This window comes from Tamandua tetradactyla, chromosome 7, assembly GCF_023851605.1.
Source record: "Tamandua tetradactyla isolate mTamTet1 chromosome 7, mTamTet1.pri, whole genome shotgun sequence".
Taxonomy (NCBI): Eukaryota; Metazoa; Chordata; class Mammalia; order Pilosa; family Myrmecophagidae; genus Tamandua; species Tamandua tetradactyla.
Window position 1 is genome coordinate 73,515,820 of NC_135333.1, and position 72,089 is coordinate 73,587,908.

General features: G+C 36.3%; 2 protein-coding genes across 10 annotated transcripts; one reads left to right on the forward strand and one right to left on the reverse strand.

Moving 5' to 3' along the window:
• The first annotated feature begins 10,426 nt into the window (after window positions 1–10,426).
• SMIM10L1 (small integral membrane protein 10 like 1) lies at window positions 10,427–37,703 on the forward strand. 9 transcript variants are annotated; one of them, XM_077170060.1, is made up of 6 exons: window positions 10,427–11,523; window positions 12,756–14,412; window positions 19,817–19,980; window positions 22,130–22,249; window positions 29,919–30,009; window positions 34,967–37,703. In XM_077170060.1, the coding sequence occupies exon 1, from the start codon at window positions 10,629–10,631 to the stop codon at window positions 10,833–10,835; it is 207 nt and encodes a 68-aa protein (XP_077026175.1). In that variant the 5' UTR covers window positions 10,427–10,628; the 3' UTR covers window positions 10,836–11,523; window positions 12,756–14,412; window positions 19,817–19,980; window positions 22,130–22,249; window positions 29,919–30,009; window positions 34,967–37,703. The 9 variants fall into 9 exon arrangements, with proteins under 9 accessions (XP_077026175.1, XP_077026177.1, XP_077026176.1 ...); XM_077170062.1 differs by lacking the exon at window positions 19,817–19,980; XM_077170061.1 differs by lacking the exon at window positions 12,756–14,412.
• On the reverse strand, window positions 18,516–20,142 carry TAS2R42 (taste 2 receptor member 42). The gene has a single exon (XM_077170059.1). The coding sequence runs from the start codon at window positions 19,613–19,615 to the stop codon at window positions 18,677–18,679; it is 939 nt and encodes a 312-aa protein (XP_077026174.1). The 5' UTR covers window positions 19,616–20,142; the 3' UTR covers window positions 18,516–18,676.
• Window positions 37,704–72,089: the final 34,386 nt, after the last annotated feature.

Genomic DNA, 72,089 nt, shown 5'->3' on the forward strand with positions numbered 1-72,089 from the left:
GATTCAACATCCTTTCCTGTTGAAAACACTTCAAAGGATAGGAATACAAGGGAACTTCCTTAAAATGATAGAGGGAATATATGAAAAACCCACAGCTAATATCATCCTTAATGGGGAAAAATTGAAAACGTTCCCCCTAAGATCAGGAACAAGACAAGGATGTCCACTATCACCACTATTATTCAACATTGTGTTGGAGCTTCTAGCCAGAGCAATTAGACAAGAAAAAGAAATACAAGGCATCAAAATTGGAAAGGAAGAAGTAAAACTATCACTGTTTGCAGATGATATGATACTATACGTCGAAAACCCGGAAAAATCCACAACAAAACTACTAGAGCTAATAAATGAGTACAGCAAAGTAGCAGGTTACAAGATCAACATTCAAAAATCTGTAGCATTTCTATACACTAGCAATGAACAAGCGGAGGGGGAAATCAAAAAACGAATCCCATTTACAATTGCAACTAAAAGAATAAAATACCTAGGAATAAATTTAACTAAAGAGACAAAAAGCCTATATAAAGAAAACTACAAAAAACTGCTAAAAGAAATCACAGAAGACCTAAACAGATGGTAGGGCATACCGTGTTCATGGATTGGAAGACTAAATATAGTTAAGATGTCAATCCTACCTAAATTGATTTACAGATTCAATGCAATACCAATCAAAATCCCAACAACGTATTTTTCAGAAATAGAAAAACCAATAAACAAATTTATCTGGAAGGGCAGGGTGCCCCGAATTGCTAAAAACATCTTGAGGAAAAAAAACGAAGCTGGAGGTCTTGCACTGCCTGACTTTAAGGCATATTATGAAGCCACAGTGGTCAAAACAGCATGGTATTGGCATAAAGATAGATATATCGACCAATGGAATCGAATAGAGTGCTCAGATATAGACCCTCTCATCTATGGACATTTGATCTTTGATAAGGCAGTCAAGCCAACTCACCTGGGACAGAACAGTCTCTTCAATAAATGGTGCCTAGAGAACTGGATATCCATATGCAAAAAAATGAAAGAAGACCCATATCTCACACCCTACACAAAAGTTAACTCAAAATGGATCAAAGATCTAAACATTAGGTCTAAGACCATAGAACAGTTAGAGGAAAATGTAGGGAGATATCTTATGAATCTTACAATTGGAGGCGGTTTTATGGACCTTACACCAAAAGCAAGAGCACTGAAGAAGGAAATAAATAAATGGGAACTCCTCAAAATTAAACACTTTTGTGCATCAAAGAACTTCATCAAGAAAGTAGAAAGACAGCCTACACAATGGGAATCAATATTTGGAAACGACATATCAGATAAAGGTCTAGTATCCAGAATTTATAATGAGATTGTTCAACTCAACAACAAAAAGATAGCCAACCCAATTACAAAATGGGAAAAAGACTTGAATAGACACCTCTCAGAGGAGGAAATACAAATGGCCAAGAGACACATGAAGAGATGCTCAATGTCCCTGGCCATTAGAGAAATGCAAATCAAAACCACAATGAGATATCATCTCACACCCACCAGAATGGCCATTATCAACAAAACAGAAAATGACAAGTGCTGGAGAGGATGCGGTGAAAGAGGCACACTTATCCACTGTTGGTGGGAATGCCAAATGGTGCAACCACTGTGGAAAACAGTTTGGCGGTTCCTCAAAAAGCTGAATATAGAATTGCCATACGACCCAGCAATACCATTGCTGGGAATCTACTCAAAGGAATTAAGGGCAAAAACTCAAACAGACATTTGCACACCAATGTTTATAGCAGCGTTATTTACAATTGCAAAGAGATGGAAACAGCCAAAATGTCCATCAACAGACGAGTGGCTAAACAAACTGTGGTATATACATACGATGGAATATTATGCAGCTTTAAGGCAGGATAAACTTATGAAGCATGTAATAACATGGATGGACCTAGAGAACATTATGCTGAGTGAGTCTAGCCAAAAACTAAAAGACAAATACTGTATGGTCCCAATGATGTGAATCGACACTCGAGAATAAACTTGGAATATGTCATTGGTAACAGAGTTCAGCAGGAGTTAGAAACAGGGTAAGATAATGGGTAATTGGAGCTGATGGAATACAGACTGTGCAATAAGACTAGATACAAAAACTCAAAAATGGACAGCACAATAATACGTAATTGTAAAGTAATCATGTTAAAATACTGAACGAAGCTGCATCCGAGCGATAGGTTCTTGTTTTGTTTTGTTTTGTTTGTTTTGTTCTTATTATTATTACTTTTATTTTTTTTCTCTATATTAACATTCTATATTTTTTTCTGTTATACTGCTAGTTCTTCTAAACCGATGCAAATGTACTAAGAAACGATGATCATGCATTTATGTGATGATGTTAAGAATTACTGATTGCATATGTAGAATGGTATGATGTCTAAAAAAAAAAAATGGTCAGCACAATACTGCCTAACTGTAATGTAATTATGTTGGAACGCTGAATGAAGCTGCATCTGATCTATAGTTTTTTTTTGTTTTTTTTTTTTCTTTCTCTTATATATTTTTGTACTTTTTATTTTTATTTGTGTTTTCTCTGTTATCACTTTATTTCTTTTTCTGTTGTCGTGCTATTTCTTTCTCTAAATCGATGCATATGTACTGAGAAATGATGACCATACACCTATGTGATGATATTAAGAATTACTGATTGCATATGTAGAATGGATTGATTTCTAATGTTGTGTTAGTTAATTTTTTTTAATTAATAAAAAAAAAAAAAAGCATATTACACAACTACAGTGGTCAAAACAGCATGGAGTTGGCCTCTCTCTCTCTCACCCAACATGACAAACAAACTCTCTGCCCTCCCCCTCTCTACATGGGACATGACTCCCAGGGGAGAACCTTCCTGGCAACATAGGACAGAAATCCTAGAATGAGCTGGGACTCACATCAAGGGATTGAGAAAACCTTCTCAACCAAAAGGGGGAAGAGAGAAATGAGACAAAATAAAGTGTCAATGACTGAAATATTCCGAAGAGAATATGTTGGTGTTTATATGTGGTTATGCTTAATAAATTAATTAATTAATTAAAAAAAAACAGCATGGTAGTGGCACAAAGATAGATATACTGACCAATGGAATCCAACTAAGGGTTCAGAAACATACCCTCTCATCTATAGTCAATTGATTTTTGACAAGGCAGCCAAACCAGTCCACTGGGACAGACCAGTCTCTTCAACAAATAATGCTGGGAGAATTAGACATCCATATCCAAAAGAATGAAAGAGGCCCCCTCTCACATCTTAAACAAACAAAAAACTCAAAATAAATCAAAGACTTAAACATTAGAGCTAAGACCATAACATTCTGAGAAATATCTTAAAGTTCTTATAGTAGGAGGTTGAGTTTCCTAGACCTTATACCTAAAGCACAAGCAATGAAAGAAGAAATAGATGAATGGGACCTCCTCAAAACTGAATACATTTTTCCATCAAAGAACTTTGTCAAGAACATGAAAAGACAGTCTATTCAATAAGGGAAAATATTCATAAGAATATTCATAAGAAGAAGAAAGAAATCCTACAGTTCAACAACAAAAAGACAAACAACCCAATTTAAAAATGGGCAAAAGACATAGATAGACATTTTTCCAAAGAAGAAATACAAACAGCTAAAAAAGCATATGAAAAGGTGTGCAACTTCACTAGCTATTAGGAAAATGCAAATCAAAACCACAAGAAATCATTTCACACTTGTTAGAAAGGCCATTATCAAAAATGAACAACAAGCAAAACTACAGTGTTAAATAGGATGTGGAGAAATAGATTCATTTATTCACAGTTGGTGGGAATATAGAATGGCACAGCCTCTGGAAGGCAGTTCGGCGGTTCCTTTGGAAGACAAGTATAAAACTGTCATATAACTTGGTAATCCCGTCACTAGGTATATACTCAGAAGATCTGAAAGCAGGGACACTAATAGACATTTCCACATCATTGTTTGTGGTGGAATTATAACAATTGCCAATAGATGGAAATAGTTCAAGTGTGATCAACTTATAAGTATATATATAATGGAATATTATGGTGCTGTAAAAATGAAGTCATAATGCATGCAACAATGCAGATAAAACTTGAGGACATTATGTTCAGTGAAATAAACCAGAAGCAAAGGACAAATACTATATGGTCTCACTAATATGAATTAACTATAATGAGTAAACTCTGGGAGTTAAATTCAAGAGCATAGGTTATCAAGAGACAGAAAGAGGATAGAGATGGGGCAATTGATGCTTGAGGTGTACAGAATGTTTACTAAGGTTGACTATAAATCTTCAGAAATAGCACAAAACTGGATGATGGTAGCACAATACTGTAAGTGTAATTAACAAAGCTAAATGTGAGTATGGTTGAAAGAGGAAGACTAGGGTTATGTATGTCACCAGAAGGGAAGCTGAAGTATAAAAACTAGAACTCTATAACTTGGTGAAACCTAGAGTGGACAATGATGGTGGTTAATTGCACCAATATAATAATGTTCTTAAATGAATTAGAACAAATATGCATCACTATCACAAGGTGTTAATAATGGGATGGTACAAGGGAAAAAATACAATTAATGCAAATTAAGGTCTATTGTTATCAGTAACACTGTAATATTCTTTCATTACTTGTAACAAAGGCATTATTTCAAAGCCAAATGTCAAGAATAGGGGAATATAAAGTGTATGGGATTTTTTTTCCAGAAGAAATGAGACTGTTCTAATATTGATTGTGGTAGTGAATGCACAACTATGTGATTATACCAACAGCTATTGATTGTACACTTAGGATGGATTGTCTGGTGTGTGAATAAAGCTTGCAAAAAAATAAATTATACCGTCTTTAAAAAGAAGAAAGAATAAGTAGGGCAGATGGTAATTTCAGATTTACTCTAAGAAATTCATTAAACTAAATTTGAGAGTCACTTTGGTAATCGCTTTCAATTTCTAGAATGTAAGAATTTCTTTCCATGCTCTTTTTTTTTATCATTAGCAAATGGGACTCTGGAGTTAGTATGCCCTTTCTAGTTTTGTATCCATTAGTTTTCCTCTTTTACAGTAAAAGCCTTGAGTTTAAAGCTCTCCATGCATAATACCCAACTTTTAAAAATAAATAAAATAATAAAGGACAGGCAAAAAGATGTCCTAAATTAATGGAGGTACAGAGGATATGAAGAAATATAAAATTCTGCTTAATCTCTCAACAAGAGAGTTGAAATTGGTAGCAGCACTAGACAGTGGGACAGTTTTTCCCATGACTAATTTGAAAACATACCTGAAGGGCTTATGCCAAAGAGTCTGATCATTGTCCAGTGATTCCCTAGCTGGAAGCAACACTGGTGGTCATATGATTCAACCACCTCACATTATAGATGAGGAAATGGGCCAGGAGAACCTGGGTACCACTCAACACACAGCACAGGACTGGGATCCCCATCCAGTTTCCTGATATCAATGCAGGCTGGCCACTCCCTCTTCCTGGGGTAGTATATGGAGAGCACTGCTGTAGCTTACTGAAGGGGCTTAATGTTTTTCTTATGTTCTATTATAGAATACTTTCCTGTGAATGTTAAAATGGTCAGTAAAATAGCTCCTTTAATTTCATTAAGTAGGATAACTTAATTAATTTCATTTAAGTCTGGTACCTTGTAAAAGGGCATGAAAAGAATAAACAGAAAAGAAAAACCTAGAAACCTGCAGCCAAAAGAAAATTTTGAATTTCTTCAAAATCATGTAAAAGCAAGCATTTACATGATTCTAAAAGCAAAACATATAAATAAGCATAGGTGGATGTGTCATTTTTTCTTTTTTAGCTTCTGAGTTTTAAATCACAGTTAGGAAGGCCTTCTCCATCCCAAGGTTATAAGCAATTCACTTCTGTTTTCTTCAGGTATTTTTATCATATTTTGAGATATCTGACTTTTGATGCTACTCTCACCACATTCTCAGTTCCTATATGTTATAGTTCTCTTTCTGGTCTTTCTCTTATGTTCAATTGGCCTGTCTACCCATCCACATGCTAAATGCCATACTGTTTTAAACTTCAGGTTTGAATATGTGTAAATGCCTGATAAACATTGATCCTCTCATTTGCTCTCCATCTTCAGATTTTTTCTGATTTTTGATTCTTTATTTTTCAATTGAAACTTACAGATTTTACAATTCCAAATAAAATAAATAGTATTTTCATTGGCATCATTTTTAATCTATAAATAAATGGATAGAGAGCTGACTCTTATGATTTGGAGTTCCCCTGTCCAAGGATATATGTATTTCCATTTGTTCAAATCTATTTGGGTTCCATCAAAGGAGTTTAAAAGTTTATCAATGGTTAACGCACATTTCTCATTAATCTTTTTGTCAGTTTATCTCTCTGAGTTTATGTTTCAATGAGTTAATATTTGTATATTTGAAGGCTATTAGTTTCTGTATAAATAATTAATGCACTGCTTTTTTAATGAATTAACTTCTTGCTTGTTACAGTTTTTCAACTAATTTTTAGATATTTAGACATTGATATGATCTCTGAATAGAGGCAATTTTATCTCTTCCTTTTTGATGGTTATATTTCTATACTTTTATGTTTGCATACTTCTGATTTCATTGAATAATACCACCAATACTATGTTAAATAGTGGGAATGAAAGTTCATACCCTTAATCACATGTGCAAAGCCCTTAAGTCCTGTAATGTAACATATTCATAGGTTCCATGGACTAGTATGCAGACATCTTTGAAGAGCTATTATTCTGCTTAAGATACCAGGCACCACAAAGGAGAGCTTTCTTAGGTCTCCTGCCCTATCCCCAATCTTTCTAGAGAACATTTGGTAGAGGGCCAGGGAAAATAGCTGGTAAGAAGGTACTACCCTTGTGTCTGGGGCTCACAGAGATTCTAAATTGTCTAGCCTATTCAGGCATATCTTGTTTTATTGTTTTTAGGTTTATTGCACTTCACAGATGTTGTATTTTTACAGATTAAAGGTTTGTACCAACTCTGCATCATGCAAGTTCACTGGAGTCATTTTTCCAAGAGTATGTGTTCACTCTGTGTCTATGTATCACATTTTGGTAATTTGTACAATGTTCAAACCTTTTTACTATTATTATATCTGTCATGGTGATCTGTGATCAGTGATCATTGATGTTCCTACTGTAATTATTTTGGGGCACAACAAACTGCATCATATAAGACAACAAACTCAAATGATAAATGTTTTGTGTGCACTGACTGCTCCTTTGACTGGCCATTCCCCATCTCTCTCCTTCTTTCCTCAGGCCTCCGAGGTCCCTGAGACACAACAACACTGAAATTAGGCCAATCAATAACCTTATAATGGCCTCTAATGTTCAAATGAAAGTAAGAGTCACATGCCTCTCACTTGAAATCAAAAGCTAGAAATGATTAAACTTAGTGAAAAAGGTATGTGAAATGCCAAGTAGTCCAAAGGCTAGGCCTCTGGTGCCAGTTAGACAAGTTGTAAATGCAAAAAAAAAGTTCATAAAGTAAATTAAAAATGCTACTTCAATAAACACACAGGTGATAAGAAAGCAAAACAGCCTTACTGCTGATATGGAGAAAGTTAGCTGTCCAGATAGAAGATCAGAACAGCTACACTTCCTTATGCCAAAGCCTAATTCAGAGCAAGGCCATAAATCTCTTCAATTCTATAAAGGCTGAAGAGATGAGAAAGCTACAGAAGAAGAGAATGAAGATAGAGGAAGTTGGTACATAAAGTTTAAGGAAAGATGCTGTCTCCACAACATAAAAGTGCAAGGTAAAGCAGCAAGAAGCTGTAGCAAGTGATCCAAAAGATCTAGCTGGGCTAACTGCTAAAGATGGGTACACTAAACACAGATTTTCAGTGTAGACAAACAGACTTATATTGGAAGATGCCATCAAGGGCTTTCATAGCTAGAGAGAAGTCAATGCTTGACTTCAAGCTTAAAGGACAGGTGGACTCTCCTTTGGGGCTAACGCAGCTGGTGATTTTAAGTTGAAGACAGTACTCATTTACCATTCTGAAACTCCTAGGACCCTTAAGAATTATATAAAAATCTACTCTGCCCATGCTCTATATGAAACAACAAAGCCTGATGACAGAAAATCTGTTTATAACATGGTTTACTGAATATTTTAAGCCCACTGTTGAGGCCAGCTGCTCAGGAAAAAAATTCTGTTAAAATATGGCTGCTCACTGACAATGCATCTAGTCACCCAAGAGCTCTGACAGAGATGTACAACAAGATGAATATTGTTTTCATGCCTGCTAACACAACATCTATTCTGAAGCACATGATCAAGGACTAATTTCAATTCCAAGTCTCACTATTTAAGAAATACATTTAGTAAGGCTATAGCTGCCACAGATAATGGTTCCTCTGATGGACTGGGCAAAGTAAATTGAAAACCTTCTGGAAAGGAGTCACCATTTTAGATGCCATTAAGAACATTCGTGATTCATGGGAAGAGGTCAAAACATCAACATAAACAAGAGTTTGGAAGAAGTTAATTCCAACCCTCATGGATAACTTGGAAGACTTCAGGATTTCAGTGGAGGAAGTCACTGAAGATGTGGTGGAAAGAGCAAGAGAACTATAATTAGAAGTTGAGATGAAGATGTGACTGAATTGCTGCAATGTCATGATCAAACCTGGACAAAGAGTTGCTTTTTACGGAGGCGCAAACAAAGTGATTTCTTGAGATAGAATTTACAGTGAAGATGCTATGAACATTGCTGAAATGACAACAAAAGATGTAGAATATCACATAAACTTAGTTAAAGCAGTGGCAGGGTTTGACTCCAATTTTGCAAGAAGTTTAACTGTGGGTAAAATGCTATCATATAGCATCACATGCTACAGAGAAATCTTTCATGAAAGGAAGAGTCAATCTACACAGCAAACTTCACTGTTGTCTTATTTTAAGAAATTGATGTAGCCACCCCAACCTTCAGCAACCACCACCCTGATCAGTCAGTGGCCATCAGCATCAAGGCTAGACACTCCACCAGCAAAAAAAGATTAGGACTCACTGAAGGCTCAATGATGGTTAGCATCTTTTGCAATAAAGTATTTTTAAATTAAGATACGTATGCTGTATTTTTAGATATAATGCTATTGCACAATTAACAGTCGACAGTAAAGTGTAAACATTACTTTAGAATTCGGCTTACCTGCAACCTTGGCTCTGATGAGTCCAAAATAAATTACAACTTCGCTTTTCTACAGTTTGGTTTTTCTCAATGTTAGAGTGGAAGCAACATTCCTTTGAGTACTCTACCTTCTAAAAGGAAGCAGAATTCTCCCATTTTATTCAAAACACATGCTGTGCTGGTTTGAAAGTATTATGACCCCCCCAAAAAGCCAGGCTTTAATCCTGATTCAATCTTGCAGACTGTAAACTGGAAACTTTTGATTAAATTATTTCCACAGGGGTATGGCATGACCAATTGTGGGTGTGACCCTTAGGCATGGATCATTTGGATCCAATGATTATATTCTGAATGCATTTCTTACTCATAGTGTTTATATTGGCAAATTCTTAAAAACAATTTTTTGAGGGGAATTTACCAATATGGTTCTTTGCAGACCCACAGAAGCTTACCATAAAACTTTTCCAAAGGATCATTAAATTAAAAGAGTAATTAGAGATTGCTTTTGATGAAAAATACACTGCTTACCAGTTTAAATGGGAAGTTAGTGAAGGTAATGAAATATGATCACTTACATGTTTCTAATTACACCAGAAAGAGGACTGTAGTTTTGGAAGATCGATTATGTTATAACGGTATTTGGGGTTTGGAAGTAGATGTTAGTAACATTCCAAAGCGTGGGCCCAGCCACAGGTTTCACAGGTACAAGTCCATACAGAAATGACTGAAGCTGTCAGGCCTTACATGGGAAGATACATACCACATAGGTTCTACAAAAAAAATGGCATTATGTATGCGTACCTATTTTCCTTTATTTTTGCTTAAGTCGGTGTGTAATTCCTATCACATGCAATTGAAATAGTCCTAAAACACAGAAAAATCCACAGCCTGGGATTATGAGCCTTAACAGTTGTGATATACTACGTATATGGGGACTTTATGCCCAGATAGGTTTACGTAAGGAGAATCACTTGCCCCAGTATTGGAATTATGAATCAAAGTATAAGATTCCTGGTTTATAGTCCAGTTCATATAACAGACAAATCTGGGTTTTAATCCAGGCTTTGCCTTTTACAAACAGCGTGCACAAGCGCAAACTGAAATTTTCATTTTCCGTCCTTTCTCCATTTTAAAGTGTAACTAACATGGGTACGGATGCTCATATGTTATACGAATAACATACGTAAAACATGTACATAAATAACGGATCCAGAGGTACCACGTTAAACTCTACGCGATAAATTATGAAAGGCAGAGACCGGAAGAGGCGGGCGCCAAACGCCGTGCCGGCCTCGAGCGCTGCCGGGAAGGAAGCAGCCAAGCGGGAGGCGAAGTTCTGGGCCCCGCAGCAGCGTAGCTCCAGCCTCTCCTTGTCCCAGCTACACGTCGGCGACTCGCGGAGCGCCAGCTCGGCGAAACCCGGCTCCAGGTGCCAAGCGAGCGACTACGCCACGTCCATGCTCACGGCGGCGGCTTCCTCGGCCTTGGCCGTCAGGGCTCCGGGTCTGACCCCGGCCTCCGGCTCCTACGAAGTCTTCTGCAAGGGACTCTCCCGCACCCTGCTTGCCTTCTTCGACTTGGCCTGGCAGCTACGCATGAACTTCCCATACTTCTACATCGCGGGCTCCGTGATCCTCAACATCCGCTTGCAGGTTCACTTTTAGAGCCCTGATTAAATAGCCGGCATGGTTGCGGACCCACCCAGAGCCCGCGGCTGAGTGGAGCTGCCAGCGGGAAGATCCGCAGTCTCGCGAGATTCCCATCGATTCCCGGAGGCCTTTCTCCGTGGACCGTTACGGTTTGCTTGCTGGGACCGGAAAGGAGATTACCGTTTCTGAAGGTAGAGAATTTAAATTAAGACCCACGGAAATATTAAAGAAGGCATGCAACGCTAAAATAAAAACAGGAGACACTTAAGGATTTGACAAAGGCACAGTGTGCATTATAAAAAAGGGAGGCTTTTTAGAAAATTTTTTTTACGAATGCAACAAACTCATGGCCTATACCTTAAGGAAACCAGTACACTTCAGGAATTTTGGATTGGATTGTAAGCAATACGATGAATGTGAAAGAAAATGAGGAGATAAGGTTATGATGTGGTAGCACATATTTCTTCATTCCACGAGAGTAAACATCGACAATCCGGTGAAAAAAAAAACTTAACAGGAAATGCGTTATCCAAATACCAAGCAGGGTAAAATGCTGCGGGACTTCTAACAGTTGTGAGACTGTGAGGAAGTAAACTCTGTTTCGTTGAAACTTGTTTCAAAGGCAATGTCAAGAGAGAAGGAGATGCAGTCATAGTACAAAACTTGGCAGTTAAATGAATTACATTTAAATAATCATAATAATGTAAGTGCTGTTTATGGTTTTCATCTTTTAAGGGAATACTCAATTATGGTTACAAGGTAGAATGCAAATGTTATCAGCTTTGTTAATGTAAAAAAGTAGGGTAGGCAGATGGGGATATTGAAGGGGGAGGAGAAAAAGTAAATGGAAAGATGGTAGTGTCCTTATAAACTGGGAAATTAGGAGGTACTGTGTGTTGTTGAAGGGGAAAAAGACGTGTTTTATAATTTAAAGGATAGCCACAAAGTCTAAAGTAGTATATATATATATATATATATTAAAGAGGAAGGAGAGTTAGAGAAGTCAACAGGCAAGTGCTTAAACCTGGAGCGTTCAGGTGGGATGGCCCCAAAAGAAAAATTGAGTATTTTATGCATTTGTATGTACAAATAAGCTGTTTTTTAGGTTTTCAAGGAGTTTGGAGGGGAATTGATGGGTATATTTAAAACACGAAGAAAGCAAAACTGAAGCAATTGTAAAACCCAGTAAAAGTTAAAACTTGTTAGGGAACTATACTTTCTTAAGTTTTTATACAGACTTCAGCTATGAATAATACTGGTCATATAAAGTCAGTAATTATTTTGTAAACACTGAATACTGATTGAACAAGAAATGATTATATGACATTGGGGGAATGAAAGGGGGAAGAGATGTGCATGTAATTGGGGAGTGTTTATCAAAATTTAATATTAAAAAATGTCCAAAAAAAAAGGCAATATAAACATGGTATTTAGAAAAATGGAGGTAACTCCAGTAAGAAATATCTAAGATAAACGTCGTTGTCTCTGGAGAAAGGAAATCAGGAGTAGGTAGGAAAAAAGCAGAGGAACTCTATTTCACTACCAGTCTAATGGTAGTATCCTATTTTTTAAACTATATGTACTTCTTTGAGTAAAGTTAATTTAAATAAATTTTATTTTTTAAAAACTCCCCAGATAATTGAAAGTGTGCATCACTTGTTAAGATCCACTAGATTGAATTTTTAAACCAGACAGGCCTCTGTTAAAATACAAACTAGTTTTGTGGTCTCAGGTGAGTCCATTTATTTTCCTAAACTTTGGTTTCTTAAACTGTTGAATAAGCGTAAAAATACCCACCTTGAAAGGTCCATCTGAGATTTATAAAAAATCTTAGTGCTGGATATATACACAATAAGCATTATGTTTTGTAAAAGTGTGTCACATTAAGATGTGAATAAAACTTAAAACTCATATATGGAAAGCTTGCTTTTTCAGTACTGAAATCTGAGATGGGAATGGAGGGCACCTGCAGGAAGATTTTAGGTAAGACATTTGAGCTAGAAGAGCTAGAATTTCCCCAGGTAAAGATTTTAAATAGTTACAATGTTTTGTATTCCAATAATTGTGTCTAACAAACAAGCATACTCTAGGGTTTTAATTGAATAAGTGCTCCCTCCAGCACCCTGTTTGGCTTTGGGTAATTGCTACTCCTGCTCTGTTCATTGTAGGGATAGAGCCAAACTCTTACTGAGCACAATCTCCTCTTCTACCTTCTCAACCCTTTCCTGCCTGGCCTGTGGATATTCTAACCATGTTTTAAGGCTAGAGCTTAGATGTCACTTTTTTCCCATTAATTTTTTCACAGATTCCCCTGACCAAATTAGACCTCACTTCATTTAATCTATCTAAAGGCTGTGTTAATATCAATTTATGGCATTTTTCATAGGCTGCTTTATTTTTGCCTAATAGTGCATTGATTATCTTTTTTTTTTTTGTCTTTTTAATCACAGTTTCCAAGAAGATAGATTACCTGGACTGTAATATCTCCCTGTGATAATTGCACATTGTGCAGTTACCAAGGGTGCAAGAGCCAGAACTTTTTAGCCTAAAATATTAGAAATGTGATTCTAATATTTTATGTGATTCAATTGAAATAATTTGGTTCAATTAATGAAATAATACCAAGGGATTTAACAATGAAGGTCATCACTATCTCTTAGAGGTACTAATGTCCCAGTTTGTAAGGAGAATGTGGCTGCTATTAGCCCTGGGATGTGAGATGTAATAAGGAAGCTCCATTCAGGTGGCTACTGAAAATGTGTTTCCTTCAACCTTCCGCTCCTAGTCAGTCATTTATTACACTTAAAAAAAAAAAAAAAAAAACAAAGTCACTATAGTGAACTTATTTATCATTTCCTTTCCTCCAACTATATTGGAAGCTCTGTGAGGGAAGATAATATATCTTTTTTTTTTTTACATGGACAGGCACCGGGAAACAAACCCGGGTCCTCGGGCATGGCAGGCAAGCATTCTTACCTGCTGAGCCACCGTGGCCCGCCCAAGATAATATATCTTATCCAATTTTACAGCATATGATATTAGCAAATATACAGTAGGAACTAAATAAAAAACTCCATGATGTACCCTTTATGCTTCACAATTGCTTTTAAATGTAGATTTATTTTTCCTCCTATATGGTGCAACTCAAAAGTTTCCCAAGGAAAAAGACAATATTTTTGCCCAGTTGCTCTAAATGAACCATTATTAAGCTACTTATTATTATGATTCACAAAAAATTTAATTCCTATTAGCCCCTGTCCAGGTCACTTTCTGAAGCCAAGGATTTGTTCATTTACTTCTCTGACCCCAAGCATGGAACATTACCTAATGCAGAGTGATAATAAATATTTGTTCAGTGGATGACAGTTTTGTTGGCTATTATATGGAGTCAGCAGTCAGTAAAGGAAAGAGAAAATATATTTGCCTTGGCATTAAGGTGATCTTCATTGCACATTAATTGAGCTTCCAGGCCATTGAGAATATTGATTGACCAAGAGACCCCTGAAGCATGAAGAAGCTTTAGCATGATTAAGACCAAAGAAGGAAAAAAAACTGGTTTATGAAGTGTTGCTGCTAAAAATGTTGGAGAATGGTGACTATATGTTTTTATAGTTTATTGTAACTATAAAAGGAAAATAATGGTTATAATAATATATATAACCTAAAGATTAGGGAAGAAAGAATTTTTTTTTAATTCAAGGTAAAAACTTGTGTGATTACTTGACTTAAAGAGTATGTGGTACTTTCTATAATTATCATGCGTACCCTCTGGGGGAGATATTTTTATTGTAGTTTTCAGATGAGAAAACATATTTAGAAAGGTTAAGTAACTTTCCCAAGGTTATGGTAACTGGTCAAACTACAATTGAATCTCATGTCTATCCTTAGAGATATATTTGAGGAGGGGTTCAATCTTTTAAAATATGTAGGTGATTCTACATAATCCTGTTTCTTTTCTCAAATTCCAAAACAGAAGTATTACCTGGTATAATTATTCAGAACTCTTTGTTAGGATATAAATATTAAATATGATTTGATATGAAAATTCAAGTGTTCTCTACTGCCTGAAGTCATTTTAGCCTTTTTTAAAATTTTTTTCTTTTCTGGAAGATACATGCAGGGAAAGAGAGAAAAGGATGGAAGGGAAATTCTTTCTTTCCCTCCACATAGTACTGATTAGGTCATTATAAACTTTGAAGGTATAGCTATCGCTATACTGAGGACAACATTTCATTACAAAATTTTACAGCCTGATTTTAATAGAAGCTTTTCCTGGTGAAGTATCAACAGCATGTGATAGAGTCAAGAAGAAAATGGAGCATATACGTGGAGACATAAAGGGAATGGGAAGTTGAGGAATATAGGGACAAAAGGAAAGAGGAAAATCCTTGTGCCAGAAATTTTGAACCTGGAAAGTAGTCTGAAATGTAAGTGGACCAGGCAAGAATTTTTAGCATTCCTAACAATCGTTTTGGATTGTCGTATCAGTCTGTAACCTGGATTACCAAGTATTTGGGAACTCTGTTCCAATTTTGACAAGAATCATAGATAGCCTTTTGCCCAGACAGAATATCACCACATCAGGTCTCATCAATCTTTCCCAGCTGAAGTCAAGCCCTCCACACCTGCACTTTGCACAAATACAGACCTCAGCAATGCCCTTGGGGACAACTGAAGACCCAAAGGACATTCCTGAAAGGAAGACACTATGGAATTCTTAGTAGCTTAATTGCAGAACATCTTGTTGGCACCTGTGCCAATTCCTTCTTCGATGAGAGCTGTTCAGTGAGCGTTAGAAAATCTTGACTATCCTATTTATGGATTTCAAACACCAAATATGTGGATTTATTCACAGAAGGTAGTGGAGTACTTCAGTGAACAAGAGGAAATGGAGGTAGAGTATGCTTTTTTCATGAACCAAAATGAAAATAAATCATGAGAGGGCAGAAGTCACTAATGAAATACTGTACTCAGAATGTGTTGTCTTTGAAATCATTAGCACAGATACAAAGATTAGGTCCAGCAGATTAAAAAACAAAAGAATGTTCAATGTAGAAAAAAGAAGCTGTTTTTCAAGAGGCCACTTTAGCTTTTTAAATGATAGGAAGAAAACTTTAAAAATATCTCAAACTGAAGTCAAAGCCTTAAATATAATTGTAAAAGTCTTAAAATTCAGAGTCCTATGAAAGGGAAATGAGGTTACTTCAATAGGGACACCATGCCTTTGTCGTCTGATGCTTCATCCACATTAGTGTCACTCCAAAATGGCTAAAATTGAAAATAGCCCAACTGTCTGCTAGGATTTGATCCATAAAATATTGTATAACTTTTTTTAAAAATTGATCAAACTAAATATGATGTATTTTTTAATTGAAGTTTATTCTCAGTGATCCAGCATAGGTCATAGATTACAATAGATAGTATTAATCATTGTCACAGGTCAGTGGACTGTGGATATATGGGTTTTGTAGATGACCACCTAATTTCTGTACTTCCATTAAGGAAATCCCTCTCTCAGAGGACATGAGATTTCATCAAGAGCAACAAACCAACTGAAGCATCAGGGATTCAACATTGTGACTTAGTCTCTGAGATATGTATTGATTGAAACATTTCAACCATGACATTTTCTTTCAAAAAAGTTGAAGACAACATGGCTTGGACATGCTGAAATATCTTTTCATCTTAAATTTGGTCATAATCCTATTTTGGCCCGTAGGAACATGTTATTTGCATCTTTCTCATAAATGGTACAGGCAGACTAGGAAAAAAAAATCATTAAACTACAAAAAAAGTTTTTTTGGGGGGGAAATTGATTAAAATAAACATTGTCAGTTATTTTCTTTTCCCAATAATTTTTTCTTCTAATAGGATACAATTTTCTCCAGACTACATAAGAATTAGCTATGGATGTCATAATAGTGACTTGTTGGATCGTGACAAAGGCCTCCAACACAGGCTGTTCTATGGAAAGTGAAAGAGCTTAATTTTAAAATGACATTAAATAGGGAAAATTCAAAAACCCAGTAACCCCGGCTTCTGACCCTGGCATCATCTTTAGTCATTTTCTAAGCTTCTGTCAACAGCAGTGGCTCTCTGTTCCTTATAGCTCCATCTCTAAGATTTCTACATGAAAAGTGAGAACTTAATCTTAATGATACATAATTATTTCATTTTTTTTATTTAAAAGAAGTAACCCTAAAATGTAAATCTAAAAACTAAATATGCTTAGCATCTTCTAATGAATGCAGAGTAGTCTTTAACTGAAAGGGGTAAATTCTAAACCAAATTATCCCCAGTATCTAAACCTAAATACAGCCAGTTTGATTTTAATTTCACCTTTTCTAAGGCAAGATAATGATGACAATTGTTAGGAAATTTCTTAACAATGTTCACGAAATGTGAATGCAGTTTTTTTTAATCAATCTCTATGTAGATTTGGATATGCATTTATCACAACACTAATCATCAAATAATCATCATCATAGATACATGCGAGCAGCACTCCTCAGCACAGATGCGATCTCAGCAGTTTTTTTAGAATAGGAACTCACTTGAAAAAGGCTTCATAACTCATAAATTCTTCCCAGCATTACATTTGACCTATTGCTCTATCAAAATTAACTTGCAACCCACATATTTTCAGTATTTATTTTATATATAATATGTTTTTGTTTTATATTTTGTTGCTCCCATCAAAAGAGTATAGTGATTATAAACCTTAACAACTATTTCTTTATTACTGATAATTTTTATATGTTTACATTTATAATTTCTAAAAATTACCATATTACAAACTATTATATTCAAAATTGTGATATTATCAGCAAGCACAATTTTACCACCTGCTCACCTTAGGGTTGTTTACATTTTCAGCTACTTCATTTTATTACAGAAGTCAAACCAGCACTATATATACACATAAAATGTCTACAATGTACATAAATACATGGCTTTCTTTTGTAAACTCTCTGTTCTTATCCTTGGTAAGTTGGTTATATTTGTTTTCTTTGACAGGACACTAGTAGTCATGGCTGACACACGCACACAAACTACATACAAACTCAGTGCCAAATGTGATTTTAACCCTTGCACAGTGGAACTATAAGAATTATTAGGCATTTTGAGATAATACTCGTTATTATGACATTTATATTATAAATTTAGCAATTTACAAAACAACTAATTTCTGCCTTTATGAAAATGAACTTTTTAATTCCTTAAACTAGAAATTAATGAAATAAAGTTTCTCAGAAATCTAAAATGTTTATAATTTTGGATTGTAGTTTCCTGTGTGTTTTGTTAATTTAATTTATCTTTATCTTATTCTCCAAAGCATGTGCCTATTCTAACTTGGATTCCTAATGATAAAATGTCCTTTTGTTCTAAAAGTTGGTTTAAAAAGTTATGTCTGTCATTTAAAATGTCAACATTTTTATTCCTTGATTTATTTTTCATTTATTCTGCAAATGTACTACCTACTCTAGCATGGCTAATATAATCATTTCTAAACAATCAAATATGTTCACATCCTCAAATGTAAAAATAATTTCATCTTTACCAGCACATATAAAATGAATACATGTTGAGTTATATATTTGTATTCTTATTGTCTCAAATATTTTCTCGTTACTAGCAAATATTTATAATGACGGTACTTGCTTTAAAAAATCCAACATGATGTATGCTGGCTGTGTGACTAAATTGTTAGTTTAACCTCATTGTAGGGGAAATTTCAGTGTTGCACAGTAATGCCTGAAACAATCCAGTGAGAGAAACAGAAGTTAAAATTGATGTACAAAGGCTTCTCATTATTTTAATTCCTCTGGAATAAAGAAACTTCTGGAGAAGTCCATCTATGAAGATAAAGGTTTTGCTCTTTTCATGTGGCCCTTACGAAGCCACAGTAGTTTTAAGGCAGTCTGTCTCAGCTTGCTGTTTTCCAGAATTAGGAGAAATGAGTGGCCCGAAGGAAAAACAATTATTAATAACATCATAAATAAATTTGCCTGATGTTTCTGGAATATAAAGAAAATCCAACCTACTGTTTGAGTGGAAAAGCTGTGAACTATGAAGAGGAGAATGAAAGATGTCACCATTTTCATGGCCCTTTTGTGTGCCTCTGTGCTGAGGTCCCTAGAACCCGTAGAGTTGAGCTGCAGATTCTTGGTGTGCCTCTTCAAGGAGAGATATAAAAGGACCAGTGAGATCAGGGACAGAAGGAAAGGAACTAAATAGGTGATATTGAAAGCAATCAAGCTATTATAATACAGAATTTTATTTATATCTGAAGACCAAGTTGAGTTTCTTTCATTTGTTATATAGACATCAATCAAGAAACCATTAAATGAACTCTCAAATAGATTGAAAAGCAATATAAACAGAGACCCCAGTAGAAGCACTAGTAGCACTTGGCTAATTCTCAGCTTCAGCCAGATGAAGCAGGAGTGGGAGAAATTGGCTATTTTAAGGAAGTAGAAAACACATAAACAGGTGGCAAACCAAGTAGCTAGGTGATTGGTCAGTGTCCAAAAAATACTAATAAACATCCTTGTTTTATGAGTGGCATGTAGATGTGGCCATATCGGTAATGTAAAGGAATCAAAACATACTATCCAAAGATAACTCATTCTGGTGATAGCCAAGCAGGTGAGGATGCAGTCAACTGATGAGATCTTTTGGCTCTTGACCCAGTCAATGCAGTTAACTAATCCAATGAATCCATTCCCCAACATTCCTATTAGGAATTCTCCAGTTACCAGTATCAGGAAGGTATTTTCTAGTCCAGATGGCATTTCTGCAGAAAGAAATCCAAAAAGCTAATTTGGTGTTTCACTGATGTTTTTGCTGTCAAAAAAATTCCAGAATAATATCCAATATGATGCTTTTAACTTTTGAATTAAAAATGCAAAAATGACTCAAAGTTCATCACACTTATCTTTGTGAAAGATCTTTTTGGGTTTTTTTGTTTGTTTGTTTCTTTGTTTCAATTCCAGCCTTAAGTCCGAAGTACACGTAAGGAGATCCAACCTCAGGTCTTAATGAAAAATTTTAACGATATTTTCAATGAGCTGCTGATTTCCAAACAAGACTGTAAATCTTGCCCACTCATCACTGGCACTGGTAGCAATTTTCCACTTGTGGTAACATCTGACATGAGGTATGCAAATGGGAGAGAGACTTCTTTACATTGATTTGTAGTTTCCTTCTCACCTGAAGTTCAATATCATTTGGAATCAAGTATCTTCTTTAATAAAATTTTCTAAAAATAATCACTAAAACAGGCATTATTAATTTAATGAAAACCACAGTATTTCAGTAAGCAACCTCAAATAAGTAATTACTATTGAATGAGACAAAAGTTAGACCAAAATGCAATTGGAAATACAGAAGGGCGCTACAAAATCCTATTTTCATGAAGTTAGTGACAATTGGCTTGGGTCTTGAAGCTTTTTAGTATTTCTTGAAGAAACAAAGGGGGAAGTGATTTTCAAGAATAATATCAAAAATGAAAAGATACAAAATCATTCCTCCATCTGAGCCATTTTTCTTAATCCCTGACCTTTGTTTTCGATAAATTACTAGCTATTCGAAACTGAATGTACTATTCTCAAAAGGCGAAAAAAAATAGCCCAAGAGTGGGGAAGAGAACCAGGGAAGTTCTCTATATCATTAATTCTCTTGGAAAAATTCTCTGTATCAAAGGAAATTCATTCACAATAAAATATATTTTAGCTTGCTTTTTATTTCAGCAAACAGGTAACTTCATAGAGTGGTTTTCAACCTTGCTTGCACATTAGAATTACCTGGGAAGCGTTAAAAAAAATTGATTAATGCCTGTGAACCATCCCCAAGGGTTTTTATTTGATTGGATTGAGGTTCACTGTAGGCATTCCTTTAGAGCTCCTTGATCTCTGCTTTGCAATTCCTCTCAAACGCAGGCAAAATCTTTCTACCCTAAAGCTGCAAATCTATGAAGATTCTCAAAGGGCAAGACAGGATTCTGCCCACTTGACCTCGGACAATGTGCTCCCTGGTCAGTCAGTTCTGGCACTGGTTGACAAATAACCTTAGCAACCCTGTAAGCTCTACAAGGTGATACATTTTTCTTCTCGGATCTATTTACAGTGCCTCAGAAAGGGCCTGACAGATATAGTACGTCCTCAGTAGTTGTTAAGTAGATGGGCACTAACATAGTTGGTAATCCTACTGAAAGCACAAAATAAAGTGAATAAGAACCACATTGTGAAGCACTAGTGTTAGAGTAAGAAAAGAAAGTAACTCCTTAACTACATAAAGTTTTAAAACTTATGTAAGAATTCATGAAAAATTTCTGAAGTAATGCACTGCTCTGTAGTCTCCCTAGTTTATTCCAGAAGTCATACAGATTATAATAACCTATAGCACTCTGGATAGGGGGCCTTTGAACTTTTCTTCTTGAAGGGGAATTATGTCCAGCCCAGGGAGTTGGAGACAGGTAGAAAATTCTAGACCTGGAAGTAGGGGGGCACAAGATGGCCTAGAGATTACTGTTAAGAAATGCTCTGAAGCAGTAGTGAATGGTGCCTCAGAAGAGGACTCCATTGGTAGGCATGGTTTAGCTGTGGCAAAAAAACAAGTTCAGTTAATCAGGAGATACTTAGTCATTAAAGGCAGCTTGAGTTCATAGTGACATGATGAAGAAACTCTAATATAAAAGATACAAAAACAAAAACCATAAGTTCCATATGCTTTGAGTTGTTTGCAAAAACTGAAGTTAATGACATTTAAAAAATCTTTGTAACTACGGATCTTTCTCAGCTCCTGGGTTGAACTGCCTTTATATGCTTCACTCTTCAAATGGTTATGTTATAATAGTTTTATTGTGTGTATAAATACAAGGTATTTTATTATAAAATGTTAGGGCAGATAATTAATTAAATTTACATATGTGCTACAATAAGGAGGCAGATTAGTTAGTATAAATTTATAGTGAAACTGAAATTGAAATCAGAAAATTTCTGAACATTGTAAAGGTGATTCAACTGCAGCTCTTAAGTGCTCCTTCATTAATATTACTATTATAGTTGCCTCTTTCCTTAGTCTCTCCTACCGTGGCCCACATTTAATAGTCTCAGAGTAGCCAGCAACAAATGCTCTTTTATCTGTGATGCTATCAGTAATGACCATTTCCATTTACTCACAGTGAAAGAAATAATCACCTGGTTCTTTTTGAATCATGGCTTGGAATATATCCACATTAAACTGAACAGTAGCTCCTTTGATATTCACTAAATTAAATTAATGGCCTTTGTGTTTTCTGTTTAAAGGGATCTGAATTCAGCATTTCCTTGGCTGAACCCCAGCCCAAGAAGCAATCAACTGGGGCCAGATCCCAGAAGAAATATTCATCTTTCATACATGGCAGAAATTTACCTACATATATGGAGGTAATGCCAGCTTAATCATTGTTAGACATGAATATTCCTTTCAAATATCATTGTATATTTTTGTTTGTTTTATCAGGTCCCTTTAATTCTTGGATCTGAGGACCATACGTTTTTTCTTCAAAATCCTTACAGGGCAAACTTATTTCCACTGGCTCTTCCTTATGACAAACTTGAGACAGATCCTGTCTAACTTACTAATGCATATCCCCAAACTGGCAAGCATTAGTCTTATGCTAAAATAGAAATGGTAGAGCTTTGACTTAGCTTTCTGAGATGGTGCCTATATTGATGAAGGGAAAAGAAGTATGAACTGAAAAGCTGCAGTTTATGAAACTGGATTTGGTCTGAAAGGAGATAAAAAGAATTTCCTATTTATGTTTCTCAAATTCATCAAACACATCTTGTAAAGATTGGTCTAAGAGTCCCGAATAGAACATAGTTTACTTATGTAACATATCAAGTATCTTTAATAAAGGAATTGGAGTTACTGTGTGATGATGCAAACATCACTTAAAATATGTCCTGGTCTGTAAACCTATAACTTATTTATTAACAATTTATATTTAAAACAAAACAATAAAAAAATATGGTCCTGACTCAGAAGAGATGGCATATAATCAAGCTTTGGGTAAGAAAAAACATAAACCAAGAGGGAGCAGATTAACCACCTGAGACATTGAGAAAATAGGCATGCCTCTTTATCAGAATTCAGCATTGGTATGGGTTTCTATCTGATAATACACATTCCATAGGACACAAGAAACATGCCTTGACTTGCCTGATTTATGTTTTATCAGATCCTTAAGCCATAGTTCTGAATTCAGAGATAAGCAATAAAAACAGGTTGTTTCTTCTCTATAAATCAAGTGTGGACAAATTGAAATAAGCAATCGTTACACTCAAATTCTAAAAAGGAACATTTATTTGGTCAGACAGGGGCAAGTACTGACAAGAAAGCAGAGAAAATTTCGCTCTTACCTCGACACTTTTGTCCCAGTGTAGAATATAATTTTGTCCGTCTTTTCTATCCAGGTTGCATGGGTCTGGCAATGGATGTGTGGTAATGGCTTTTCTTGAATTGTGGTTTGGCTGCTGCTGAGTCCCTAACAAAAGCTCTTGTGGGGAAAAAGGAGATGCTTTTTCATATTTGCAAATTCCATTGCATTGATTGTAATAACCTCAACTAATGGCCAGACTTCTCTTACTAGTCCTTTGCTGTACTTCTGTTCTCAGAAATAGAGCCCTTTTCCCTATAGTTCTGTCTCCCTAAGGCTACTACATAAATATGGACTTACTCCCAATAAGACACTTTTTAATTTGCCCATAAAGTCCACTTGTTAAAAGCAAGGGCTGTCCATAAGTTGGCTTATTTTATCTTGCTCACCAAAGAAAAGTTTAGAAACACTAAAAACTATATTTTTTTCTTATTATCTTGTAGAGAGCATGAGGTTAACTTTAAGACAATTACACAAAATATATTCTGAAACAAAATAAACTATATCTGAATCTAAATGCACTCATATTGATTTTAACATTGCCTTTTACCAAGGCAAGATAATGACAATCTTTGGTAAAATACTCTTTTAGTTTGCAACATAATGTATGCACAATGTATTTTGTAAAATGTAAATTACTAGGTAAAATAGACACTATATTTCTTATTATTAAAACCATTGCCACCATCAACATCATTATTATTGATACATGGAAGCACTGCATAGCACAGATATTCTTGCTGTTCAGTTTTCTATCTGGACAGGGGAGGGGGCATGCTACCATTTTGCACTAAGACGTTATAATTTTAACATCATTCCCAGCTCTGGGTCATAGCCCTAGAAAAGTGTAGTGCGCTCATCTATGACTCCATCAAGATTTATTTACAACCCAATTATTGTCATTTAATTCTAACTTTTTTGTTTCTTTGCTCTAACAATCTATAAAATGGAGAAAAAATAAATCCTAAAGCAGAATTCTTCCTCATTTTAAAAAAATTTTATCATATATACATGTATAGCATCTGTACATTATCATTTCTACCATCATATTCAAAACTTTTATAGTGAAATTTCCCTACTCTTAAACTTTCAATTTATTGTTACCTTTTCTAAATTTAGTTTGAGTCAAAATGTATATATATATATGTGTGTGTGTGTATATATATATATTTATATATATGGTCACTAAAACATGCATTGTTCAAAATTTACATTAAACGTGTCATTCTCTTATATACTTTGATTTCTGTGCCTTTCCTGTTGACCTTATTTATTTCTCTAAGAACTAGTGATCAGATTGCAACAAAATGTATATGCACAAACACACAAATACAATTAATTTCAAAATGTGATTATGATCTTTTTGTAGTAACAGTAGGAGTGTGATTTTGAATTAAGGGATGATTCTTCCATATATTTTAATTATGTTAAATAGCATAGAACTATGTCTCCTGACACTGAACATGCATATTGCAAACCCTGGAATTTAGCAAAATTAGTAAGTGTCTAGAAACATCAAAAATGTTTATGTTTGGAGGTTTCAAATTAAGATTAGCTTTACACATGTGTGTTTCCAGTTTACAGTTAAAGATTATTTTTTGCTGAATACTGTATTCTTATTCTCATATAAACGTCTTATTCCCTTGTTACCAACCAGACCTCTAACAAAGATACAATACTTTTTCATTAAAAGGAAAAGTTGGGCCTTTAGACTACAAAGTTGCGTTCTTCTCATCTTAAGATTTTAGTTCCTCAATTAACTTTTCTATCGTCATTTTATAAATCTTCCACCTACTCAAGATTATTACTTGATTTCTAAAGAATTACATGCTTCACACACATACATGTGAATTACAATTATATCCCACTTTTGCTAATTAAATTAAATATATATAATTGAAAGAATAGTTGAGATTACAAAATATTGGTAATGAGTGCTCTGAAAAATGATTCCTATAAGAATTTATTGACTGTGTATAATGGAAGAAAATTATATTGGCTGACCCTGTGTGAATATCGTCAAAGACAGTCTGTCTTAGGGAAAATGTCAGTGATGCTCAACAATACTTAAAGGAAACCGGTAGGAGGCAAAAAAAAAAGGTGAAAATGATCCTCAAAGACTTATCAAGGTATTTGCCCTTAGAAATATAAGACTCTGGAAAATCTATGAAGCTAAAGAATTTGCTCTTTTCAGTGGCTTTTAAGATGCCACAGGACTCTCAAGGTGGCCCAACTCTGCTCTTTTCCCAGATTTAGAATAAATGAGTGCCTGAGGGAAAGATAGCTAATGTTAACATATCAAATGTTATGACCTCGGTGGGCAGTGGTGGCACAGTGCCAGAGTTCTTGCCTGCCATGCTGGAGACCCAGGTTCGATTTCCAGTGCCTGCCCATGTATTTAAAAAAAAAAAAAAAAAGTACAAATGTTGTGACCATGTGGTTTGGAACCATAGGGGATGTCTAATTTGCCACTTGAGTAGGAAACAAAATGAACTATGAAGAGGCAGAGGAAAAATATCACTTATCATGATGCTTTTTTGGGCCTCTGCTGTGTGTGGTCCCTAAAGCCCAGGAGTTGAGCTGCAAACTCTTGGTGTATATCTCAGCAGGGACAGAAATAAAAGGAGCAAAAAGACCAGGGACAGAACAATCAGGATGAAATATGTCAACCTTTGAAGAATCAGATTTTTGACAAAGTTTTGGCTTTGTCTAAATATGAAATCAGATTATGGGCAGGCCATGGTGGCTCAGCAGGCAGAGTTCTCGCCTGCCATGCTGGAGACCCGGGTTCGATTCCCAGTGCCTGCTCATGAAAAAAAAAATAAAAATCAGGTTACTTTCATCCACTATATAGCCATTCCACCAGAGATCATTAACCATTTCTAGCAACAAAAAGCCAAATATCAGAAAAAAAACAAAATATGAGAAGCACATGAACGATTCTGTTCATTGGCGCATTTCAGCTAGAGGGAAAGCAGGTAGAAGTAGGTCATCTTAAAAAAACAGAAAATACTTAGGCAAGTGGTAAACCAACTAGTCAACTGATTAAGCATATTAGCAAATTTTGCTGGTTTATAAGTGGCATAAAAACATTACCATAAAAACAATTATAAATAAATAAATGAATCAAGCAGTGACAAAGCAGATGACTGGTTCTAGAGATGGGCCAATCAGGTGATGAAATCAGTTGAGGACCTTTTAGTTCTGTACCCATTGAGAGCAGTTCACCAGTTCAGTGAACTCATTCCCCAACATCCCAGTTATGAATTCTGCTATTGCTAACATCAAAAGATTCTATCCAGTGCTGAGAACATTTCCTTACGAAGAAAACTAGATTTCTAATACCATTTCTCATTCATAAATTTGCAGTCACTCTTGTAGAATAACATGCATGTCTGATACTTTTCTTCATTGCTTTTATTGCAAGTCCAGTCTTAATTAGAATCTCCTGCTGTTAGATTTAGTCTTGTAAATATTTAAGGAAACCCTTCTCTTTGCTTTTACTGTGATTCCAACCTGAATCCAGAAAGATCTGCTTTGGAGTGCAACCTCACATAGCATCATGAAAGCATTTTTATTTCTTTGAACAAGATACCACTTTCTATTAAGCAGTTTGTGTGTTCATTTATTGTTGGCACAGTCTGAAATTTTCCACTAAAGCTTGTGATTAAAAGGTCAAAATCAAGTATATGAACATGCAAATATGAACAAGATTCTTTTTCACTTATTTGTACTTTCCTTCTCACCTGAAATACTATACCATTTGGACCCAGATATCTTTGTTGTTTTTAATAGAAAGTTCTAGAAATAATCTAAATAATTTAGTTTTTCAATAAATATGTGAGTACCTGCTGATGTGTTACACCTTTGTGCAAATGCAAAAGGTTGCTATAAAAAGAAAGCATTAGGAAGTCAATAAAATAATAAAAAGACATAAGGAAACAATGAGGCAGAGTAAAAAAAATGTGATGTGAAAAGAGAAAAGGTAGATACACACACTACTATGGGGGAGGTAGAGGAGTTATGACATTTGCCAAGAATCTTGAAGATATTTAGGATTTCATGAAGAAATTGGAAAACATTTGTACTGATAGAATAGTATTGGAAAGGACCTCAAAATCCAGACTACTTTTCTGATGGTAAAGCTCTTATGTCTGATAATTTACTGGTTATTTCGATCTGGATATTTCTTTAGTATACATAAATTAAGTACATAAATATTTCCTAATCTTGCCTTTTTATCTTTCTATTTATTTTTATTTATTTATGTATGTATTTGTTTATGTAGTGAGAGGCATAATGCTGTTAATTTAAAAGCCTTAGTAGATAGGAAGGAATCTATGATTCAGATGAAACAGGGTACTAATAAACAGAAGTATCTGTTCTGCATTCCAGTGACTATAATTTTGACAAAAGCCATCAATGCATGAGAACTGAATTCTGAGTTTCAAACTTTTGGTGTATTTGCCAGCAGATACTCTATTGTTAGAATTCAGAGATAAATAGTTGCCAGACACATCCAAAAAATTAATGAAATCTTTCATGCACATGACTGCAATGCCTTTCAATTAACTTCTATTACTTTTTTAAAAAGTGTTTATTTCAAGAACAATGTTGCGTAATAGCGTTAGGTTGTTTTGCAGAAATTAAAAATTTGTAATTTAGGACAAGTATTTTTAAGTCATAGAAAGAAAATAAAGAACAATAGAGGAACATATTGTATAGGGGCAAGGCTGAATGAAAATAAAGGAATATATTAGAATGTTAGAAGAATGATAGCTTTGAGTAGGTTAATATCAAGAAATGGAAATACATGGCTATGAGAAGCATTTAGGAGGATGAATCTCAAGGCTTGATGATCAATTTGGGGACAAGAAAAAGGAGAAGGAGTAAAACATGACATCCATGCTTTTGCTTTTGTATCTGGATACATGGGGTATCATGACCTGAGCAAAACACTGTAGGAAGAGCAGGTTTAGGAATCCTAAAGGAGGAGAAAGAGGAAAAGTTGGAAGGTGATGAATTGAACATCTGTTAAGTCATGCAAGCAGAAAGAGAATAGACATTTCAGTATTTGTGTCTGCAGCTTAGAAAAATAATTTGAACCATAAGTGGAGAATTGGGGATCATCAGCACATGCTTGAGAGGTAATGGGCTCCAAGAGCCTTGAGGAATACCAGAAGACAGATAAACCAAAAAGAATACCTAAAAAATAGTTGGAGGAGAGAAATCAAATGACTAGGGTTCCAAAGCAACCTAGAACAGAGTGTTATAAGAAGGAAATCATCTATGCTTCGTAATACTGATGAGAGGTCATTTACAAACTGGACTAGACACTATTGTAGTTTCTTTGGCTGCTGAAGCAAAAATCATGAAATGGGTCCACTTAAACAATTTATTTGCTCACAAGTTTGAGGTTAGGAAAAAGGTACAAATCATCATCAAGACAATGCTTTCTCCCCAAAGAGCTGGCATTCTGGAGTCTGCTGCCCGTGTTCCTTGGGCCTTAGTTTGTCACATGGCAAAGCATGTGGTGTTGTTTCCTGCTCTCCCTTCTCTTCCAAGTTCCATTGATGTTCAGTTTCTGCCTGCTCTGTCTGTGACTTTGTCTCTCACTGAATTTCATCTTACCTATAAAGGGCTCCACTAATAGGATTAAGACCCATCCTGATTGAGATGGGCTACACCTTAACTGACATAACCTCATGGAAAGGTCCGGCTTACAATTGGATTCACACCACAAGAATGGGTTAACCATTCAGTCCCCTTGCTATATATGAATCACGAAACATTTTGCTAAAAAGTAGCACCTGACCACATAAAAATTGTTCTGCATGAAAAAAATTCATTTAAAAAAAATAACTAAATTTAACTGTATATAGATTGTATGACACAACCATAAAGCAAATGCTTTTATGTGTTAAATATGGCTCCCTGAGTAAAATAGAATACATGAGCCAATAGTAATTAAGCTCCTTCCCTTCTGCCTGTGAAGTAGAGAAAAGATAAATCAATGAGAGTAAATACCATTCCTCAACCTTTCCACCCACCCCTGGCCAAACATGCATAAACACACACACATGTACAACCTTATAGAAATGAGTCAGAAACAGAACAAAAGCAGATGGAGGTGGAAAGAGCTCTATTACACTGAGTATGACACAGTTGATGTTAAAACAATTCCATTAGAATGACAATATAAAATCTAACCTTTTTAAGCACAAAAATAAGGATCCAAAATACTTAAAGCATGGTCTATGTGGAATTCTTTAACATTATGTCAGCTTTAAGCTACCTCTATTCTAAGAGGAGACCTTCAGACTCGGACTTGAGCCAGAGGTGGGAAACTAGGTGCCTTTGGTCCCATTTTTTCTTTTTATTGGCACCAAGTACCCAATCTATGGGCTTTTTTTCAATGTGTATGGTATTGAGAATGCATATATGAATGAGTCCTGTGGGTAGGTTGGTATTATCAATATAAGCAGTCCATAAATCACTATATTACTCTACGGAATCTCAACATATATCTATACCTGCCTCTTAGCCATGGGGCACAGATGAGATCTATGGAGCTTGGTGTTGCTACTAGTTTTTTTTTTTTTAAATACTCTAAGTCCATGGTCATAAAAGTAATGAAGCATCACCTCTGAACTTGTTTTATTTTCAATTTTCAGAATTTGGTATTCTTTTTAAATCACGACCAGAATCATGGATACAAATTTGCCTGGAAAAGATGCAAAACAGTGGATCATCTCTAATTTGCAAGTAAGTAAATTCGATGTTAACCTGCTAAGCGTCATCACACCTGCAAAAAGCATTCTGTAACACTAGCTTTTTAAAAGCCACAAAATAGCTTCTACATTGATTAAAGGAACAGAAAAAAAATTTTTTAATAACTACACCCTTATCCCATACAACAGAGTTATTAGAAGAAAAGTCTGACTTGAAAAATTGGTCATAAGGAGAAGATCACTGTACAATTAAAAATCGTGGTAAAGAAATATGTACATGTTTATTCTACAGCTATTTGTTTAGAAATCAGACCATGAATTGTAAACTCCAACTTTGGCGAGAGACCAAATGCAGTGACAGGGCTTGGTGGCCGATTGATTCAGGAATTGTGTAAAGAGAAAGGAAGAGTCAGGAATGTCTCAGTTTTCTAGTTTGGATATGTTGCTGCCAATTAAAATAAAGAATACGAAGAAAAGAGAAGAAAGGGAGCAAAAGAAAGATGTTTTTTAAGTTTCAGACATGTTAAATTTTGAGATGTCTGAGGATTAACCTTATAGTAGTTTTTACCTTGAATTTTACCTTTACCTCTGCTTTACTTTTGTTTACTTTACCTAAAATATATGCCTCAAAATTCTCTTGCCACTTAATTCAAGTGTGTGTCATGAATAGAATAAGATAAGGATTTAAAGAAAAGCATTTTCTATCTTTAGTCAATAATGAAATCTAAATTGTTCACATTTTTTGTTATTTCTAATATACTTGGAATTTATTTTTGCTATCTTTTGAAGCTTTTGATTGGTATACCTTATGTTTATCTCTTTTTAAATATGCTGGTATATCAAATATGCTTTGTTTGCCTTTATCCTTAGAAATTTCTCACCTGTAGAATTAAGTTCCTCTTGATCTTTCTACTCTCAGACTTTTCCAGGGAAAATAGAAACAGATACAAATTTTCAAGGCTATCGCTGACCCATTTATCTTTTATTTACAGTTGCCTAGCCCATACAAACCACTCAAGTGAAAATCTATTCATTAAATCAGTAAATATTTACTGAATGCCTACTGATGCTAGCCACTCATCTAGGTTTGAGGAAAGAATGGTAGCAGGGCAGACACATTCTGCTTTTTGGAAGCTTGCAATGCAATGAGAGGGGAGACAGATATACCATGATTTCATTATAAACAAATATGATTATTTTGAAGAAAAGAAGTGATACTCTATAACCACACTGTACCCAAAAAAAACTTTACTTGGGTATCACTTGAACTGAAATGTTATGGATACATAGAGTTGATTTGTAAAACTGAGAAGAAAGAGTATTCTAAGTAGAGGAAATGGTGCAAATGTTCAATAGCGGAAACAAAATGGTTTCGTTTGTGAAATGGAAAGTTGGCCATTGTGGTTACAGTGCGAAGTAAGGGAGTGAGTGCCATGAAACAAGAATGAGATTCTTTGTCAGTGCCAGACCATGCAAAGCTATGTAAGTGATTTTGATGTTGATCATAAAACCATTGAAAAGATTATGAAAGTTTGAGCAAAAAGGTACATGAGAATAATTGGATTATTATAAGACTACTGCAGATGGAAATATTAGTGATCAATGAGAAGGAGAGGTATGGAGTATAGTATGTATGAGATTTTTCTTTTTTCTTTTTATTTCTTTTTCTGGAGTGATGCAAATGTTCGAAAAAATGATCATGGTGATGAATACACAATTATGCAATGATATTGTAAGTCATTGATTGTATACCATGTATGGAATGTATGTGTGTGAAGATTTCTCAATAAAAATATTTTGAAAAAAGTCTACTGCAGGGTGCACAGGTGGTACTGTGGTAGAATTCTTGCCTGCTATTCGGGAGATTGGGGTTCAGTTCCCTGCCCATGCATCCCAATCCCCTCCCTTCCCCCCCCCAAAAAAATAGACTACTGCAGCTGTAAGATTGGGAATGAATTGTAGGGTGATCAGAGTGAAAGTGACAGTATCCCAGGTAAATAATAGCTTCAATTGAGATGGTGGCTCAAGATAGAACATAATGGAAGATTTTTACTGATATAAACCTTTGATTAATCTTTTGATTGAGTTAAACCTTTGATGGAGTTTGTTTTTGATTTATGTAAACTTAAATTTGGAACTCATTTTAAAACAGATTAAACTGTTTTAGAATTAAACACCATTTTTCAGAAGCCAACCACGGCATAAAATAAACACATAGATACATACACATTTTTGTTTCTGTTACACCACAATAATAGACTAGATGGATTGTTATCAAATTTGGAGAGTATATTTGATATGATCTAACTTAATGTATAAGCATATCTTATGTGTAAGATATGTATAATTGTAGATTGCATTCTTTAAATCATCCATCAGCTTTTTTTTAGTCTCTTTCATCTAATAATAAATTTGATAGGAAATCTACATTTGTGTCTTTTATAAATTTTACTTATGCCCTAAAAAGCATATATCTAAATGGTCTATGTTGTTTTGTTTCCTGTATAAAGGTTCATAGTCTTAACAAATCACACCTTCCATCAGTATTCTTTTCCATGCAATTAACTGATTTTCATACTGGATTTTAGTTTAACATTAAAACTGCCACCCTTATGCTATATTATGTGCATGTTCCTAATATGTTTTTCTCCATCTCTCTTTTTTTTTTTTTTAGTGCTTTTCTATCATTTTGTTCCATCAGGAATATTTATTGCCGATTTATTTGATTATTTAGTCTTTATTTACATGTATCTCTATTTTAATGTTTCTTTTATGTAAATATAGGATATCTTGGCTTTATCTTCCCTACATTTTTTCTCTCCCCCTACCAAGTTTCATTTTCTTTTTCTTGATATTTCCACTCCATTCTGAGAGAGCTCTTTTGATTTGATCTTCAAATCACTAAGGCTAAGAACTGCATATGATTATCTTTAATAAAGTTCTGATGGTTCTTTGAAAGCAATTTGGTGTTCAAAGATGAAAAAGAATTTAGGTCGAAATTTTTAAGCCTGTGTTTGTGAAATTAGGGGTAACCTCTTTTTGCTGCTTTGAAACATTTTCTTTTAGTTGCCTCAGCAACCTCTGAAAAATTTTCTTCACCTTGTTCCCTATAATCAGGATAAATGACTGTTCTGAGGGATACATGGCCCAGATTATTCTGCCACACGGTACAGCTATTTTCATCTTGGGTATAAAATGGATTAAAGTGATAGGGAAATTCCCAAATAGTAGAGTAAGAGGAATAAGAAAGCAATCATATTGTTCATGACTCTCACCTGGGCCCCTGTGCATGAATCTCTGGAGACATATGCCAGGGGCTGCACCTGTCTAGTTTATCTCCCTGGGAGATAATTAACAAGGAATTTGAGATTAGAGAAACAATAAAGTGTATAGAAGATGCCAGGTTAATGAGAGTCTGGTCAACAATAAATTGAGTTTCATTCACGCTGACCTCCCAACTGGAGTTTCTCTTATATCAATGTAATCCAGAAATAATTTGACCTCTCAGTCAATGAAAGAAAGGATATATAGGAAAATAAGTATATCAGTAAAATAACAGTTTTTCTCTGGCTGTTAATCCTGAAGTTAATCCTGCAGCCAGAGAAAAATGGGATGGTAGAAGAGTATTACCATCAGCAAATAAAAAATACTGAGACATGAGCAAACCAGATATTTGATTATTTTGAAAGCAGTCTAAGGACATCTAGAATTTGGACTGTTTGAATTAGTTACTAATGGTATCTCTATCTGAATAATAAATCATTATAAGCATATCCAATAGCAACACCCATAACAAAACTATACTTGAAAGGATGAAATCAGTTAAATAGATGTTCTGGTTCTTGACAGTCAATTATAAAGTTGCTAGTTCAATCAATCCTGTCCACCAAAATTAGGAATTCCACTACTGTCATGGTATTGAAGATATTCTACATGGCCTTTGATATAGCTAAAGAGAGAAGGAACCACTTGAGTACCTTGCAAATCACTTGAGTTCCTTGCAAATCACTTGAGTTTGCAGTGAAACTCCTGAATAATGGATCGATTGATTTGCAAACAATTCATTGTAATTAATATATATACCTGTTTGATATTCATAAATTTGCCCTCCATCACTTTTACCACTCAGTCCTCAATCAAGAAGTACTTCTCTTCTGTTCCTAGAGCTCAGCGGGTTTCCAGCAGAAGCTCAGTGTATGATCCTGACATATACCATTACATAATGCTCTTCAATTATGTCTTCTGCATGTGATTTTGACTGAGAAGTTTTTTTTTTAACTAAAAATGCAAAAAACATAAAGAGTATATTTTGAAACTGTGCATACCCATCTCCAACTAATTTGGATGCCTAAAGCTAATGTATTGAGTAAGAGACTCCAGCAATTGTCTAAAACAAAGGCTATACATCATATCACTTAAAGTATGTAATGACACATTTTGTCAGTAAAGAAAATGCAACAGATTAAAAAATATTTTGGAAATGATTTATGGCTTGGAGCAATGTATATTCTTATTATGTAATGATTTATTCAGATAAATATTTCCCAAGAAAATATCCATATCAAAAATATATTGATTGAAAACCTATAATGTACCAGGCACTGTACTAGGCACATTTCAAAATCTCATATGTAGAAACTCTATTCTGCTAGTTCAGACATAGTACTTCAATCTGAGGTAGTGAAAATACATAATTAATAACTATTATTTTTGCAGTGCTTTCCTGTATATAAAACAATTTCCAGAGTATGTGAAAAAAAGTATATAATTAATTGAAACAATCACTAATTTTTAAAACTCATATCCAATCATAGCTGCAGCAAACCTGGGTCTGCAAAAAATATTTCCAATGTCTTGTAGGCATGGTGTATCAAAAGAAGAGGGAAGTGGAAATCTACTCTAGAGAGAGGAGTATTTTATTACATTATTTAGAATTGCAAATGTGTTCTGATAATAAAAAAAAATAAACTGACATTTGGCATTTGACTCAGGTGGTTTCCCGTAGAGGAACTGAACAATCTGCTGGTGTTACATCTGGAGGCATGGCTGGTGAACACGATCTTCAACCCAGACTTAGCCATAATTCTGAAAACGGAGTGGATGAGGCAGACCCCGCTGGTGGTAGACATTGTGGACACCAAGGGCCAAGCCAAAGTCACCATCTTTGATCAGGGCTAAGTACAGAATTGGATGAAGAGCATGTCTGGCATCCTTGTACTGGATATCCTGAGCTACAGGTGAGAAGATGAAACGACTTGAATAGTTCTTCAGAGTCCTTATATCAGGTCTCCAGACTCCACAGCATCATCCTATTGCTTTAAGACAGCATAGTATTGTCAGAGTATTCAGATCACAGCCCTGCTTCTGCTACTAAAGTTGAAGGAAAACAAGTATCCTTAAATTTCTGCATTCCATTCTCCTGTGTCTTAATGAATAGTAGTTTGTTTTGGTGCAAACATAAATTTGAAGCTCTTATAATAAAGAAATGGATTTCCTTGCTTTTTTTGTCCAATGACAAAACAAAAAAAGTAAACTGGCTTTTAGTGGATTGCATTACTATTTTTAAATTCTGTACAAACATGGACTCCTTTGTTGTTTGTGCCTGGACATACATCTCCCCCACTCCTACCCTTATGCTATAACACCCTTTTTACTGACACCACCCATATTATTAAAGCTGACTTTATATCTTTCATTGTGTTTAAAGATAGCAGTAGAGTATGGGGTAGTCATTAAGGCTGTTTATATAAGATCACTGCATGATTTCCAGAGCTAAGTTCAGATACAGAGTCCTACAAAGTAATAAGAATGCAAAATAAAAGCTAAAATTGAACTCACACTGCAAGCAAGGCACTGCCTTATCTCATTTAATCCTTACCGCAATCCTAGTGATGAAATTATTATCCCCATTTTATACATAAGGAAACTAAGGAACAGATTAATTAGTTTGCCCAAGTTCACACAACTAGTAAATTATACTGACTTCTAGTCAGGTGAATGCAGATGCATGGACCTCTAGAAAACCTAAGAATGTCTCCTTAAAATTTCCTTCATAATAAAAAAGATGAGTTAAAACCATACCAACACTGGAAACTGTATCAATCATATAATGGAACTGCGACCACTTTTGCTAGGCAAGTGGATAAAACAAGGTTAAGAAAATTGGCAGTAGATGGCATACCCAGGTAACCAGGACCCAAGTAGGAGTCAGCCATGGGAAACTCCAGAAGGCACTGATGGTGTTGGTTTGATGTGGTTTCAACAAGTTTGGGACACATCAGAAAGAGCAACACTTACTTCCTTTCATTTCTGTGATGCAGCAACAGGAGGACTCCAGTAGAAAGTTATGGAATTTCAGGGCTTTGCTTTTGATGTGGATTTCTATATTAAGCAGACAATTTAGCAAAGTTTAAGAGTCCACTTCTTAATGGTGGAGTTTATGTAAATACTTAGAAGTCCCTTAAGCAATATGAAGCTAAATTCCTAGCTCCTGCTCTCAACTTTCCACATGAGATGGTTTATCTACAAACAAGTAATCTACTCATGACCCTATCCTTCTGTACAGACAAAGGTAAAGTATTTTTGTAAGGCCCCTTATCAATCTCTGGCAAAAACAATTTAATTCCTACTTGATATTTAACACAAAGGCAGCATACTTCCTTCTTTTTCAGAGAAATACACTGATAAATAAAAATCCTTTCTTGAGGCCAGGTGATTTCTTCTGTAATTCAAGAGAAAGAGCCCTATGCTCCAAGAATTCATTGCTTAAGGAAATAGATGTGTGGCAAGAAAGATTTATGACAATTCTATCTTCATGTTTTCCATAATGGTCAGAAAAATACTGCCACTGTATTATAAAACAAAAAAGGGATGCAATGAGAAAACAACTGTCTTTGTAGAGATGAAAAAAAATGGTAGCATAATTTAAAATTAATACGGAGGCAGGAAAGAGTAAATTTGACATTACAAAAATTAAGATAACTGGGTGGTGCGATGATGGTTCAGTGACAGAATTCTCATCTGCCATGCCTGAGGCCTGGGTTCTATTCCCAGTGTCTGCCCATGCAAAAAGGAAAAAAAAATAGGATAACTGAGCTAGAAATCAAACATAACACACAGTTTTCTCAGTTCAACAAGGAAAAATGAAGGTTAAAATTAAGGTAAAGAAGGTAACAGAAGTAGAGAAGATAATAGCAGTAATAATGTTAACATAAATTTTATTTAACTTTCACTGTTTTCTATCACCTTATAAGTACCAAAATCACTTAATCTTCACATAATCCTGTTAGTTCAGGTACTCTATTATCACTAGTTTAGGGATGAGTGAACTGAGACTTAGAGATATTAAGCAGCTATCTGAAGTTGCTACAGTCAGGAACTAGAGAGAAATTTGAAATTAGTTCATGGATTTTAGAGCCCACATTAAATTAAATTTTTAGAGGGTGTCATCTTTTATATCTTAGTCGTAGATTTGCTCTATTTCGCCTATTTTATTGATACCAAAGCTATGAGAACACGAAAAAGAAAATCATAGAGTGACCACAATTCTAAAAATAAAATTTTTGTTTAGTCCTAAATAGTACACTAGCAAATTAATTTCAGCACCCAAAGTGTAATACTAATGGTAATGGTTTCACAGACGTGTACATATCTTAAAACATAAATTGCATACTTTAAATATATGCAATTATGTCATTATATCTCAATAAAGCTATGTTTTTAAAAATATACCGCAAGATCTTGTGAAGTTTATTTCAGAAATGCAATGATGGCTCAGTAGTGAATATATACACACATGCACAAACATTTATAATGAACATATTAGGTTAAAAGAGAAAAGTAATTATATTTAGAAATGTTAAAAATTGCATTTAATTCAGCATGTATTCCTAATTGTTAACCTCAATTTAATAATAGAACAAAATGGGACATTATAAAACCTCTTTTTAAAAGTAACATTTAGAAGCACACATAATGGAAATATTCCTAAAATGGATGTAGGAGTATAGGGATAGATAAATGGCCTATTAGTGATATTGATGGAAACTCCACCCCTCCTTGATTATATTAAATATTTAGCTGTTTTTAGAAAAGGTAATTTAAAAGTATGCATTTATAGCAGCTCCGACCCACAACTCTATTTTAATGATAATAAATTGGGGGGTATTGCTTTTTAAGGCACCAACAATGAGAATAAAATAAATTGGAAATGATACATTTTGGAGGCTATAAAGTATATGAACATGTAGCAAAGACTGAGGTTTAGCAGATAAAACAGAATCCTAAACCAGCATTGCAGAAAACTGAGAAGCAATCTGATTTGCAATGCGAAATATCCAAAGGATTAAAAACTGACAGTAAGAATGAAGATGTTGCTAAACACAGGAGAATTGGTTGAAAGACTATTTGAGGCAATTACTGGAGATCCCCTCCCCATTTCCACACACCTGGAGGACTTACCCTTCCCCACTCTGGCCTAACTGCTAAAGATATAGAAATTGGTGTTTCTCCAATTAAACAGCCCAATCAGACCATCTTACAGTGAATCAAAATTGTTAAGTCAAACCTTTGATGGTTATTCTTTGTCCTGCAAAGAATCGGTGCGAGAAGAAAAACTCTTTGACAAAAAGTCAGAAAGCAAGGAAGACTCTGTCTCAAGTCAGAGTTCCATGTTTATTTTCTGCTAGCTATTTATCAGGTAAAGGGGCCATCTAGCATGCATAATAGTTAAGCTATTTTTTGATTACAAGAGGAAGTTAAAGATTGTTTTGAGACAGTATCATTAATCTAAAACAAAGCAGGAATTTCTTTATGTGCAGGAGATGTTCCAGCTCAGCAAATGCCGCAGATAAGCAAAGCAGACAAACATGTTGAGCTGTTTTCAGCATGAAAAAATTGTGTAGACATACACAGCAGTTTTCCACTGCTTGAGGACGTGCAAACAGAGCAAAATTACAAATGCTTTCACCATATCCTTCCCACATCTCCCCCCTTTTTATTTATTATTGCTGTTGGCATTGAAGGCCGCAGCGACTGCAAAGGTGAAGTTGCAACTACAGCTGTTAGTTGCCGTTCAGTCTGGCAAAGGCGAGGAATTGTGGAACAGATAGATCATTCTGAGGGCTGAAAGAAATAGAAGAACCATAAGTATACCAAATGTAGATAAAATCCAGATTTGAATATTTAATCATGAGATTTGAATATTTAATCATGAAACCAATTAAAAGGATTAAGCCAATTAAGGTTATCATTTAAGGTGTTGAAGATCTTTTGTTGAGTAAGTATCTGAATTTGGGTTAACTGTTTTTCTCAAGGAGATGGCAACATTTGCACTTGACCTTGAAGACAAAGAGGAGAAAGCTCCTTGAAGGTGGGATTTTATTTGTTCCCAAGAATGAAGTGATTCATTCCAGGGCAAAGGGGTAACACACATTTTATTATCTTCCCGATTACTTTGCAGTTCCTGTCTTGTGAAAAGTGCTTATTGTCTTTCACCTAACCATAAGATTGATGCTTCAAGTTGGGTTAATTAACCCATCAAGTTGGGTTAATATCCCATTATTAATATGGGTTTGAATAATCATTTCATCAGTGACATTGGTCATAATTTGATTGACTGATATGAGCAGTCTGAACTGATTCAGCTAGTGCAGCAACAGCTGTAGTTGCTGTGGCAGCAATTATGATGGCAGAGATTATAAAGGGAAATAAAATACCAAGAAATCTTTTTGGTCATATTTGTGATACAGTTTTATTGAGTTGTGCTAAGCTAGAAGATCCCTCCCAGGGATGGGAAAGGTTAACTGGTATCCATAGCTGTACTTGTCTCTTTAGAACAAATATAGAGGTTATGTTTAATTCAGTAATATTTTTATGGGAGAAACAGATGAAATGTATGATCCTGTTCTTGTGGTGAGATAGAAGGTATCATTGGCATAGGTAAGTGTCTTATCAGGTATTAATAATAGAAGAAAGGGGTGAGAAGTACAAATCATTACAGAATCAGAGCAATTTTTAATTGTTTAGTGTATAATTTTTAATATGAGTGTAATTCCTATGAAATATAATTCTATTAAGAAAGGGCTGCCCAAGGCGCCACACCTTAGTCAGTCACAGGCGATTATGGTGGTGGGATTATGGATTATAGTTTGAAGAACAGGGCCTGAAAGTCCTCCATTAGTCCAAGTAATACTATTATCAGATGGGCTAAAAAACTTAATAGATTGATTATTTCTAGTAAGGTGGCCTTAAGGGCCCCAATCAAGAATAGTGAGATTATAGGAATTGGAAAATTTTGTTTTACGAGCCTATGCTGAATGACAGGGGAGCCAAACAACATTACATGAATTAAGATTCCATCCCCGCGACATGTGGCAATGTGGAATGGGCAGAGGATTAGAAGCAATATGTATGGCATATGATTTGCGTGAGATAGCTTTTATGAAGGTAAAATTAGCCGATATGGAATTATTTCATTTAGGTGTATAGTGGAGATATTTTTGAGGAATGATTTGTGGACAACTAGCATTATCATCTATGGAGAAGCATAGTGGAGGTAGATTAGATAAATAAGTGGTAGATTGATTAAGGTGTTGCCAGTCCACATTTTCAGCAAGCAAACTGGCAGGGGGAATCCATATACCCCCTGTCCAATCAGTGTCATTGCTAGAGAGTGGAGGTTCCCGGTCCCACCAAGTAACTAATTTAAATATAGGGGGAATCTAAAACATGAGCCCAATATAAGTCATTTGGCAGAAGAAAGTTGTAAAAGTAAAATAATAATAAGGAATGTTCTTAATACCTGCACAGAGTTAGAGGTGACTACAGCTAAATTAGCCAAAAATCTGTTCTCGGGTGTAGGGAAAGCCCCTGTTTGTGCTAAAATTTCTGAAACTTTTGCATCTAGTTGCTTAAGACTACTCCAGGTTACTCCCTAAATTTGCTGGGTGCTCCTGCATGGTGTTATGCATTGAGATTTTTCGATCATCCTGATTCAGGGTCTCCATTTTCAGGATTGGGTTGAACGGTTAGTCCTTAAAGTGCATGGTAAGTTTTGACAAACTTTGCCAGTAGCCACCAGGGTCCTGTGGGGGAAAGAACACAACCATACCCCATATTAATAATTCCTGGAGTCCATTCCAAGAACCATCACCTAAAGGGTCTTTATATAAAACTTTAGCTTTGATGGAATTTTTATGTTTAGGAGCAAAATGATTCTCTGCTGGTGTTAAACCATTTTTGTCACAATTTAAAAATTTTAAGATGTATAAAGCTAAGGAAATAGCTTCTTTGGGAGAGGTTGTCATACTCCCCCTTTTCTGTTTTTTTAATAGTTGTTTTAGTGTATGGGGTGTATGTTCTATGATGGCCTGGCCTATAGGATAAGGAATGCCAGTATTATGTTTAATTTCCCATTTGTAGATACAGTTTGAAGGGAAAGGAAACAAAGGCTGGACCATTGTCTGTTTCTAAAGCTTTAGGCATATCCATATGACTAAAGACTTCAAGAAGGTGAGTTTTTATTGCTGCAGCCATTTGTTTAGTTAGTGGGGAAGCATGAATAAATCCTGAAAATGTGTCTTTAGAAACATGAAGGTATTTAAAATGCCCCAATGATGCACAATGGGTAATGTCAGTTTGCCAAAGCTGATTAGCTATAAATCCTTGTGGGTTGACATGAGGAGTAAAGTGGATTAGAATATGATTGGTAATCGGGGCAGGCAGAAATAATTTGTTTGGCTTGGGTTAAAGACAGATCGAACTGTGGTTGAAGGGCTCTCGCATTTTGATGAAAAAATTCATGGGATGAGCATGGCCTTTTGAAATGCTAATGTAAAACGTACTAATGTATCTGCTCTTTGGTTTCCTTCTACCATAGGGCCAGGCAGCCTGAATGGAAACAAATATGTGTAACAAAAAGAGGGTGAATTCGAATATCCAACAATTGTTATAGTGTAATAAATAAGGGGTCTAGGTTAGAATTTGCCAAAGCTTTTATAAAAGCTATTTCTAAATTCTCCAATGTATGGACAACATATTCAGAGTCACAAATTAAGTTTATGGGCTGATTGGAAAATTGTTGCAGAGCTAAAATAGCCACAGCTAGTTCAGCTTGCTGAGTGCTTTTATTATTGAGAGGTAATTTGAGATTTTCAATAATTTTTATACGGCAGCAGCTGTATAAAAGTGGCAGCAGCTTTTGTAAATTTTCCTGAACCATCAACAAAAATATTTACAGCATTGGTAATGGATACTTTATTGATTTTTGAAGGGAGGGTATGGTTTAATAATGATATTTGATGCAATAACTTATCTGCTGGTAAAGAAAAATTTAAATTCTCCTACAAAGTCTGCAAATGCTACTTGTAAATCAGTGCTGTGTGACAATGCTTGAAAAAATTGTTCCTGAAGAAAGGAGAAATGAATTATATCTGGGTTGAAACCTCTAAACTGTTGGCACCTATTTCTTCCCTTATGGAATAAAGAAGCCATACTTTGAATATATGGTGTAATAGTTCTTGCAGAAGTGTGAGATAAAAATAACCACTCCATGCAAGCTAATGCAGGAAAAAACTGACCAATTAACCCCGTGGGAGTGTTCAGAGTTGGAAATATGAAAAGTCATAAAGGCACTGTTGGAGAAATGCGGGTTAGCTGTTTATTGCAAATGGTTTTATTTACCAGTTCTAATTCAGCGAGTGCTTTCAGAGTAAGTTTCTGTGGGGAATTTAAATCAACTTCCCCTTTCAAAGTATTAAATAAATTGATTAACTGCAGGGGGGAATGCTCATAGTGAGTCGCAACCAATTAATAGCTCCTAGTAGCTTTTGCATATCATTTAAAGTTGGTTTCAGTGGAGGTGTTATGGTTATTGTTTGGGGCCTCACCATACGAATAGACACGACATGATTCAAATATTTCCAAGGCTGAGATAATTTTAGAGCTACTTGTATCCCTGCAGTAGCTAGAGAAGCCTGAACATGATCATAGAAAACAAATAACTCGTCCTCTGTTATGCTAACAAGATATCATCCATATAACGATAAAGATAACAATTTGAAACTTATCCTGACTAGGCTGTAAAGCCCAATGTACAAAATATTGTACTATTCAACATTCTTTGTGGCAACACGTTCCATTGTATCTTTCTACAGACCTATGGTTATTTTGTATTGGCACAGAGAAAGCAAACTGCTCCTTATCAGAGGGATGTAGGGGAATGGTGAAAAAACAGTCCTTCAGATTTATAATTATTAAAGGTCATTCCTTTGGGATCATAGTCAGATTAGGTAGTACCCATTGAAGGGAACCCATAGGTTGTAATATGGCATTGATTTGCCGTAGATATGTAATATTTCCATTTTTCTGATTTTTTTTTTTTGAATTACAAAAATAGAAGTATACCAGGGGCTTGTAGATGTTCTATATGCCCGGTTTCAAGTTGTTCTTTAACAAGCAGGTGAACTTGAATTAATTTCTCCCCTTTCAGCAGCCATTGCTCCACCCAGACAGGCTTGTTAGTTAGCCACTTTCAGGGTAGAGGAGGAATATGAGCATGACCATTAGACAAATTCTCTACTCTCTATGGTTAAATTCGATTGAGTTAATCAGTCTCTTCCCCATAGGTTCAAGGGTACTGGCAAAATATATGATTGAATATGTCCAATTTGCTTATCCAGTCCTTGGCATTGTAATATTTTTAAACTTTGTAAGGAAGTTTGTGGGCCTCCAACTCCATTTACTGTTACTTTGGATAGTGCGGCAGGCCAGGCTGAGGGCTATTCATTCTGAGCTATTATGGAAGCGTCTGCTTCAGTATCTATTAAGCCTATAAAAGATTGGTCTTGAATTTATATTTGTAACATAGGTTTTTTCAGCTGGACATAAATTGCAGGATCTTTTAAAAGTAATTCTTTGGTAGTGATTAAAACTAATCCAGCGCTGCCAGTTGTGGCTACTCATAAGTCTCCGACACATCTAGGTTTTGCATCCAGAGTAACTGTCTGATCGGAGACATCATTGGGGTGTTGACCCTTGGCTCCTTGGGTTTTTCAGGGTGCAGTCGGTGCCCCTCCTCCCATTTCCCAACAATGGTTTCCCATTCTTAGCAAATTTAGAATGACACTGATTAGCCCAATGACTTCCTTTCCCACCTCTTGGACAATTTGAAGTAGAAAGCTTTTGTCCCTTAAGGAGTTGTTTACACTCTTCCTGGAAATGACCTTCTTTCCCACGTTTAAAACACACCCCAGTTTGTGGTTTGAGTAGAGCAGCTAATGTTTGAGCCTTAAAATTTCAGTTCCCATATTCTGGCAGGCTTTAATAAATTCCCCAAGAGATTGAGCTGTTGTTCTAATAGGTTCAATAGCCTTTTGACTATCTATATTTGCATTTTCACATGCTAATTGTAAGAGTAATGTTTTAGCTGCCTCTGGGTTGTCTATCTGGCAGGTTTTAGCCTCCTATAGCCAGTTAACAAAATCAAGATAAGACTCTGTTGTGGTTTGCCGAACAGTTGCAAATGAGCTTTGCTTCGATTTTCCCTCAGGAAGTTTTCCCCAAGCCCAAATAGCTAGTTGGGAGCATTGTTGAAAAAGTAGTTCATCCTGTCCAGCTTGGACTCTAGGTTCCAAGTAAGGTCCTATTCCCTGAAGCATATCTGTACCCATTGGAATAATCTGTTCTAAATTTTTGATTGCCTGTCGAATTGAAGTTTCCTGATATTCTAATATCCAAACCTTTGTACGAGTGCCGGAAGGAGAAGAAAGAGAGAAAAGGCAGAAAGAAGAGTCAAAGAAATAAAATGGAGAATTTCCCAAACTTAGCAAAAAACATGAATATGCACATCCAAGAAGTTCAGAAAGCACCAAAAAGGATAAGAATAAAGAAAAATATACACCTTCACATATTGATTACACTATTGAATGCAAAGGGCAAGGAGAGAGTTCTGAAAGCTGTAAGAGAAAAGGAAGGTGTTATATAAAGGGAGTCTCAGTTAAGTAGAATGACAATTTCTTATCAGAAACCATGTAGGCAAGAAGGCAATGGAAAAATAACTGACAGCAGAATTTTATATCTAGTAGGACTTTCTTTAAAAATGAGGGAGAGATTAAGACATTTTCATATAAACAAAATCTGGAGGAGTTCATCACCACCTTTCAAAGCAGTGGTTCAAAGCAACATAAAGAACTGAAGATTTGCAGTAAAGATCACCATTCATGTAATTATAAATACCAGTATTATTGTATTTTATTGTTTGGTGTGTAATGCTACTGCTTACTTCCTACAGGTGCTAAGATATAAATGCATAAAAAGTAATAATAAATCTAAGGCTTTGGACATATAATGTACAAATATATAAGTGGTAACAAGTACAAAAAAGGGGGGTTACAGGGTTTACAGGGCTTTAGGAAAAGCATATGTATATGCTATTGAAGTTAAGTTGGTATCAAGCCAAATGTAATTGTTATATCTATTTAGGAGATTGAATTTTAACTCCATGGCAACCACAAGGAAAACAGATGAAAAATATATCCAGATGGAAAAGAGAAGGCACTCAGTATAATACAACACACAAAAAAATGCAAATAAATATAATACTAGGCTCTATGGAAGTGAGAGACAAAAAAATGTATAAGACTTACAAATGCTAAATAGCAAAATGGTTGAAGAAAATTTCATATTATCAGTGATGACTTTAACTGTAAATGGATTGAACTCTCCAGTCAAAAGACAAAGATTGGCAGAATGGATAAAAAAGTATGACCCAACTATATGCAGTCTACAATAGACTCCCTTTAAAGTCAAAGACAAAAATAGGTTGAAGGTGAAAGGATGGAAAAAATACCCCATGCAAGGAGTCATTGAAAGGAAGCAGGGGTGGCTATGCTAATATCAGATAAAATAGACTTTAAGCTTAAAAGTCCCTTACAAGGGACAAAGTTAGTCATTATGTACCTGTAAAGGAGACAATTCAATTGGAAGGTATAACAAATATAAATATATTTGAACATAAAAGCAGAGCCACAAAATATATGAAGCAAATACTGAGAGATTTGAAGTGAGAAATTGACAGTTCTACTTTAATAGTAGTAGACTTTAAAACAACACTCTCAATAATGAATAGGAATCTAGTCAGAAGATCAAGTACAGGACTTGAATAATACACTAGACCAACTAGACCTAACAGACCTATATAGAATACCGCACAAATGAAAACAATACACATTCTTCTCAATGGCACATGCATCACTGTCCACTCTCATATGTAACCATATGTTAGGTTACAAAACAAGTCTCAAAAATACTGAACTCATATAGTGCATATTCTCTGATCACAATGGAAAAATTAGAAATCAATGAGAGGGAGAAAGGGAAAATTCAGAAATACGTGGAAATTAAACAACATACTCTTAACCAACGGGTTAAAGAGGAAATCAAGTGAAGTTAGGAAATATCATGAAGCAAATGAAAATACAATATACTAAAAGTTATGGGATGCAACAAAGGCAATGCTGAGAGGAAACTTATAGCTCTAAATACTTACATTAAAATAGAAGAAAGACTTTAAATCAGAGACATAACCTCAAAACTGGAAGAACTAGTAAAAGAGCAAACTAAACACAAAGTGAGCAAAAGGAAGGAAATAACAAAGATTACCGTGATGATAAATGAAATAGAAAACAAAAAATCAACACAGTCAACAAAATGAAAAGTTGGTTCCTTGGCAAGATAAGTAGTATCAACAAACCTTTAGCTAGGTGGACAAAGAAAAGAAGAGAAAGGATACAAATAATGAAAATCAGAAATGAAAAGGGAGACCTTACTACCAACTCCACTGAAATAAAAGGACTATGAGAGAATATTATTAACAACTCTATGCCAATAACTTAGGTAAACTAGATGAAATGGACAGATTCTTAGAAACACACAAACAGCCTACATTGGCTCAAGAAGAAATAGATACTAATAAAGCATAACAAATAAGGAGATTGAATCAGTCATCAAAAACCTCTCAACAAAGGAACGCCCAAGAACAGATGTCTTCATATTCCAAGAAGATTTAACTATAATTCTGCTCAAACTCTTCAAAAACTTGAAGAGTAGGGAACACTCCCTAACTTATTCTACTAAGGCATCATCACCCTCATACCAAAGCTGGATAAAGATACCACAAGAAAGGAACACTGCAGATCAATATAAGTCATCCAAATTGGAAAGAAGTAAAACTTTCCTTATTTAAAGATGCTCTGAAAAATCCACAAGATCCTATATACAGAAAGTCCTGAAAAACCCACAACTAAGTTCCTAGAGCTAATAAATTCTTCAGCAAGGTGGCAGGATATAAAATCAACACCCAAATCCAATTGTGTTTCTATTTACAAGCAATAAACAATCGGAAAATGGAGTCAAGAAAAAAAATCCATTCACAATAGCAACCAAAAAGATCAATTATCTAGGCATAAATCTAATCAAGGGTGTAAAGGATTTTTACAAGGAAAACTATAAAGCATTGCTAAAATAAATTAAAGAAAACCTAAATAAGTAGAAAGATATTCCTTGTTCATGGGTCAGAATACTAAATATTGCCAAGATGTCAATCTTACCCAAAGCAATTTATAAATTCACTGCAATCCCAATCAAAATTCCACAACCTTTTTTGCAGAAATGGAAAAGTCAATCATCAAATTTATATGTCCCTAAATAACTAAAGCCACCTTGAAAAAGAAGAATGAAGTTGGAGGACTCACACTTCCCAATTTTAAAACTTATTAATCAAAATGATATGGTACTGACACAAGGATAGACATTTAGACCAAAGAAATCTAATTGAGCCCTATAAATGTGAGGGCTGATTTCTGAACTCTCAATTAGATTTTTAACATGGTGGCAATGACCACTCAATTGGGAAAGAATAATCTTCTTAGCAAATGGTGCTTGGTAAACTAGATCTCTACTTGCCAAAAAAAAAAAAAAAAAAAAAAAGGTGTTCCCTTCCTCACACCATATACAAAAATCAACTCAAACTGGATCAAAGACCTTAATATGAGAGCTAGAACTATCAAACTCCAGAAAAAAACACAGGGAAGCATCTTCAGGTTCTTGTGTTAAACATTAGCTTCCTAGACTTTGCATTCAGAGTGCAACCAAGAAAAGAAAAAATGCATAGATAAGACCAAATCAAAATTTAAAACTTCTGTTCCTCAAAGAATTTTACTGTGAAAGTAAAATGACAATCTCCACAATGGGAAAAAAAAATACCTGGAAACCACATATCTAATAAGGGCTTAGTATCTAGAATATATTAAAAATCTTCCAACTTAACAAAAGACAAGGAACCCAACTTAAAAATGGGCAAAAGACTTGAGGAGAAATCTCTCTAAAGAAGATATACAAATGGCCAGAAAGCACATGAAAAGATGTTCAATATCATCAGTCAATAGGAAAATGCAAATCAAAAGCACAATGAGATACCAACAAATCCACTAAACTGGCTTCCATTAAAAAAAAAAAAAAAAAGAAAACAAAAACAGAAAATATCAAATGTTATAGAGGAAACAGAAATAAGAATGCTCATTAATTGCTGGTGGCAAGGTAGAATGGTGTAGCCGCTATGGAAAACAGTTCGAAAGTTCCTCAGAAAGTTAAGCATAGAACTACTATATGACCTGGTAATCCCACTACTAGGTTTGTATCCAATAGCATTGAAAGCAGGGACTTGAACAGATATTTCCACATCAATATTCATATCAGCATTATTCACAATCGCCAAAAGATAGAAGCAACCCAAGTGTCTATCAACTGATGAATGGATTAACAAAATGTGGTATATACAATGGAACATTATTCAGCCATAAAAAGGAATGACGTTCTGGTACATGCAACAACATGGATAAACCTTGAAGATATTTTGAGTGAAATTAGCCAGACACAAAAGGACAAATATTACCTCTTTTGTAACTCAGATGTGGCCTCACTCTCTCAGCCAACAAGACAAGCAAACTCACTGCCATCCCCCTCTCTACATGGGACATGACTCCCCAGGGTGTGGATCTTCCTGGCAACGTAGGACAGAAATCCTAGAATGAGCTTGGACTCAGCATCAAGTGATTGAGAAAACCTTCTCAACCAAAAGGGGGAAGAGAGAAATGAGACAAAATAAAGTGTCAATGGCTGTGAGATTCCAAACAGAGTAGAGAGGTTACACTGGAGGTTATTCTTATGCATTAAATAGATATCACCTTTTTAGTTAAGGCATAACTGAGAGGCTGGAGGGAACCGCCTGAAAATGTAGAGCTGTGTTCCAGGAGCCATGTTTCTTGAAGATGATTGTGGAATGATAGAGCTTTTGCAACATGACTGTGTGATTGTGAAAACCTTGTGTCTGATGCTTCTTTTATCTACCTTATGGACAGATGAGTAAAATATATGGAGGCGGGGTAAGATGGCGGCTTAACAATGTGCGCATTTTAATTCGTCCTCCAGAACAACTACTAAATAACCAGAAACAGTACAGAACAGCTCCTTAGGCCACGTCAGTGACTGGACACATAGCGTACCCCAGTCTGGACCAGCTGGACTGGCTGTAAGCCTCCCCACAACCATTGAGTTCCCCAAGCCATGGTGGCTAGCAACCCTCCCCTGCAGGCTGCTTCCCAGAGGGGAAAAGAAAGGGACTTTACCAGCAGCAGGGGCTGAGCCAACCAAACACCAATTGTGGAATTAATTAACAAATTCTGACCTCTAAAAATAGGCCCCCAGCTCAGGTGAACCTGGTCAAAGCGAAGGTTGCTGATTTTTGCCCAGGTGCCAAGGGGACAGGGCTGATGGAAAAAAGAAAAAAAAAAGAAAGAGAGGTTTTTGTGGCTGTGTTCCTACAAAGCCTTGGCTGCCTTTGGATACAGCAGCAGGACTTCTCAGGATGCAACTGCCCCAGGCATAGGCAGAAACAAGCTTGTTTGAGGGCTTGTTTGGAGCCTGTGCCTTACCCAAGGGAGGGCTGAAGTCCAACTCAGGTGGAATCCTTCCCTTAAGGAATTCAGACACCAGGGCTTGGTAATTTGAAGCCATTAAAACCAGCCTACACCTTTCCTCTGTCTACACCATGCTCCCAGGAGGGAGAGTCTGCCAAAGTTAAAGGTACCGCATCATTTTATGCCAGTGAGACCTGCTGGCAGACAAGTGCCACATACTGGGCAAGATAAGAAAAACAGAGCCCAGAGACTTCACAGGAAAGTCTTTCAAGCTGCTGGGTCTCACCCTCAGAGAAAACTGATGCAGGTGACTCTTTCCTCCTGATAGGAGGCCAGTTTGGTCTGGGAAAATCTGGCTGGGGTCTATAATACCTAAGGAGACCCCCCTAAGGGTTGGGGGGAAAGGCACCATAAACAAAATCTAAGCTAGTGGTCCAGAAAAAGCTGAACTGAATGTCAAAGAACAGATAGACAACAAATTCATCCAGCTAGAAAACCCTAGGTAAAAGAAGTGAAAGCAATCTCCAGAATAAACTAATTAAGGTAATTAAATGCCTAGATGCCAGCAAAAAATAACAAATCACACTCAGAAAATTGAAGAGATGGCCCAGTCAAAGGAACAAACCAGAGGGCGGGGCCAAGATGGCGGCTTAGTAAGGTACGTGCATCTTAGTTCCTCCTCCAAAGCAACTACTAGGTGAACTGAAACAGTGCAGAACAGTTCCCGGGGCTATGGCAGAGAACGGACACACAATGTATCCCAGTTTGGACTAGCTAGTCTGACTGCGAGACTCGGCTGCAGTGAGATCCCCGAGCAGTGCACGATTTCCCGAGCAGCGGCAGCTGTGGAGGCCGGAGCTCCTCCCTCCCTCCTTCCCGGGCCGGCTGAGAGTCTTGGAGAGGCAAGTTTCCCAAGCCGAGGCGGCCGGCACCCCTCTTATGCGGGCGGGTTCCTGGTCCGACTACGAGTCTCGGATGAGAGGGCTACCCAAGCCGCGGTGGCACTCCCCCACGGGTGGCTTCCTGGTCCGGTGGGGAATTCCCCAGGCCGCAGCGGCTGGTGACCGACGCCCCTCCCCTGTGGGCGACTTCCTGGTCCGGTGGCGAATTCCCCGGGCCCGCTGCAGTGGGCGACCAGCCATAGGGTCCCCTCAAGCCACGGTGGCTGACACCCCCACCACGCGTGGCCCCCAAACCAACGGAGAGAATTGGATCGTAAATCCCCAGGCCGCAGAAATCGGTGACCAGGGGGATCCCTTCCAAACACGTGAGACAAACGTGTGCCACGAGCGCCACCTACTGGGCAGGTTAAGAAAAACAGAACCTAGAGATTTCACAGAAAAATCTTACAACCTTGTTGGGTCTGACACACAGGGAAATCTGACTAAATGCAGGTGCCAGCAGCAGAAGATAACGGTCCATGCTCAGAAGATTGAGAATATGGCCCAGTCAAAGGAACAAACCAATAGTTCAAATGAGATACAGGAGCTGAGACAACTAATGCTAAATATACGAACAGAAATGGAAAACCTCTTCAAAAACGAAATCGATAAATTGAGGGAGGACATGAAGAAGACATGGGCTGAACATAAAGAAGAAATAGAAAAACTGAAAAAGCAAATCACAGAACTTATGGAAGTGAAGGACAAAGTAGAAAAGATAGAAAAAACAATGGATACCTACAATGATAGATTCAAAGAGACAGAAGATAGAATTAGTGATTTGGAGGATGGAACATCTGAATTCCAAAAAGAAACAGAAACTATCGGGAAAAGAATGGAAAAATTTGAACAGGGTATCAGGGAACTCAAGGACAATATGAACCGCACAAATATACGTGTTGTGGGTGTCCCAGAAGGAGAAGAGAAGGGAAAAGGAGGAGAAAAACTAATGGAAGAAATTTTCACTGAAAATTTCCCAACTCTTATGAAGGACCTAAAATTACAGATCCAAGAAGTGCAGCGCACCCCAAAGAGATTAGACCCAAATAGGCGTTCTCCAAGACACTTACTAGTTAGAATGTCAGAGGTCAAAGAGAAAGAGAGGATCTTGAAAGCTGCAAGAGAAAAACAATCCATCACATACAAGGGAAACCCAAATAGACTATGTGTAGATTTCTCAGCAGAAACCATGGAGGCTAGAAGACAGTGGGATGATATATTTAAATTACTAAAAGAGAAAAACTGCCAAGCAAGACTCCTATATCCAGCAAAATTGTCCTTCAAAAATGAGGGAGAAATTAAAACATTCTCAGACAAAAAGTCACTGAGAGAATTTGTGACCAAGAGACCAGCTCTGCAAGAAATACTAAAGGGAGCACTAGAGTCAGATACAAAAAGACAGAAGAGAGAGGTGTGGAGAAGACTGTAGAAAGGAAGACTATGAGTAAAGGTAAAAAGAAGGAAAATTAGATGTGACATATAAAATCCAAAAGGCAAAATGGTAGAAGAAAGTACTACCCATACAGTAATAACATTAAATGCTAATGGATTAAACTCGACATTCAAAAGACTTAGACTGGCAGAATGGATTAAAAAACAGGACCCATCTATATGCTGTCTACAGGAAACACATCTTCGACCCAAAGATGAACATAGGTTGAAAGTGAAAAATTGGGAAAAGATAGTTCATGCAAATAACAATCAGAAAAGAGCAGGTGTAGCTATACTAATATCCAACAAATTAGACTTCAAAAGTAAAACAGTTAAAAGAGACAAAGAAGGACACTATGTATTAATAAAAGGAAAAATTCTGCATAAAAACATAACAATCATAAATATTTATGCACCAAACCAGAATGCTCCAAAATACAGGCGGCAAACACTGAAAACACTGAAAAGAGAAATAGACACATCAACCATAATAGTTGGAGGCTTCAATTCCCACTCACATCAAAGCACAGAACATCTAGACAGAGGATCAATAAAGAAACAGAGAATTTGAATAATACAATAAATGAGCTAGACTTAACAGGCATTTATAGGACATTACACCCCACAACACCAGGATACACCTTTTTGTCAAGTGCTCATGGATCATTCTCAAAGGTAGACCATATGCTGGGTCACAAATCAAGTCTCAATAAATTTAAAAAGATTGAAATCATACACAGCACTTTCTCAGATCATAAAGGAATGAAGTTGGAAATTAATAATAGGCAGTGTGCCAGAAAATTCACAAATATGTGGAGGCTCAATAATACACTCTTAAATAACCACTGGGTCAAGGAAGAAACTACAAGAGAAATCAGTAAATATCTCGAGGCGAATGAAAATGAAAACACAACATATCAAAACTTATGGGATGCAGCAAAGGCAGTGCTAAGAGGGAAATTTATTGCCCTAACTGTCTATGTCAAAAAAGAAGAAAGGGCAAAAATCGAGGAATTAACTGGCCACTTGGAAGAACTAGAGCAAGAACAGCAGACTAACCCCAAAGCAAGCAAAAGGAAAGAAATAAAGATTAGAGCAGAAATAAATGAGACTGAGAATATGAAAATAATTGAGAAAACCAATAAAACCAGAAGCTGGTTTTATGAGAAAATCAATAAGATTGATGGACCCTTAGCGAGGTTGACAAAAAGAAGAGAGAGAATGCAAATAAATAAAATCAGAAATGGAGGAGGAGACATAACCACTGACCCTACAGAAATAAAGGAAGTGATGACAGGATACTATGATCAACTTTATGCTAATAAATACCACAATGTAGATGAAATGGACAAAATTCCTAGAAAGGCATGAACAACCAACTTTGACTCGAGAAGAAATAGACAACGTCAAGAAACCAATCACAAGTAAAGAAATTGAATCAGTCATTAAGGAGCTCCCCAAAAAGAAAAGTCCAGGACCAGATGGCTTCACATGTGAATTCTACCAAACATTCCAGAAAGAATTAGTACCAATCTTAATCAAGTTTTCAAAAAAAATTGAAGAGGAGGGAAAGCTACCTAACTCATTCTATGAAGGCAACATCACCCTCATACCAAAGTCAGACAAAGATATTACAAAAAAAGAAAACTACAGACCAATCTCTCTAATGAATATAGATGCAAAAATCCTCAACAAAATTCTAGCAAATCGGATCCAACAACACATTAAAAGAATTATACATCATGACCAAGTAGGATTCATCCCAGGTATGCAAGGATGGTTCAACATAAGAAAATCAATTAATGTAATACACCATATCAACAAATCAAAGCAGAAAAACCACATGATCATCTCAATTGATGCAGAAAAGGCATTTGACAGAATTCAACATCCTTTCCTGTTGGAAACACTTCAAAGGATATGAATAGAAGGGAACTTCCTTAAAATGATAGAGGGATTATATGAAAAACCCACAGCTAATATCATCCTCAATGGGGAAAAACTGAAAACTTTCCCCCTAAGATCAGGAACAAGACAAGGATGTCAACTATCACCACTGTTATTCAACATCATGTTGGAAGTTCTAGCCAGAGCAATTAGACAAGAAAAAGAAATACAAGGCATCAAAATTGGAAAGGAAGAAGTAAAACTATCACTGTTTGCAGATGATATGATACTATATGCCGAAAACCAAAAAAAAAAAAAAAATCCACAGCAAAACTACTAGAACTAATAAATGAGTACAGCAAAGTGGCAGGTTACAAGGTCAACACTCAAAAATCGGTAATGTTTCCATACACTAGTAATGAACAATCAGAGGGGGAAATCAAGAAATGAATTCCGGGGGACTTCCTGGAAGATGGCGGCTTAGTAAGACGCGCGGATCTTAGTTTCTTCTCCAGGACACCTACTAGGGGAGTAGAAACGATACAGAAAGCGCCCAAAGCCACAACAGAGATAAAAAAGACAGCGTACCCCATCCTGGAACGGCTGGTTGGCTGAGAGAAGCAGCTCGGGTGAGATCGCCGAGGCGTGCGGGCCTTACCGGGCGGGGTGGCAAGCGGCCGGAGTTATTCCCTTCCCCATTCCCAGGCCGGCTGGGAGAATTGGAGAGGCGGTCCCCTGGAACCAAGACGGCTGGCGCCCACACCACGCGCAGCCCCCGGACCAACTGAGAGAATTGGATTGGAAACCCCCAGGCCGCGGAGAACGGTGACGGGTGGGGGAGGCCCCTTCCAAACCCGTGACTCCCGGGGAACGTGCACTCTCTCAGGTGGGCTGCTGCCGCTGGCGCCCTCCCGCCACGCTTGTTGCCCAGGGCCGACTAGGAAATTCGGAAGGGCTCTTTCCCTGGCTGCGGCGACCAGCAATCCTCCCTGCGTTCGGACCCCGGGCCGGCTCAAGCCGCTTCGGCTAGCGAACCCCCAGGACGGCGAGAGTTTTCCAAAGTTTAAGGTCCCACAGCACCTTTTACTGGTGGGACCCGCAGACAAACGTGTGCCACGAGTGCCACCTAATGGGCAGGATAAGAAAAACAGAACCCAGAGATTTCACAGAAAAATCTTCCAAACTTTTGGATCCAATACCCAGGGAAATCTGTCTAAATGCGCAGACGCCAACAGAAGATAACGGATCACGCTCAAATAATTGAAAATATGGCCCAGTCAAAGGAACAAACCAATAGTTCAAATGAGATACAGGAGCTGAGACAACTAATGCTAAATATACGAACAGAAATGGAAAACCTCTTCAAAAACGAAATCGATAAATTGAGGGAGGACATGAAGAAGACATGGGCTGAACATAAAGAAGAAATAGAAAAACTGAAAAAGCAAATCACAGAACTTATGGAAGTGAAGGACAAAGTAGAAAAGATAGAAAAAACAATGGATACCTACAATGATAGATTCAAAGAGACAGAAGATAGAATTAGTGATTTGGAGGATGGAACATCTGAATTCCAAAAAGAAACAGAAACTATCGGGAAAAGAATGGAAAAATTTGAACAGGGTATCAGGGAACTCAAGGACAATATGAACCGCACAAATATACGTGTTGTAGGTGTCCCAGAAGGAGAAGAGAAGGGAAAAGGAGGAGAAAAACTAATGGAAGAAATTTTCACTGAAAATTTCCCAACTCTTATGAAGGACCTAAAATTACAGATCCAAGAAGTGCAGCGCACCCCAAAGAGATTAGACCCAAATAGGCGTTCTCCAAGACACTTACTAGTTAGAATGTCAGAGGTCAAAGAGAAAGAGAGGATCTTGAAAGCTGCAAGAGAAAAACAATCCATCACATACAAGGGAAACCCAAATAGACTATGTGTAGATTTCTCAGCAGAAACCATGGAGGCTAGAAGACAGTGGGATGATATATTTAAATTACTAAAAGAGAAAAACTGCCAAGCAAGACTCCTATATCCAGCAAAATTGTCCTTCAAAAATGAGGGAGAAATTAAAACATTCTCAGACAAAAAGTCACTGAGAGAATTTGTGACCAAGAGACCAGCTCTGCAAGAAATACTAAAGGGAGCACTAGAGTCAGATACAAAAAGACAGAAGAGAGAGGTATGGAGAAGAGTGTAAAAAGAAGGAAAATCAGATATGATATATATAATACAAAAGGCAAAATGGTAGAGGAAAATATTATCCAAACAGTAATAACACTAAATGTTAATGGACTTAATTCCCCAATCAAAAGACTTAGACTGGCAGAATGGATTGAAAAACAGGATCCTTCTATATGCTGTCTACAGGAAACACATCTTAGACCCAAAGATAAACATAGGTTGAAAGTGAAAGGTTGGGAAAAGATATTTCATGCAAATAACAACCAGAAAAAAGCAGGAGTGGCAATACTAATATCCAACAAATTAGACTTCAAATGTAAAACAGTTAAAAGAGACAAAGAAGGACACTATATACTAATAAAAGGAACAATTAAACAAGAAGACATAACAATCATAAATATTTATGCACCGAACCAGAATGCCCCAAAATACGTGAGGAATACACTGCAAACACTGAAAAGGGAAATAGACACAAATACCATAAGAGTTGGAGACTTCAATTCACATCTCTTATCAATGGACAGAACATCTAGACAGAGGATCAATAAAGAAATAGAGAATCTGAATATTACTATAAATGAGCTAGACTTAACAGACATTTATAGGACATTACATCCCACAACAGCAGGATACACCTTTTTCTCAAGTGCTCATGGATCATTCTCAAAGATAGACCATATGCTGGGTCACAAAGCAAGTCTTAACAAATTTAAAAAGATTGAAATCATACACAACACTTTCTCGGATCATAAAGGAATGAAGTTGGAAATCAATAATAGGCAGAATGCCAGAAAATTCACAAATACCTGGAGGCTCAACAACACACTCTTAAACAACGAGTGGGTCAAAGAAGAAATTGCAAGAGAAATTAGTAAATACCTCGAGGCAAATGAAAATGAAAACACAACATATCAAAACTTATGGGATGCAGCAAAGGCAGTGCTAAGAGGGAAATTTATTGCCCTAAATGCCTATATCAGAAAAGAAGAAAAGGCAAAAATGCAGGAATTAACTGTTCAATTGGAAGAACTGGAGAAAGAACAGCAAACTAATCCCAAAGCAAGCAAAAGGAAAGAAATAACAAAGATCAGAGCAGAAATAAATGAAATTGAAAATATGAAAACAGTAGAGAAAATCAATAAGACCAGAAGTTGGTTCTATGAGAAAATCAATAAGATTGATGGGCCCCTATCAAGATTGACAAAAAGAAGAAGAGAGAGGATGCAAATAAATAAGATCAGAAATGGAAGAGGAGACATAACTACTGACCTCACAGAAATAAAGGAGGTAATAACAGGATACTATGAACAACTTTACGCTAATAAATACAACAATTTAGAGGAAATGGACGGGTTCCTGGAAAGACATGAACAACCAACTTTGACTCAAGAAGACATAGATGACCTCAACAAACCAATCACAAGTAAAGAAATTGAATTAGTCATTCAAAAGCTTCCTAAAAAGAAAAGTCCAGGACCAGACGGCTTCACATGTGAATTCTATCAAATGTTCCAGAAAGAATTAGTACCAATTCTCTTCAAACTCTTCAAAAAAATCGAAGTGGAGGGAAAACTACCTAATTCATTCTATGAAGCCAACATCACCCTCATACCAAAACCAGGCAAAGATATTACAAAAAAAGAAAACTACAGACCAATCTCTCTAATGAATACAGATGCAAAAATCCTCAATAAAATTCTAGCAAATCGTATCCAACAACACATTAAAAGAATTATACATCATGACCAAGTAGGATTCATCCCAGGTATGCAAGGATGGTTCAACATAAGAAAATCAATTAATGTAATACACCATATCAACAAATCAAAGCAGAAAAATCACATGATCATCTCAATTGATGCAGAGAAGGCATTCGACAAGATTCAACATCCTTTCCTGTTGAAAACACTTCAAAAGATAGGAATACAAGGGAACTTCCTTAAAATGATAGAGGGAATATATGAAAAACCCACAGCTAATATCATCCTCAATGGGGAAAAATTGAAAACTTTCCCCCTAAGATCAGGAACAAGACAAGGATGTCCACTATCACCACTATTATTCAACATTGTGTTGGAGGTTCTAGCCAGAGCAATTAGACAAGAAAAAGAAATGCAAGGCATCAAAATTGGAAAGGAAGAAGTAAAACTATCACTGTTTGCAGACGATATGATACTATATGTCGAAAACCCGGAAAAATCCACAACAAAACTACTAGAGCTAATAAATGAGTACAGCAAAGTAGCAGGTTACAAGATCAACATTCAAAAATCTGTAGCATTTCTATACACTAGTAAGGAACAAGCTGAGGGGGAAATCAAGAAACGAATCCCATTTACAATTGCAACTAAAAGAATAAAATACCTAGGAATAAATTTAACTAAAGAGACAAAAAATCTATATAAAGAAAACTACAAAAAACTGCTAAAAGAAATCACAGAAGACCTAAATAGATGGAAGGGCATACCGTGTTCATGGATTGGAAGACTAAATATAGTTAAGATGTCAATCCTACCTAAATTGATTTACAGATTCAATGCAATACCAATCAAAATCCCAACAACTTATTTTTCAGAAATAGAAAAACCAATAAGCAAATTTATCTGGAAGGGCAGGGTGCCCCAAATTGCTAAAAACATCTTGAGGAAAAAAAACGAAGCCGGAGGTCTCGCGCTGCCTGACTTTAAGGCATATTATGAAGCCACAGTGGTCAAAACAGCATGGTATTGGCATAAAGATAGATATATCGACCAATGGAATCGAATAGAGTGCTCAGATATAGACCCTCTCATCTATGGACATTTGATCTTTGATAAGGCAGTCAAGCCAACTCACCTGGGACAGAGCAGTCTCTTCAATAAATGGTGCCTAGAGAACTGGATATCCATATGCAAAAGAATGAAAGAAGACCCATCTCTCACACCCTATACAAAAGTTAACTCAAAATGGATCAAAGATCTAAACATTAGGTCTAAGACCATAAAACTGTTAGAAGAAAATGTAGGGAAATATCTTATAAATCTTAAGCTTGGGGGCTGTTTTATAGACGTTACACCCAAAGCAAGAGCACTGAAGAAAGAAAGGAAAGGAAGAAAGGAAGAAAGGAAGGAAGGAAGGAAGGAAGTAAGGAAGGAAGGAAGGAAGGAAGGAAGGAAGGGAGGAAGGAAGGAAGAGAGAGAGAGAGAGAGAGAGAGAGAGAGAGAGAGAGAGAGAGAGAAGGAAAGAAAGAAGGAAGGAAGGAAGGAAGGAGAGAGAGAGAAGAAAGAAAGAAAGAAAGAAAGAAAGAAAGAAAGAAAGAAAGAAAGAAAGAAAGAAAGAAAGAAAGAAAGAAAGAAAGAAAGAAAGAAAGAAAGAAAGAAAGAAAGAAAGAAAGAAAGAAAGAAAGAAAGAAAGAAAGAAAGAAAGAAAGAGGAACTCCTCAAAATTAAACACTTTTGTGCATCAAAGAACTTCATCAAGAAAGTAAAAAGACAGCCTACACAATGGGAGACAATAATTGGAAATGACTTATCAGATAAAGGTCTAGTATACAGAATTTATAAAGAGATTGTTCAACTGAACAACAAAAAGACAGCCAATCCAATTACAAAATGGGCAAAAGACTTGAACAGACACTTCTCAGAAGAGGAAATACAAATGGTCAAAAGGCACATGAAGAGATGCTCAAATTACCTGGCCATTAAAGAAATGAAAATCAAAACCACAATGAGATATCATCTCACACCCACCAGAATGGCCATTATCAGTAAAACAGAAAATGACAAGTGCTGGAGAGGATGTGGAGAAAGAGGCACACTTATCCACTGTTGGTGGGAATGTCAAATGATGCAACCACTGTGGAAAGTAGTTTGGCAGTTCCTCAAAAAGCTGAATATAGAATTGCCATATGACCTGGCAATACCATTGCTAGGTATCTACTCAAAGGACCCAAACAGACATTTGCACACCAATGTTTATAGCAGCATTATTTACAATTGCAAAGAGATGGAAACAGCCAAAATGTCCATCAACAGACGAGTGGCTAAACAAACTGTGGTGTATACATATGATGGAATATTATACAGCTGTAAGACAGAATAAAGTTATGAAGTATGTAACAACATGGATGGACCTTGAGGACATTATGCTGAGTGAGATTAGCCAAAAACAAAAGGACAAATACTGTATGGTCTCACCGATATGAACTGACATTAGTGAATAAACTTGGCATATTTCGTTGGTAACAGAGACCATCAGGAGATAAAAATAAGGTAAGATATTGGGTAATTGGAGCTGAAAGCATACAGATTGTGCAACAGGACTGAATGTAAAAACTCAGAAATGGACAGCACAATGCCACCTAATGCAATTATGTTAAAACAATGAATGAAGCTGCATGTGAGAATGATAGAGGGAGGAGGGCTGGGGACATAAATGAAATCAGAAAGAAAGATAGACAATAAAAACTCAAATGGTATAATCTAGGAATACCTAGAGTATATAATGATAGTGACTTTTTTATGCCTAGAGTGTATAATGATACTGTACAAATTTTAAAAATGTTTTTGCATGAGGAAGAGCAAAGGAATGACATTACTGCAGGGTGCTGAAAATAGATGGTAATTAATATTTTAAAGTTTCAACTTATGTGTGAGACTAAAGCAAAAAATGTTTATTTGGTACAAAATTTATATTTTGACTAGTGTATTCCTAATATAACTTATGTAGATAGCTTGATTGAACACCATAAGTACTTGGAACTTTGGGTAGGACATGAGATTTTGTTGGTTTGTCTAGAGTGATGCCCTGATGAATCCCAGAGTGATTTGATCTGTGAGTGGGAAAGTATTTGCAAAATCCCCTTTGGGGAATGGTGAGAACTGGGAAAATTCAACTTCCTCAAGTTGAATTCTTGATATTCTCACAAGCAGTGCAGACAACCAAAGCTATAGGCTGAGCCCCCAATGCTGGAATTTGTTGGTATGAAACTTAACCACACAAAGAATAGGTCAAGCCTACTTAAAATTAGGCCAAAGAGTCACCCCCAAGAGAACCTCTTTTGTTGCTCAGATGTGGCCTCTCTCTCCAGCCAACACAACGAGCAAACTCACCACCCTCCCCCTGTCTACATGGGACATGACTCCCAGGGGTGTGGACCTTCCTGGCAACGTGGGACAGAAATCCTAGAATAAGCTGAGACTCAGCGTCAAGGGATTGAGAAAACCTTCTCAACCAAAAGGGGGAAGAGCGAAATGAGGCAAAGTGTCAATGACTGAGAGACTCCAAACAGAGTTGAGAGGTTATCCTGGAGGTTATTCTTATGTATTAAATAGATATCACCTTGTTATTCAAGATGTAATGGAGAGGCTGGAGGGAACTGCCTGAAAATGTAGAGCTGTGTTCCAGTAGCCATGTTTCTTGATGATGATTGAATAGTGATGCAGCTTTCACAGTGTGGCTGTGTGATTGTGAAAGCCTTGTGTCTGATGCTTCTTTTTTCTACCTTGTCAACAGATGAGTAGAACATATGGAATAAAAATAAACAATAGGGGGAATAAATGTTAAAATAAATTTAGTTTGAAATGCTAGTGATCGAAGAAAGGGAGGGGTAAGGGGTATGGTATGTATAAAATTTTTTTCTGTTTTCATTTTATTTCTTTTTCTGATTAGATGCAAATGTTCCAAGAAATGATTATAATGATGAATATGCAACTTTGTGATGATATTGTGAATTACTGATTATATATGTAGAATGGAATGATCAAAATAGGAATGTTTGTATTTTCTTTGTGTTTTTTAGTATTTGAAAAAATAAAATAAAAAGATTTAAAAAAACATATGGATTAAAAATAAATAAATAATAGGGGGAGAAGGGTTAAAATAAATTTAGTAGATTGAAATACTAGTGATTAATGAAAGGGTGGGGTGAGGGGTATGGTAAGTATGAATTTTTTTTCTGTTTTCTTTTTATTTCTTTTTCTGAATTGATGCAAATATTCTAAGAAATGATCATGATGATGAATATACAACTATGTGATGAAAAAAAGAATGTTCATATTGTATGTTGATTGGTTTTATTAATAAAACTTTTAAAAATAAAAAACTCATGGAACTTTTTGAACATGTAAAAAAAAGGACAAATATCGTATGGTCTCATTGGTTTGAAACAATTAGAAGAAGCAAACACACAGAGTCAGAACCTAGCATATAGGATATCAAGGGAGGGGGGAGGGGGGGAATAGGGAATGGAAAGTTAAGGCTTCAAAAGTACAGTATTCCTATTTGGAATGATGGAAATATTTTGATAATGGATGGTGGTGGTGTACTACAACCTTGTGAACACAATTAATAGAACTGAAATATATATATCTGATATAATTAAAAGAAGAAAGATTGTTTATATGATAACAGAATAAAAATTTTAAAGAAAATCCATGAAGTGGAACCCTATGTTAGACCATGGCCTTTTATTAATATTACGATTTCAAAATGTGCTATCATCAATTATAATAAATGTTCCACACCAGTGCAAGGTGTTGGTGGTAGTGTGGCATATGGAAATCCTGTATTTTGTCCATTATTGTTCAGTAAACAACAACTTCACTAATAAAAATAAAAATTAAATTTAAGAAAACACATACGGCACATATTCCACACGCTTAGCGGGGCTGAATACTGCAGACACATTCATGACCCAGACTAAGTGAACATTGTGGAAACATTCTTTTCTTTTGTCTTGTGTTTGATGTTACTTTGCCTTTTTTTTTTTTTTTTTTTTTTTTAGCTCAGTTGCAAATTTACAGAAAAATTGGGCAGAAAGTACAGAGTTCCTTCCTGGCCCATGCACCACTCCCCTCCCCCCGCAAAAAAGAAGGAAAGAACATGTTCCTATATAACTACCCACACAGACACACACTCTTTCTTTTATTATTATCATTTCACATTAGTGTGTTAACATTATTATAATTGATGAAACAATCTTATTTTAATTATACTGTTAAGTATAGTCCAAAATTTACATTAGGGTTCGTTCTTTGTGATGTAGTTCTATGAGTTTTTTTATTTATTTATTCTGTTAACATATATACAACCTAAAATTTCCCTTTTTAACAACTTTCAAATATACAATTTGGTGGTTTTAGGTACAGAAACATTGTTCTTTCTTTTCATATAGACTGACTATTCCACTGAGGCTACTCCAGACCCACCAATAAATTAAAACAATTTGCCTGAAAAGCCCTGGCACATTGAACAATTCAAATTGATGAGCTGGAAAGATCACATCCTTCTATATAATAAACAATCTGGAAACAATGACTATTCCAAATACATTGACCATAGTAGTTAGTAACTATCTCAGTAACATTGACCATGCTTATGTTACAATCTCCAACCCACCGTGACGAGTCTGGTAGCTCTCCAGGCCCCAGACACTCCCCAAAGTGAGTAGGGGAGGACAGGATGGAGCAGAAGAGGGAGCTGAGTTGTCCCAGTACACCACTTTCTATCTTCTTTTATCTATGGAAAGAGATTAGTTTTCTTTCCTTGAGGTTTGGTTGAACCTAGTTTCCATACACTAAATAATATGAAAACATCTGGTAATCAAGTGTAAATAAACATGCTAATTTACAAGTGTGGACACTGACAGAAGAATAGCAAAGTAATTGTTAATTATACCATAATATATGATTCCCAGTAAATATATAAGATTTAACAATCTTTTTAAAAATTGTCTTATGATTCCTACAATATGAAACTTCAACCACATTACCTATTTTGAACTTAATGTAGTATATAAAGTGATTGTAAAAATTGTGTGTGTTTTGAGTCTGATGTGAATAGTTTTTGACAGACTACAATGCATTTTAAAACTTGGATTGAAATATGTTTTTGTTATGCTCTCTAAAGTTCAATCATTCCACACATTATGTACTATATTTTAGATTTAAGGTTGATAATCGTATTTAAAATGAAATATATTTAAAATATAAATAGGCAATGTGGACTTGCCCACATTATCTAATTCTGCCTTCAGTACCCAAAATATACTCTCATACAATTGAAGTATGTGTTCCTGAACTTTGGGGATCCAGCCTATAAAATAAACAGAAGTAACTGGAGGGAGAGTGCCAAGGAGCATTCTTGGCTAGTGCATTGATGAATCCGTCTGGCCCAGTTCCACATTCCTCAGCTAGTAGATAACTATAGAAATCTTTGGATCAATTGATATCAAGTCTTTCTTCTAGATTTAAAATGTCTTTGGGACCTGTTCTATAGTGACAATCTATCCATAGTATACTCTCAGAACTATCTGCAACCATATGTATGTATTATTCTGAGTTGTTAAATCTCAAACTATATTTTGGGTTTAAGGATAAGATGTTATCTTCCTTTTGGCTTGGGGTTTCCTTCTTTCTATGGCAAGACTATTCAGTTATACCCAAGCCTACATGTGGTTCATTTTTGCAATTGCTCAAATTTCCCCATTCCTTTATTTTGTAGACTGATCCAAAGCACTGGCTCTGCAGTACTTTTGTCTTTTTTCACATTGCTGATCACACCTGTGGTTATCTCTACCCCTTCCAAGAATGGCTGGCACAGCCCAGATGTTACACTACCATCTCCACAGGTTTGAGTTGACACTGGTATTTGTCTGACTTATGGTCGACGGGCCAGAAACCAATCTTGTAGTGTAGCAGATAGAAAAGAATATAATTCAAAATATCTCCCTCAACCATGCTTTCTGTCTTTCTTCAGTCTCATGCTGCAATTTTCTCTCACACCATGTCATAGCCACTGTTCTAGTTTGCAAGCTGCCAGAATGTAATATACCAGAAACAGAATGGCTTTTAAAAAGGGGAACTTATTAAGTTGCAAGTTTACAGTTCTAGGCTATAAAAATGTCCAAATTAAAGCAAGTATATAGAAATGTCCAAATTAAGGCACCAACAAGAGGTTACATTCACCCAAAAAAAGGCTAATGACATTCAGGGTTTCTTTCTCAACTGGAAAGCCACATGGTGAGCATACAATTTATTGTAAACATATTTCAGCTCATTAAATAGAAGCTATTTGAAAAAAAAGAACAGTATGTCATTTATTCAGAGATTTGTTAAATAAATATTTACTGAGAACCTAAGTGCTAGGAACTATTCTAAGTGCTGGAGGCATCACAGTGCACAGATAATATCTCTGCTCTTGTGGATTTTTTTTTATCTTCTTTGCTGAATATATAAAGTACAATTAGAGAAGTAAAAGTATATTTTCAGATAGGGATCAGGCTTCAGAAGAAACAAGACAAAATAATTGAACATCTGTACCAAAGAGCCAGTGGGCTTTTTATGTAGGGTGGCCAGAGAAAGCCTTGTTGAAGAGAGGATGTATCAGTTAACTTTTACTGCATAAAAAGAACACACAATCTGCCATGCCAGAGACTGAGGTTCAATTTCTGGAGCCTGCTCATGCCAACACACACACACACACACACACACACACACACACACACACAACTTCCCAGTTTCAAAAAAAAAAAAACATGTATCATTTCTCATGATTCTGTGAATTGGCTATATAAATAGTCTCAACCAAGCCAGCCCAGCTGGGACTGTATGATCTTGGATGGCCTCACTCCCATCTCTGGGGTCTGATGGCTGGGACAACCGGGCTTCCCTCTACAAGCAGCAGAAGTGTTCCCAGCAGCAGCTGAGGAAGATAAACAAATTGTAAACGAGAACAGTACTGCTAAATAACATCTGATTTCTACCGTTAATTATTTTTTAATCAGTTAAACCAGTGGGCATACTGTTCATGGATTTATTTGTTTGGTGAATGTATTCTGTTTCCTGTTGCTGCAGAAACAAATTACTACAAATTTAGTGTCTTAAACCAATGCAATTTTATCAGAAAAAGATGTTGAATTTTGTCAAATGCTTTTTCAGCATCCATCGAGATGATCATGTAATTTTCCCTTTCCATTTGTTAACATTCTGCATTACATTAATTGATTTTTTGTGTTGAACAATGCAAATTTATTATCTTAAATTTCTCTAGGTTAGAAGTCGAACACAGATCTCATTGGTCAAAAATTAAGTTGTTGGGGACTTCCTGGAAGATGGCGGCTTAGTAAGACGCGCGGATCTTAGTTTCTTCTCCAGGACACCTACTAGGGGAGTAGAAACGATACAGAAAGCACCCAAAGCCACAACAGAGATAAAAAAGACAGCGTACCCCATCCTGGAACAGCTGGCTGGCTGAGAGAAGCAGCTTGGGTGAGATCGCCGAGGCGCGCGGGCCTTACCGGGCGGGGTGGCAAGCGGCCGGAGTTACTCCCTTCCCCCTTCCCGGGCCGGCTGGGAGAATTGGAGAGGCGGTCCCCTGAAACAAAGACGGCTGGCGCCCACACCACGCGCAGCCCCCGGACCAACTGAGAGAATTGTATCGGAAACCCCCAGGCCGCGGAGAACGGTGACGGGTGGGGGAGGCCCCTTCCAAACCCGTGACTCCCGGGGAACGTGCACTCTCTCGGGCGGGCTGCTGCCGCTGGCGCCGTCCCGCCACGCTTGTTGCCCAGGGCTGACTAGGAAATTCGGACGGGCTCTTTCCCTGGCTGCGGCGACCAGCAACCCTCCCTGCGTTCGGACCCCGAGCCGGCTCAAGCCGTCTAGCGAACCCCCAGGCTAGCGAACCCCCAGGACGGCGACAGTTTTCCAAAGTTCAAGGTCCCACAGCACCACGAGCGCCACCTACTGGGCAGGATAAGAAAAACAGAACCCAGAGATTTCACAGAAAAATATTACAACCTTGCTGGGTCCAACACCAAGAGAAATCTGAATAAATGCCCAGACGCCAGCAGCAGAAGATAACTGTCCACGCTCAAAAGATTGAGAATATGGCTCAGTCAAAGGAACAAACCAATAGCTCAAATGAGACACAAGAGCTGAGACAACTAATGCTGAATATACGAACAGAAATGGAAAACCTCTTCAAAAATGAAATCGATAAATTGAGGGAGGACATGAAGAGGACATGGGCTGAACATAAAGAAGAAATAGAAAAACTGAAAAAACAAATCGCAGAACTTATGGAAGTGAAGGATAAAGTAGCAAACATAGAAAAAATAATGGATAGCTACAATGATAGATTTAAAGAGACAGAAGATAGAATTAGTGATTTGGAGGATGGAACATCTGAATTCCAAAAAGAAACAGAAACTATAGGGAAAAGAATGGAAAAATTTGAACAGGGTATCAGGGAACTCAAGGACAATATGAACCGCACAAATATACGTGTTGTGGGTGTCCCAGAAGGAGAAGAGAAGGGAAAAGGAGGAGAAAAACTAATGGAAGAAATTATCACTGAAAATTTCCCAACTCTTATGAAAGACCTAAAATTACAGATCCAAGAAGTGCAGCGCACCCCAAAGAGATTAGACCCAAATAGGCGTTCTCCAAGACACTTACTAGTTAGAATGTCAGAGGTCAAAGAGAAAGAGAAGATCTTGAAAGCAGCAAGAGAAAAACAATCCATTACATACAAGGGAAACCCAATAAGATTTTGTGTAGATTTCTCAGCAGAAACCATGGAAGCTAGAAGACAGTGGGATGATATATTTAAAATACTAAAAGAGAAAAACTGCCAACCAAGACTCCTATATCCAGCAAAATTATCCTTCAAAAATGAGGGAGAAAATAAACATTCTCAGACAAAAAGTCACTGAAAGAATTTTTGACCAAGAGACCAGCTCTGCAAGAAATACTAAAGGGAGCACTAGAGTCAGATACAAAAAGACAGAAGAGAGAGATATGGAAAAGAGTGTAGAAAGAAGGAAAATCAGATATGATATATATAATACAAAAGGCAAAATGTTAGAGGAAAATATTATCCAAACAGTAATAACACTAAATGTCAATGGACTGAATTCCCCAATCAAAAGACATAGATTGGCAGAATGGATTAAAAAACAGGATCCTTCTATATGCTGTCTACAGGAAACACATCTTAGACCCAAAGATAAACATAGGTTGAAAGTGAAAGGTTGGGAAAAGATATTTCATGCAAATAACAACCAGAAAAGAGCAGGAGTGGCTATACTAATATCCAACAAATTAGACTTCAAATGTAAAACAGTTAAAAGAGACAAAGAAGGACACTATATACTAATAAAAGGAACAATTAAACAAGAAGACATAACAATCATAAATATTTACGCACCGAATCAGAATGCCCCAAAATACGTGAGGAATATACTGCAAACATTGAAAAGGGAAATAGACTCATATACCATAATAGTTGGAGACTTCAACTCACCACTCTCATCAAGGGACAGAACATCTAGACAGAGGATCAACAAAGAAATAGAGAATCTGAATATTACTATAAATGAACTAGACTTAATAGACATTTATAGGACATTACATCCCACAACAGCAGGATACACCTTTTTCTCAAGTGCTCATGGATCATTCTCAAAGATAGACCATATGCTGGGTCACAAAGCAAGTCTCAACAAATTTAAAAAGATTGAAATCTTACACAACACTTTCTCGGACCATAAAGGAATGATGTTGGAAATCAATAATAGGCAGAGTGCCAGAAAATTCACAAATACGTGGAGGCTCAACAACACACTCCTAAACAACGACTGGGTCAAAGAAGAAATTGCAAGGGAAATTAGCAAATACCTCGAGGCGAATGAAAATGAAAACACAACATATCAAAACTTATGGGACGCAGCAAAGGCAGTGCTAAGAGGGAAATTTATTGCTCTAAATGCCTATATCAGAAAAGAAGAAAAGGCAAAAATTCAGGAATTAACTATCCATTTGGAAGAACTGGAGAAAGAACAGCAAGCTAACCCCAAAGCAAGCAAAAGGAAAGAAATAACAAAGATTAGAGCAGAAATAAATGAAATTGAAAACATGAAAACAATAGAGAAAATCAATAAGGCCAGAAGTTGGTTCTATGAGAAAATCAATAAGATTGATGGGCCCTTAGCAAGATTGACAAAAAGAAGAAGAGAGAGGATGCAAATAAATAAGATCAGAAATGGAAGAGGAGACATAACTACTGACCTCACAGAAATAAAGGAGGTAATAACAGGATACTATGAACAACTTTACGCTAATAAATACAACAATTTAGAGGAAATGGACGGGTTCCTGGAAAGACATGAACAACCAACTTTGACTCAAGAAGACATAGATGACCTCAACAAACCAATCACAAGTAAAGAAATTGAATTAGTCATTCAAAAGCTTCCTAAAAAGAAAAGTCCAGGACCAGATGGCTTCACATGTGAATTCTACCAAACGTTCCAGAAAGAATTAGTACCAATTCTCTTCAAACTCTTCAAAAAAATCGAAGTGGAGGGAAAACTACCTAATTCATTCTATGAAGCCAACATCACCCTCATACCAAAACCAGGCAAAGATATTACAAAAAAAGAAAACTACAGACCAATCTCTCTAATGAATACAGATGCAAAAATCCTCAATAAAATTCTAGCAAATCGTATCCAACAACACATTAAAAGAATTATACATCATGACCAAGTAGGATTCATCCCAGGTATGCAAGGATGGTTCAACATAAGAAAATCAATTAATGTAATACACCATATCAACAAATCAAAGCAGAAAAATCACATGATCATCTCAATTGATGCAGAGAAGGCATTCGACAAGATTCAACATCCTTTCCTGTTGAAAACACTTCAAAAGATAGGAATACAAGGGAACTTCCTTAAAATGATAGAGGGAATATATGAAAAACCCACAGCTAATATCATCCTCAATGGGGAAAAATTGAAAACTTTCCCCCTAAGATCAGGAACAAGACAAGGATGTCCACTATCACCACTATTATTCAACATTGTGTTGGAGGTTCTAGCCAGAGCAATTAGACAAGAAAAAGAAATACAAGGCATCAAAATTGGAAAGGAAGAAGTAAAACTATCACTGTTTGCAGACGATATGATACTATACGTCGAAAACCCGGAAAAATCCACAACAAAACTACTAGAGCTAATAAATGAGTACAGCAAAGTAGCAGGTTACAAGATCAACATTCAAAAATCTGTAGCATTTCTATACACTAGTAAGGAACAAGCTGAGGGGGAAATCAAGAAACGAATCCCATTTACAATTGCAACTAAAAGAATAAAATACCTAGGAATAAATTTAACTAAAGAGACAAAAAATCTATATAAAGAAAACTACAAAAAACTGCTAAAAGAAATCACAGAAGACCTAAATAGATGGAAGGGCATACCGTGTTCATGGATTGGAAGACTAAATATAGTTAAGATGTCAATCCTACCTAAATTGATTTACAGATTCAATGCAATACCAATCAAAATCCCAACAACTTATTTTTCAGAAATAGAAAAACCAATAAGCAAATTTATCTGGAAGGGCAGGGTGCCCCAAATTGCTAAAAACATCTTGAGGAAAAAAAACGAAGCTGGAGGTCTCGCGCTGCCTGACTTTAAGGCATATTATGAAGCCACAGTGGTCAAAACAGCATGGTATTGGCATAAAGATAGATATATCGACCAATGGAATCGAATAGAGTGCTCAGATATAGACCCTCTCATCTATGGACATTTGATCTTTGATAAGGCAGTCAAGCCAACTCACCTGGGACAGAGCAGTCTCTTCAATAAATGGTGCCTAGAGAACTGGATATCCATATGCAAAAGAATGAAAGAAGACCCATCTCTCACACCCTATACAAAAGTTAACTCAAAATGGATCAAAGATCTAAACATTAGGTCTAAGACCATAAAACAGTTAGAGGAAAATGTTGGGAGATATCTTATGGATCTTACAACTGGAGGCGGTTTTATGGACCTTAAACCTAAAGCAAGAGCACTGAAGAAGGAAATAAATAAATGGGAACTCCTCAAAATTAAACACTTTTGTGCATCAAAGAACTTCATCAAGAAAGTAGAAAGACAGCCTTCACAATGGGAGACAATATTTGGAAATGATATATCAGATAAAGGTCTAGTATCCAGAATTTATGAAGAGATTGTTCATCTCAACAACAAAAAGACAGCCAACCCAATTACAAAATGGGAAAAAGACTTGAACAGACACCTCTCAGAAGAGGAAATACGGATGGCCAAGAGGCACATGAAGAGATGCTCAATGTCCCTGGCCATTAGAGAAATGCAAATCAAAACCACAATGAGATATCATCTCACACCCACCAGAATGGCCATTATCAACAAAACAGAAAATGACAAGTGCTGGAGAGGATGCGGAGAAAGAGGCACACTTATCCACTGTTGGTGGGAATATCAAAGGGTGCAACCACTGTGGAAGGCAGTTTGGCGGTTCCTCAAAAAGCTGAATATAGAACTGCCATACGACCCAGCAATACCATTGCTAGGTATCTACTCAAAGGACTTAAGGGCAAAGACACAAACGGACATTTGCACACCAATGTTTATAGCAGCATTATTTACAATTGCAAAGAGATGGAAACAGCCAAAATCTCCATCAACAGAAGAGTGGCGAAACAAACTGTGGTATATACATACGATGGAATATTATGCAGCTTTAAGACAAGATAAACTTATGAACCATGTAATAACATGGATGGACCTAGAGAATATTATGCTGAGTGAATCCAGCCAAAAACTAAAGGACAAATACTGTATGGTCCCACTGATGTGAACGGACATTCGAGAATAAACTTGAAATATGTCATTGGTAAC

Bases quoted from the DNA above. Each gene is read 5' to 3' on its own strand.
- SMIM10L1 (XM_077170060.1), top strand. From the start codon at position 10,629: ATGCTCACGGCGGCGGCTTCCTCGGCCTTGGCCGTCAGGGCTCCGGGT.
- TAS2R42 (XM_077170059.1), bottom strand. From the start codon at position 19,615: ATGCCATCTGGACTAGAAAATACCTTCCTGATACTGGTAACTGGAGAA.